This window comes from Crinia signifera, chromosome 9, assembly GCF_055691185.1.
Source record: "Crinia signifera chromosome 9, ASM5569118v1, whole genome shotgun sequence".
Taxonomy (NCBI): domain Eukaryota; kingdom Metazoa; phylum Chordata; class Amphibia; order Anura; family Myobatrachidae; genus Crinia; species Crinia signifera.
In genome coordinates this window covers 40,287,496-40,359,584 of record NC_139225.1, presented here as the reverse complement: position 1 = coordinate 40,359,584, position 72,089 = coordinate 40,287,496, and the positions used below count along the sequence as shown (strand labels likewise).

Below are 72,089 nucleotides of genomic sequence, written 5' to 3'. Positions count from 1 at the left end.
GTCCCAGATATCATCATTTTGAATAAGAAGCTGGTGTCCTGCAAGGGTTAAACAGCGTTGGTCAAAAAATATTACACTGGAAACCCGCACAGGGGGGTCACTCACATATTACCCACTTGCCATTTATTTTGACCAACAAGGATTTGGGCAGAAATAGGGCAGTAAAGTGGGCATGGGTCCCAGAATCATCATTTTGAATAAGTAGCTGGTGTCCTGCAAGGGTTAAACAGTGTTGGTCAAAACATATTACACTTGAAACCCACACAGGGGGGTTGCCTACATATGACCCACTTGCAATTTCTTTTGACCAACAATGATTTGGGCAGAAAATGGGCACAAAAATGGGCATGGGTCCCAGAAATCATTTTGAATAAGTAGCTGGTGTCCTGCAAGGGTTAAACAGCGTTGGTCAAAAAATATTACACTGGAAACCCGCACAGGGGGGTTACTTACGTATGACCCACTTGCCATTTCTTTTGACCAACAAGGATTTGGGCAGAAATAGGGCAGTAAAGTGGGCATGGGTCCCAGAATCATCATTTTGAATAAGTAGCTGGTGTCCTGCAAGGGTTAAACAGCGTTGGTCAAAAAATATTACACTGGAAACCCGCACAGGGGGGTCACTTACATATGACCCACTTGCCATTTCTTTTGACCAACAAGGATTTGGGCAGAAATAGGGCAGTAAAGTGGGCATGGGTCCCAGAATCATCATTTTGAATAAGTAGCTGGTGTCCTGCAAGGGTTAAACAGCGTTGGTCAAAACATATTACACTTGAAACCCAAACAGGGGGGTTGCCTACATATGACCCACTTGCAATTTCTTTTGACCAACAATGATTTGGGCAGAAAATGGGCACAAAAATGGGCATGGGTCCCAGATGTCATCATTTTGAATAAGTAGCTGGTGTCCTGCAAGGGTTAAACAGCGTTGGTCAAAAAATGTTACACTTGGAATCCACACAGGGGGGTCAGATACATATAACCCACTTGCCATTTCTTTTGTCCAACAAGGATTTGGGCAGAAATAGGGCAGTAAAGTGGGCATAGATCCCAGATTTCATCATTTTGAATAAGTAGCTGATGTCCTGCAAGGGTTAAACAGCGTTGGTCAAAAAATGTTACACTTGGAATCCACACAGGGGGGTCACTTACATATGACCCACTTGCCATTTCTTTTGACCAACAAGGATTTGGGCAGTAATAGGGCAGTAAAGTGGGCATGGGTCACAGATGTCATCATTTTGAATAAGTAGCTGGTGTTCTGCAAGGGTTAAATAGCGTTGGACAAAAAAATTTACACTTAGAATCCACACAGGGGCATCACTTACATATGACCCACTTGCTATTTCTTTTGACCAACAAGGATTTGGGCAGAAATAGGGCACTAAAGTGGGCATAGGTACCAGATTTCATAATTTTGAATAAGTAGCTGGTGTCCTGCAAGTGACAAAAAATATTACACTTCAAACCGACACTGGGGGTCACTTACATATGACCCACCTGCAAACGACTAACCAACAAGGATTTGGGCATCAAAATAGGTAGTAAAGTTGGCATGGGCAATAGATTTGGTTGAATGGACAAAGTAGCTGTAGTTTGTAAGGGTTAAACAGGTCTGGTCAAATAATGTATACCATACATTCACGTATAATGAAACTTTTTATACTTTAATATAAAAAAAGGTAATGAATATATAATTTAACTTGGTATTTATGTAAGTGACCCCCCTGTGCGGGTTTACAGTGTAATATTTTTTGACCAACGCTGTTTAACCCTTGCAGGACACCAGCTACTTATTCAAAATGATGATTCTGGGACCCATGCCCACTTTACTGCCCTATTTCTGCCCAAATCCTTGTTGGTCAAAAGAAATGGCAAGTGGGTCATATGTAAGTGACCCCCCTGTGCGGGTTTCCAGTGTAATATTTTTTGACCAACGCTGTTTAACCCTTGCAGGACACCAGCTTCTTATTCAAAATGATGATTCTGGGACCTATGCCCACTTTACTGCCCTATTTCTGCCAAAATCCTTGTTGGTCAAAAGAAATGGCAAGTGGGTCATATGTAATTGACCCCCCTGTGCGGGTTTCCAGTGTATTATTTTTTGACCAACGCTGTTTAACCCTTGCAGGACACCAGCTTCTTATTCAAAATGATGATTCTGGGACCTATGCCCACTTTACTGCCCTATTTCTGCCAAAATCCTTGTTGGTCAAAAGAAATGGCAAGTGGGTCATATGTAATTGACCCCCCTGTGCGGGTTTCCAGTGTAATATTTTTTGACCAACGCTGTTTAACCCTTGCAGGACACCAGCTACTTATTCAAAATAATGACATCTGTGACCCATGCCCACTTTACTGCCCTATTTCTGCCCAAATCCTTGTTGGTCAAAAGAAATGGCAAGTGGGTCATATGTAACTGACCCCCCTGTGTGGATTCCAAGTGTAACATTTTTTGACCAACGCTGTTTAACCCTTGCAGGACACCAGCTACTTATTCAAAATGATGACATCTGGGACCCATGCCCATTTTTGTGCCCATTTTCTGCCCAAATCATTGTTGGTCAAAAGAAATTGCAAGTGGGTCATATGTAGGCAACCCCCCGTGTGGGTTTCAAGTGTAATATGTTTTGACCAACACTGTTTAACCCTTGCAGGACACCAGCTACTTATTCAAAATGATGATTCTGGGACCCATGCCCACTTTACTGCCCTATTTCTGCCCAAATCCTTGTTGGTCAAAAGAAATGGCAAGTGGGTCATATGTAATTGACCCCCCTGTGCAGGTTTCCAGTGTAATATTTTTTGACCAACGCTGTTTAACCCTTGCAGGACACCAGCTACTTTTTCAAAATGATATCTGGGACCCATGCCCATTTTTGTGCCCAAATCATTGTTGGTCAAAAGAAATTGCAAGTGGGTCATATGTAAGTGAGCCCCCTGTGTGGATTCCAAGTGTAATATTTTTTGACCAACGCTGTTTAACCCTTGCAGGACACCAGCTACTTATTCAAAATGATGATTCTGGGACCCATGCCCACTTTACTGCCCTATTACTGCCCAAATCCTTGTTGGTCAAAAGAAATGGCAAGTGGGTCATATGTAAGTGACCCCCTGTGCGGGTTTCCAGTGTAATATTTTTTGACCAACGCTGTTTAACCCTTGCAGGACACCAGCTACTTATTCAAAATGATGACATCTGGGACCCATGCCCATTTTTGTGCCCATTTTCTGCCCAAATCATTGTTGGTCGAAAGAATTTGCAATTGGGTCATATGTAGGCAACCCCCCTGTGTGGGTTTCAAGTGTAATATGTTTTGACCAACACTGTTTAACCCTTGCAGGACACCAGCTACTTATTCAAAATGATGATTCTGGGACCCATGCCCACTTTACTGCCCTATTACTGCCCAAATCCTTGTTGGTCAAAAGAAATGGCAAGTGGGTCATATGTAAGTGACCCCCCTGTGCGGGTTTCCAGTGTAATATTTTTTGACCAACGCTGTTTAACCCTTGCAGGACACCAGCTACTTATTCAAAATGATATCTGGGACCCATGCCCATTTTTGTGCCCATTTTCTGCCCAAATCATTGTTGGTCGAAAGAATTTGCAATTGGGTCATATGTAGGCAACCCCCCTGTGTGGGTTTCAAGTGTAATATGTTTTGACCAACACTGTTTAACCCTTGCAGGACACCAGCTACTTATTCAAAATGATGATTCTGGGACCCATGCCCACTTTACTGCCCTATTTCTGCCCAAATCCTTGTTGGTCAAAAGAAATGGCAAGTGGGTCATATGTAAGTGACCCCCCTGTGTGGATTCCAAGTGTAACATTTTTTGACCAACCCTGTTTAACCCTTGCAGGACACCAGCTACTTATTCAAAATGATGAAATCTGGGACCTATGCCCACTTTACTGCCCTATTTCTGCCCAAATCCTTGTTGGTCAAAAGAAATGGCAAGTGGGTCATATGTAAGTGACCCCCCTGTGCGGGTTTCCAGTGTAATATTTTTTGACCAACGCTGTTTAACCCTTGCAGGACACCAGCTCCTTTTTCAAAATGATATCTGGGACCCATGCCCATTTTTGTGCCCATTTTCTGCCCAAATCATTGTTGGTCAAAAGAAATTGCAAGTGGGTCATATGTAAGTGAGCCCCCTGTGTGGATTCCAAGTGTAATATTTTTTGACCAACGCTGTTTAACCCTTGCAGGACACCAGCTACTTATTCAAAATGATGATTCTGGGACCCATGCCCACTTTACTGCCCTATTTCTGCCCAAATCCTTGTTGGTCAAAAGAAATGGCAAGTGGGTCATATGTAACTGACCCCCCTGTGCGGGTTTCCAGTGTAATATTTTTTGACCAACGCTGTTTAACCCTTGCAGGACACCAGCTACTTTTTCAAAATGATATCTGGGACCCATGCCCATTTTTGTGCCCATTTTCTGCCCAAATCATTGTTGGTCAAAAGAAATTGCAAGTGGGTCATATGTAAGTGAGCCCCCTGTGTGGATTCCAAGTGTAATATTTTTTGACCAACGCTGTTTAACCCTTGCAGGACACCAGCTACTTATTCAAAATGATGATTCTGGGACCCATGCCCACTTTACTGCCCTATTTCTGCCCAAATCCTTGTTGGTCAAAAGAAATGGCAAGTGGGTCATATGTAAGTGACCCCCCTGTGTGGATTCCAAGTGTAACATTTTTTGACCAACGCTGTTTAACCCCTTCATGACAGAGCCAGTTTGTGCCTTCATGACAGAGCCCTTTTTTTCAAATCTGACATGTCTCACTTAAGTGGGGATAACTTTTTTTTGCTTTTACTTATCCCAGTGATTTTGAGATTGTTTTCTCGTGACACATTGTACTTCAAGTTAGTGGTAAATTTTGGTCGATACAGTCTGTGTTTTTTTGTGAAAAATACCAAAATGTCGTGAAAAAATGGAAAATTTTGCAATTTGCAAAATGTCACATTTTCTGCTTGTGAGACAAATAAACATACCACTCAAAATAGTTAATAACTAACAAAGACCATGGGTGAGATTTAATAGGATGAGAGATTCAGAAAGTGAGAGATTTGGTGAGAAATCTCCAGTTTTTTTAAAGCGGCAATCATGTACACTGCAAAACCAGTTTGATGTTGCAGTGTAAATGATTGCCGCTTTAAAAAAACTGGAGATTTCTCACCAAATCTCTCACTTTCTGAATCTCTCATCCTATTAAATCTCACCCAATATGTCTACTTTATGTTGCAATCATTATTTCAACCTCCTTTTCATTTTTTTGGACACTAGGAGGCTTCAAATATGAATAGCAAATTCTCAAATTTTCAAGAAAATTTCAAACACTGATTTTTTTAGGGACCAGGTCAGTTATGATGTGACTTTGAGTGACTTGTATGTGAGACACCCCCATAAATGATGCCATTTCAAAAACTGCACCCCTCACAGTATTCAAAACAGCATTTTGGAAGTTTGTTAACCCTTTAGGTGTTTCACAGGAATTAAAACAAAGTGTAGGTGAAATTTCAAAATTTCATTTTTTTTGCAGATTTGCAATTTTAATACATTTTTCTAAGGAACACAGTAGATTTTACTAGAGAAATGTGACTAAAAATTGATTCCCCCAATTCTTTGGTTTTCATAAATATCCTATATGTGGCCCTAGTGTGCACGGTGACCAAACCACCGGCTTCATAATAGAAGGAGCACCTACTTGATTTTGGAGCCTCCTTTTTATGAGATTATTTTTTAGGCACCATGTAGGTTTCTAGGCACCATAAGATGCTAAAAGTTAGGAACCCCCCCACAAGTGACCCCATTTTGCAAACTACACCCTTCAGGGAATTCATCTAGGGGTATAGTGTACATTTCAAACCCCCAGGGGTTTCACCAATTGTGGTACAACTGGGCAGTGAAAATGAAAAAAATTAATTTTTCATTTTCACAGCTCAGTTGTATCAAAATTGGTGAAACCCCTGGGGGTTTGAAATGTACACTATACCCCTTGATGAATTCCCTAAAGGGTGTAGTTTGCAAAATGGGGTCACTTGTGGGGGGGTTCCACTGTATGGGTGCTTCGGGGGTCATTCAACCAGAATCTGTGCTGCAAAATCCAAATATCACTCCTTCCCTTCTGAGTCCTGCCATGCACCCAACTGGTATTTTTTGGTCACATGTGAGGCATTGCCGTACTCGGGAGAAATTGGGGCACAGATTTTGGGGTGCTTTGTCTCCTTCATTCCTTGTGAAAATGAAAAATTTTGAGCCAGAACTGCATTTTTCTGTAAAAAATTTAATTTTTTACAGAAAAATGCAGTTCTGGCTCAAAATTTTTCATTTTCACAAGGAATGAAGGAGACAAAGCACCCCAAAATCTGTGCCCCAATTTCTCCCGAGTACGGCAATGCCTCACATGTGACCAAAAAATACCAGTTGGGTGCATGGCAGGACTCAGAAGGGAAGGAGTGATATTTGGTGGTGGAATGAATGGTGGGTGCTATGTCGCATTAGCAAGACCCCCGAAGCACCAATACAGTGGAACCCCCCCACAAGTGACCCCATTTTAGTCACCAGCTTTGGGAGGGGGGCTGGCGCTGCGGCTGGCGGGGGGGTGGGAGGGGTGCTGGCGCTGCGGCAGCCGGGTGGGTGGGAGTGAGGGGGGCTGCCGGGTGGGAGGGGGGGGGGGCTGGCGATCGGTGGTAATCGGTGCGGTATATACACACACACACACACACACACACATATATATATATATATGTGTGTATATATATATATATATATATATATATATACATATACGTATCCTGACCTCTGTGCTGTGTGGATGTCATTGTTGCAGTGTCTTGAGAAAGGCCCTCTAGTGGCCGAAACGTAGACCTACAGATATGTAACTCTGGTTGGATAACCAATAAAGAAGCTGTCAAATACGTGAAACCCTGGTGAGTGCCCTTATTGGGATTCGTCCCATTCTGCATACACACACATATATATATATATATATATATATATATATGTGTGTGTGTGTATATATATATATATATATATATATATTTTTTTTTTTCAGTGCATATATTTAATTTTTAACTTTTTCTGCAGCTTGATGCTGCTGCTGCTGCTGCTGCGGGGGGGAGGGGGGAGGAGGGCAGCGCTGCGTGTGCTCCAGACGCTCCGGGGGAGCCGGGGGAGCTGCTGCTGCTGCCGGGTGAGTGCCCGGCGGGTTCGAGGGGGGGCTGCACATCGGTGGTGATCGGTGCTGTACTTGACAGCACCGATCACCACCGATCCCTGTGTTACCGAGCGGCTTAGCTGCCGGTAACACAGGAAACGCTGTGAATGGCTGTTCAGATTTGAACAGCCAATCACAGCGATCGCCGACCGGGGGAGGCATCCCTGCCCCCCCCGGGCGGCGAGGGGGGATGTCTGCTGTCGGGGACAGCAGACATCGTCCCTCTGTCACTGCGTCTCTAGACGCAGTGACAGTTTGAAGTCATGACGTATATATACGTCATGTGTCGGGAAGTACTTCCCGACCATGACGTATATATACGTCAAATGTCGTGAAGGGGTTAACCCTTGCAGGACACCAGCTACTTATTCAAAATGATGAAATCTGGGACCTATGCCCACTTTACTGCCCTATTTCTGCCCAAATCCTTGTTGGTCAAAAGAAATGGCAAGTGGGTCATATGTAACTGACCCCCCTTTGCGGGTTTCAAGTGTAATATTTTTTGACCAACGCTGTTTAACCCTTGCAGGACACCAGCTACTTATTCAAAATGATATCTGGGACCCATGCCCATTTTTGTGCCCATTTTCTGCCCAAATCATTGTTGGTCAAAAGAAATTGCAAGTGGGTCATATGTAGGCAACCCCCCTGTGTGGGTTTCAAGTGTAATATGTTTTGACCAACACTGTTTAACCCTTGCAGGACACCAGCTACTTATTCAAAATAATGACATCTGTGACCCATGCCCACTTTACTGCCCTATTACTGCCCAAATCCTTGTTGGTCAAAAGAAATGGCAAGTGGGTCATATGTAAGTGACCCCCCTGTGCGGGTTTCCAGTGTATTATTTTTTGACCAACGCTGTTTAACCCTTGCAGGACACCAGCTTCTTATTCAAAATGATGATTCTGGGACCTATGCCCACTTTACTGCCCTATTTCTGCCAAAATCCTTGTTGGTCAAAAGAAATGGCAAGTGGGTCATATGTAATTGACCCCCCTGTGCGGGTTTCCAGTGTAATATTTTTTGACCAACGCTGTTTAACCCTTGCAGGACACCAGCTACTTATTCAAAATAATGACATCTGTGACCCATGCCCACTTTACTGCCCTATTTCTGCCCAAATCCTTGTTGGTCAAAAGAAATGGCAAGTGGGTCATATGTAACTGACCCCCCTGTGTGGATTCCAAGTGTAACATTTTTTGACCAACGCTGTTTAACCCTTGCAGGACACCAGCTACTTATTCAAAATGATGACATCTGGGACCCATGCCCATTTTTGTGCCCATTTTCTGCCCAAATCATTGTTGGTCAAAAGAAATTGCAAGTGGGTCATATGTAGGCAACCCCCCGTGTGGGTTTCAAGTGTAATATGTTTTGACCAACACTGTTTAACCCTTGCAGGACACCAGCTACTTATTCAAAATGATGATTCTGGGACCCATGCCCACTTTACTGCCCTATTTCTGCCCAAATCCTTGTTGGTCAAAAGAAATGGCAAGTGGGTCATATGTAAGTGACCCCCCTGTGTGGATTCCAAGTGTAACATTTTTTGACCAACCCTGTTTAACCCTTGCAGGACACCAGCTACTTATTCAAAATGATGAAATCTGGGACCTATGCCCACTTTACTGCCCTATTTCTGCCCAAATCCTTGTTGGTCAAAAGAAATGGCAAGTGGGTCATATGTAAGTGACCCCCCTGTGCGGGTTTCCAGTGTAATATTTTTTGACCAACGCTGTTTAACCCTTGCAGGACACCAGCTCCTTTTTCAAAATGATATCTGGGACCCATGCCCATTTTTGTGCCCATTTTCTGCCCAAATCATTGTTGGTCAAAAGAAATTGCAAGTGGGTCATATGTAAGTGAGCCCCCTGTGTGGATTCCAAGTGTAATATTTTTTGACCAACGCTGTTTAACCCTTGCAGGACACCAGCTACTTATTCAAAATGATGATTCTGGGACCCATGCCCACTTTACTGCCCTATTTCTGCCCAAATCCTTGTTGGTCAAAAGAAATGGCAAGTGGGTCATATGTAACTGACCCCCCTGTGCGGGTTTCCAGTGTAATATTTTTTGACCAACGCTGTTTAACCCTTGCAGGACACCAGCTACTTTTTCAAAATGATATCTGGGACCCATGCCCATTTTTGTGCCCATTTTCTGCCCAAATCATTGTTGGTCAAAAGAAATTGCAAGTGGGTCATATGTAAGTGAGCCCCCTGTGTGGATTCCAAGTGTAATATTTTTTGACCAACGCTGTTTAACCCTTGCAGGACACCAGCTACTTATTCAAAATGATGATTCTGGGACCCATGCCCACTTTACTGCCCTATTTCTGCCCAAATCCTTGTTGGTCAAAAGAAATGGCAAGTGGGTCATATGTAAGTGACCCCCCTGTGTGGATTCCAAGTGTAACATTTTTTGACCAACGCTGTTTAACCCCTTCATGACAGAGCCAGTTTGTGCCTTCATGACAGAGCCCTTTTTTTCAAATCTGACATGTCTCACTTAAGTGGGGATAACTTTTTTTTGCTTTTACTTATCCCAGTGATTTTGAGATTGTTTTCTCGTGACACATTGTACTTCAAGTTAGTGGTAAATTTTGGTCGATACAGTCTGTGTTTTTTTGTGAAAAATACCAAAATGTCGTGAAAAAATGGAAAATTTTGCAATTTGCAAAATGTCACATTTTCTGCTTGTGAGACAAATAAACATACCACTCAAAATAGTTAATAACTAACAAAGACCATATGTCTACTTTATGTTGCAATCATTATTTCAACCTCCTTTTCATTTTTTTGGACACTAGGAGGCTTCAAATATGAATAGCAAATTCTCAAATTTTCAAGAAAATTTCAAACACTGATTTTTTTAGGGACCAGGTCAGTTATGATGTGACTTTGAGTGACTTGTATGTGAGACACCCCCATAAATGATGCCATTTCAAAAACTGCACCCCTCACAGTATTCAAAACAGCATTTTGGAAGTTTGTTAACCCTTTAGGTGTTTCACAGGAATTAAAACAAAGTGTAGGTGAAATTTCAAAATTTCATTTTTTTTGCAGATTTGCAATTTTAATACATTTTTCTAAGGAACACAGTAGATTTTACTAGAGAAATGTGACTAAAAATTGATTCCCCCAATTCTTTGGTTTTCATAAATATCCTATATGTGGCCCTAGTGTGCACGGTGACCAAACCACCGGCTTCATAATAGAAGGAGCACCTACTTGATTTTGGAGCCTCCTTTTTATGAGATTATTTTGTAGGCACCATGTAGGTTTCTAGGCACCATAAGATGCTAAAAGTTAGGAACCCCCCCACAAGTGACCCCATTTTGCAAACTACACCCTTCAGGGAATTCATCTAGGGGTATAGTGTACATTTCAAACCCCCAGGGGTTTCACCAATTGTGGTACAACTGGGCAGTGAAAATGAAAAAAATTAATTTTTCATTTTCACAGCTCAGTTGTATCAAAATTGGTGAAACCCCTGGGGGTTTGAAATGTACACTATACCCCTTGATGAATTCCCTAAAGGGTGTAGTTTGCAAAATGGGGTCACTTGTGGGGGGGTTCCACTGTATGGGTGCTTCGGGGGTCATTCAACCAGAATCTGTGCTGCAAAATCCAAATATCACTCCTTCCCTTCTGAGTCCTGCCATGCACCCAACTGGTATTTTTTGGTCACATGTGAGGCATTGCCGTACTCGGGAGAAATTGGGGCACAGATTTTGGGGTGCTTTGTCTCCTTCATTCCTTGTGAAAATGAAAAATTTTGAGCCAGAACTGCATTTTTCTGTAAAAAATTTAATTTTTTACAGAAAAATGCAGTTCTGGCTCAAAATTTTTCATTTTCACAAGGAATGAAGGAGACAAAGCACCCCAAAATCTGTGCCCCAATTTCTCCCGAGTACGGCAATGCCTCACATGTGACCAAAAAATACCAGTTGGGTGCATGGCAGGACTCAGAAGGGAAGGAGTGATATTTGGTGGTGGAATGAATGGTGGGTGCTATGTCGCATTAGCAAGACCCCCGAAGCACCAATACAGTGGAACCCCCCCACAAGTGACCCCATTTTAGTCACCAGCTTTGGGAGGGGGGCTGGCGCTGCGGCTGGCGGGGGGGTGGGAGGGGTGCTGGCGCTGCGGCAGCCGGGTGGGTGGGAGTGAGGGGGGCTGCCGGGTGGGAGGGGGGGGGGGGCTGGCGATCGGTGGTAATCGGTGCGGTATATACACACACACACACACACATATATATATATATATGTGTGTATATATATATATATATATATATATATATATACATATATATACGTATCCTGACCTCTGTGCTGTGTGGATGTCATTGTTGCAGTGTCTTGAGAAAGGCCCTCTAGTGGCCGAAACGTAGACCTACAGATATGTAACTCTGGTTGGATAACCAATAAAGAAGCTGTCAAATACGTGAAACCCTGGTGAGTGCCCTTATTGGGATTCGTCCCATTCTGCATACACACACATATATATATATATATGTGTGTGTGTATATATATATATATATATATATATTTTTTTTTTTTTTTTTTTCAGTGCATATATTTAATTTTTAACTTTTTCTGCAGCTTGATGCTGCTGCTGCGGGGGGGAGGGGGGAGGAGGGCAGCGCTGCGTGCGCTCCAGACGCTCCGGGGGAGCCGGGGGAGCTGCTGCTGCTGCCGGGTGAGTGCCCGGCGGGTTCGAGGGGGGGCTGCACATCGGTGGTGATCGGTGCTGTACTTGACAGCACCGATCACCACCGATCCCTGTGTTACCGAGCGGCTTAGCTGCCGGTAACACAGGAAACGCTGTGAATGGCTGTTCAGATTTGAACAGCCAATCACAGCGATCGCCGACCGGGGGAGGCATCCCTGCCCCCCCCGGGCGGCGAGGGGGGATGTCTGCTGTCGGGGACAGCAGACATCGTCCCTCTGTCACTGCGTCTCTAGACGCAGTGACAGTTTGAAGTCATGACGTATATATACGTCATGTGTCGGGAAGTACTTCCCGACCATGACGTATATATACGTCAAATGTCGTGAAGGGGTTAACCCTTGCAGGACACCAGCTACTTATTCAAAATGATGAAATCTGGGACCTATGCCCACTTTACTGCCCTATTTCTGCCCAAATCCTTGTTGGTCAAAAGAAATGGCAAGTGGGTCATATGTAACTGACCCCCCTTTGCGGGTTTCAAGTGTAATATTTTTTGACCAACGCTGTTTAACCCTTGCAGGACACCAGCTACTTATTCAAAATGATATCTGGGACCCATGCCCATTTTTGTGCCCATTTTCTGCCCAAATCATTGTTGGTCAAAAGAAATTGCAAGTGGGTCATATGTAGGCAACCCCCCTGTGTGGGTTTCAAGTGTAATATGTTTTGACCAACACTGTTTAACCCTTGCAGGACACCAGCTACTTATTCAAAATAATGACATCTGTGACCCATGCCCACTTTACTGCCCTATTACTGCCCAAATCCTTGTTGGTCAAAAGAAATGGCAAGTGGGTCATATGTAAGTGACCCCCCTGTGCGGGTTTCCAGTGTAATATTTTTTGACCAACGCTGTTTAACCCTTGCAGGACACCAGCTACTTATTCAAAATGATGATTCTGGGACCCATGCCCACTTTTCTGCCCTATTTCTGCCCAAATCCTTGTTGGTCAAAAGAAATGGCAAGTGGGTCATATGTAAGTGACCCCCCTGTGCGGGTTTCCAGTGTAATATTTGTTGACCAACGCTATTTAACCCTTGCAGAACACCAGCTTTATTCAAAATGATGATTCTGGGACCCATGCCCACTTTAGTGCCCTATTTCTGCCCAAATCCTTGTTGGTCAAAAGAAATGGCAAGTGGGTAATATGTAAGTGGCCCCCCTGTGCTGGTTTCCAGTGTAATATTTCTTGACCAAGGCTGTTTAACCCTTGCAGGACACCAGCTACTTATTCAAAATGATGATTCTGGGACCCATGCCCACTTTAGTGCCCTATTTCTGCCCAAATCCTTGTTGGTCAAAAGAAATGGCAAGTGGGTCATATGTAACTGACCCCCCTTTGCGGGTTTCAAGTGTAATATTTTTTGACCAACGCTGTTTAACCCTTGCAGGACACCAGCTACTTATTCAAAATGATATCTGGGACCCATGCCCATTTTTGTGCCCATTTTCTGCCCAAATCCTTGTTGGTCAAAAGAAATTGCAATTGGGTCATATGTAGGCAACCCCCCTGTGTGGGTTTCAAGTGTAATATGTTTTGACCAACACTGTTTAACCCTTGCAGGACACCAGCTACTTATTCAAAATAATGACATCTGTGACCCATGCCCACTTTACTGCCCTATTACTGCCCAAATCCTTGTTGGTCAAAAGAAATGGCAAGTGGGTCATATGTAAGTGACCCCCCTGTGCGGGTTTCCAGTGTAATATTTTTTGACCAACGCTGTTTAACCCTTGCAGGACACCAGCTACTTATTCAAAATGATGATTCTGGGACCCATGCCCACTTTTCTGCCCTATTTCTGCCCAAATCCTTGTTGGTCAAAAGAAATGGCAAGTGGGTCATATGTAAGTGACCCCCCTGTGCGGGTTTCCAGTGTAATATTTGTTGACCAACGCTATTTAACCCTTGCAGAACACCAGCTTTATTCAAAATGATGATTCTGGGACCCATGCCCACTTTAGTGCCCTATTTCTGCCCAAATCCTTGTTGGTCAAAAGAAATGGCAAGTGGGTAATATGTAAGTGGCCCCCCTGTGCTGGTTTCCAGTGTAATATTTCTTGACCAAGGCTGTTTAACCCTTGCAGGACACCAGCTACTTATTCAAAATGATGATTCTGGGACCCATGCCCACTTTAGTGCCCTATTTCTGCCCAAATCCTTGTTGGTCAAAAGAAATGGCAAGTGGGTCATATGTAAGTGACCCCCCTGTGCTGGTTTCCAGTGTAATATTTCTTGACCAAGGCTGTTTAACCCTTGCAGGACACCAGCTACTTATTCAAAATGATATCTGGGACCCATGCCATTTTTGTGCCCATTTTCTGCCCAAATCCTTGTTGGTCAAAAGAAATTGCAATTGGGTCATATGTAGGCAACCCCCCTGTGTGGGTTTCAAGTGTAATATGTTTTGACCAACACTGTTTAACCCTTGCAGGACACCAGCTACTTATTCAAAATAATGACATCTGTGACCCATGCCCACTTTCCTGCCCTATTACTGCTCAAATCCTTGTTGGTCAAAATAAATGGCAAGTGGGTCATATGTAAGTGACCCCCCTGTGCGGGTTTCCAGTGTAACATTTTTTGACCAACGCTGTTTAACCCTTGCAGGACACCAGCTACTTATTCAAAATGATGAAATCTGGGACCTATGCCCACTTTACTGCCCTATTTCTGCCCAAATCCTTGTTGGTCAAAAGAAATGGCAAGTGGGTCATATGTAAGTGACCCCCCTGTGCGGGTTTCCAGTGTAACATTTTTTGACCAACGCTATTTAACCCTTGCAGAACACCAGCTACTTATTAAAAATGATGATTCTGGGACCCATGCCCACTTTAGTGCCCTATTTCTGCCCAAATCCTTGTTGGTCAAAAGAAATGGCAAGTGGGTCATATGTAAGTGACCCCCCTGTGCTGGTTTCCAGTGTAATATTTCTTGACCAAGGCTGTTTAACCCTTGCAGGACACCAGCTACTTATTCAAAATGATATCTGGGACCCATGCCCATTTTTGTGCCCATTTTCTGCCCAAATCATTGTTGGTCAAAAGAAATTGCAAGTGGGTCATATGTAGGCAACCCCCCTGTGTTGATTTCTGCAGTCACATTTGTGGTCCATGATTCATTAACCCTTGTAAAAGTGATTGTTCTGAATAAGAAGCTGGAACTCGAATAAGAAGCTGGAGCTCGAATAAGAAGCCAACTTCAGCCTCGTCTTTTACACCCACATACTCACCGATCCAGGATCCAGCGCTGGTCTCCCTTCTGCAGACTCAGAGCCGGCTACCCCCGCACTGACAGCGGGGACAAAGATGAGGAAGTACGCAGAATACAGTACTACTGAGAGCTACAAGATTTTGCTACTGATGTGATATATAATATCTATATATATAGTTGTTATATAGAATTTGTTATAAATCTCTTACTTCTGGTTTGTTATACAGTATATACTGTACAGTGGTAGTGGGGGATGACCTGAGAACAGACTCACAGAGAGATGTGCAGAGGGGTAGTAAGTACATTAGGAGGCAGTGAGCAGCCTCTGGTGGGCTTTCCTGTGATGATGTATGGAGGCGGGATCGGGGCTTCCTGATCCGGGGCGAGGGTCGCCGCCGCCTCCAGTGTCCAGTCCTCTAATCAGACCTCGGGTGTGACAGTAGCTACTGAGCTTCTGCCCGGGGTGCCCTCATCCGGGGGAGCCAATGCGGCGGGCAATAGGGAGTAGAGATGGGCAAAACGGATCTTTTCGCGGACCCGGGTCGACCTGGGTCGGTCAGTGAAAAGATCTAGATCCTTTGGGCGGCTCTGCGGCTCAGTTTGTGTAAAAAAGACAGTTATTTATGGTTTGAGTTAGTGTACCATACCTCCCAACATGACCCTTTCCAGGAGGGACACAATGCTCTGTTTCTGGACTTCCCTCTTAATGTTTGATTGTTATTACCTGTGTGGAAACACCTTTCTTATCCATTTACCTGTTTAGAACAGGTAATAGCAATCATTCGTTAAGAGGGAAGTCCAGAAACAGAGCAAAGTCGTAGGTCAGAGATGGGGAACCTTTGGCCCTCCAGCTGTTGTTGGACTACACATCCCAGCATGCCCTGCTACAATTTGCTATTTGGCCATGATAACACTGTTGCAGGGAATGCTGGGATGTGTAGTCCAACAACAGCTGGGGCCAAAGGTTCTCTAACCCTGACCTAGGTGGTGCACTTAACATAGATAGTCGTTTGGTCGACTGATCTAGGTCGACATTAGGTCAACAACACTAGATCGACATGCTGAAAGGTCGACGTGGAACAAGATCGACATGGTTATAGGTCAACATGAGGAAGGTCGACAGGTCATAAGGTCGACATGGGGATTTTCACTGTTTTTTGAGCCGACATGTGCCGACAGGCGGTATTTCATGCCCTACCTTCCACTAGGGCATGGAGTGAGATTATAATAGTGTGGCGAGCGAAGTGAGACACTGTGCCCAAAGCATTGCGAGCGATGCGAGGGTCCGATTCTCACTTCCAACTGTGTCCATGTCAACTGTGTTGACATTCGGGTCAAAAAACAGCGAAAACCCCATGTCGACCTTATGACCTTCCTCATGTCATCCTAACGTCCATGTCTACCTTTTCCCATGTCAACCTTTTCCCATGTCGACCTTTCTGCATGTCGACCTAGTGACTGTCTGACCAACGCTTGTCTGACGAACAATCCAGTTCCCAGGACCTGGGTAGAAGTCCCGTGTAAAGGGACACGGCGTGTCCCATTTACACTGCCGCTGACAGGGGTCTGACCCGCTGAAGACCCGGGGTTTTGCAGCGGTGTAAAAGGGGTATTAATTTGCTTGTTGCCAAGGGAGACTAAATTTGCTCATTGCCGAGCCCCCCCTCCCCCCCCCCCCCCAAATGAAAGTTAAAAGAAGGCCCCCTCCCCCTCCAAATTAAAGTAAAATGTACTACACAGCCCAGCAAACAGAGATCTAGTAAAAAAAAAAAAACACATGTGCACTGCCTAATTTATGTCTGTGTGTTCATACTTCTACTACACACCTTTCTGTGATACTACTGGTGAACTCAGGTGAAGCAATCTTGAAATGCCTGCCAGTGCCAATGCCTCTGCTCTGCTTATACCCCTTTCACATCGCACTTTTAAAACGGTATATTGCCGTTTTTTTCCCTTTTTAAAACGTTTAAGGCTGCACTGTGAATGCACCACAGCCGATTTACCGTTTCAATTTAACTGGCATTTCGAACCGTGTAAAAAGCAGAGTCCTACACGGTTCCTTGCCGTTTTTTGTGCAATGTGAATGTGTACAGTTTGTCTGAAACGGTATTTCAGGCAAACAACACAAGCACAAGCACAATTTGTGGCGCCCCCTCCCCTCCTATATGTCACACAGGACACACAATCCCACTGCTATACAATAGGTGCGCGCCAGTGGTGTCCAGGTGTGCACCACTGGCGCAGCACCTCTACGGGACACCCCCGTGACCAGCTTCTGTCCCCCCAGTCGTTGTCCCCCCCCCTGTACCTGTGCTCCGGCGATCGGTACGCCGGAGCTTCTCTGACCCGCCCGCCAGCCAGCCCAGCCCGTCCGACAGCCTGTCACTCATTTTTTACAGTACACAGACAGTAGAGTGGTAGTTAGGCAGACAGACGGCTAAAGGGGAGATGCCAGGCCAGTCTCCTGTCACATTATAAGGCAACATGTAAACATGGCAGCTCCATTAACCACTACAGTACAGCCTTTTGCAGACAGATGCTGCTTAGGGCGAGCACAGAGTGCTGCTGACGTCACCGAGTGCTGCTGACGTCACCCTGCTAATGATACCTGTCACTGGGTCACCTTACCATGGTGCTAGCCCCCGCTACATACGCCATATATACACCGTATATCACATGAATCTGATTCTGCACTCACCCGATGAATCTGCAGCCGGGATCTCTGTGCGCTGGGACTGCTGCTGAGTCAGCATGCTGCGGGGCTCAGTGTCCTGCTACTTGGCAGCAAAGGGGGACTCGGAGTCCTTCCGAGCAGCGAACATCCCCCAGCCTGCCGCCGACGTCACTGCTAAATATGACAGGCGCCGCGGCTTAGGCAGGGGGGACTCGGGGAGAGAGGCAGCAAGGAAGCTCCGGCGTACTAACGCCGGAGCGGAGGCGAGGGGGGCGGGCTGCTTCTGGCTTTCTGTGGTGGGTTTTGCTGGGGCAGGATAAACCTGCCCTGGTAGGTTTGTCCTGCCCCAGTAAAACCCACCACTCAAGGGGTTAAAGGACCCCTGTACCCCAAATTCTTAGCATATGACAGGCAAAAGGCACACATAGCACTTGAAACGTGTTCTGGATGAAACGTTTCAAGTGCTATGTGAATGACACTTAACCGGTATTTAAAACGGTAATCTGGGTCACTGTTAAGGCTCTGACCCGTTTTAATTACCGTTTTAAAATACCGGTTTTTAAACCGTGTCTGCGATGTGAAAGGGGTATCAGTCTGCTGTTGATGTGTAGTCACCAGACCTCCCTCAGGGCTTCCAGATTCAGAAGAATCTAGATCTGCACGTGACACAGCAGCAGCAGCAGCAGCAGCACAAGCAGCCAATTAGAAGAAAATATCTCAGCTGCCAAAGGGGGCAGTGCTGAGCTCAAGCAATGCAATGTGCATTGTATTGTATGTAATGCTAAGCGAAACCGATCCGGATCACCATTTTGGGATCGGCGGCTCGCTCGTTCTTTTGATGGATCCGTTCAAAAGAACCGGATCGTTCGCGAACGACACATCTCTAATAGGGAGGTAAGCGCCCCTGGAGGCAGCAGGGCCTGTGTGTAGATTACAGGGGGAGGACCGTGGAGCATCAGTATATATATAACCGCTGTACACAGCCAGCTCAGGGTATCCATCCCCTGTGCTGCATGTCCGCTGCCTACAGTGTATTGTGTTATGCTGTATGTAGGTCTGTGTTCCACTACAGTTGTAGAACTACAAGTACCATCATGCTTAGAATCGCCTATTGGGATGTGCAGTTACCATACTGGGCTCCTATGTGCAATACTTACTGCTTCACTTATTTCCCTGACCATCATCTTATTATCCCTAATATTTCACCACTACTTGCTTATTGCTTTGCAGAGAATACTTGTCACTCAAGTCAGGCTTTGCTGCATTGGTGCTTACATTCAGGGCTCCACCATACACTACTGTCACGGGTTCAGTATGATGACCGGATCATGCTGTGGGCACGGTGGCTCACTTCGCTCACCACAAGGTTCTATCCCCCTTCTATGGGGGTTGTGGACCCCCACTACGGAAAATAGACCCTGTGTGCCGGTATTCCATCTGGCAGTAATGTCTGCAGTTGTGGTCTTGGCATCAGCATCCAGAAACCTGGGTTCCCGACTGGTGGCATATTAACTACATCCATTCTGCTAGGTTTTGTGTGCGATACCCTGTCAACTCACCCAGCAGCTACCCATTGCATAGGACACATCATGTGTGTTTCTTTTACATAGGAAGTATGGAATGTGGTCCCAGTCCTTGTGGCAGCCGTGATGATCTCAGGATCCGATCCGATGTGCATGGGACTTGGTGTTCTCGGATTGGAATCGGCAGTAAAACACATACGATGTTAAGGTGCCCACACACGCACCGATCCCGGCGTGCGTTGTGGGCTTAACTAGCACACATAGCATCGCATCGTATGCCTTGTGCATGCGATGCGATACTATGCTAGAAAAAGCTAGTACAAAAAGTATGTGCAGCACATACTTTTTGTACTGTGCGATGGGGTGCCGCGGGAGCGCGCACCTCATCCTATAGCATCGCACCGCCGGGATCGGTGCGTGTGTGGGCACCTTTACACTTTTCACACAATTTATCGGCAAATTGGGTAAAAATCGAGTGAAAAAAAGGGCCATATCGTATAATTCTATGGGCACCTTAAATGTCCTTATACAGTACATACGGAGGTTTTCACATACTTCTATGGTCAAATCATGCCAAGTAGCACCACGCGAAGAACATACAAACTGCACAGATAAGACCTGGTCAGGAATTTAACTCCTAAAACCAGTTATTTGAACTAACGATGCAAATCATTGCACCATTTTGTGGTTCTTGTGCTCTGATAAGCAGTCCTAGAAAAATCTTAAGGTGCCCATCCACTAATGCGATATGGCCCTTTTGCAAACGATTTTAACAGTGGTATCGCATACAATACATAATTTGCAAAAGCTGCTTGGAGTTGGTGGGGTTGTGAGGTTTGCATGCTGTATCTTGCACTAGTGGATGGGGGGGGGGGGGGGGGGGCTTTGCCTTAAATCTCATGTTAAAAAGTTATCTAATATATAAGTGAAGACGGTTATTTTTCTAATGTTTTTGCGTTATAAATTTAAAAGTAACTGTATTGTATGATGATCCCACTATTGTTTTGTTGCTTTTAGCCTTTCTTGAAGCAATTCAGGCTCTTTCTTTACCGTATGCCAAGGTGCTGGGGGTGCCAGTGACTACATATAAGTTGATTTTTCCTATTTCTGTGTCTTTTATGTTTTCTATCACAGCCCAAGCCCAGGGCAGTCCCTGTAGCTGATGAAATATGAAGATCTTAGTAAGTGATCTGCAGTTGAAATCCTTTTTATTCTCTGTATAGAAATCATTTTGCTGGAAATATGGTAAAATTTGATGCTGGCTGTGGCGATGCAGGGGTAGATTTATCATCGTGCCCCTAACGTTTATGAAGCTACTCTCACTTCAACACTTTTCGTGGTGAAGCGGCCCCGCAGTCCGTCCAAATTTATTATTACTTATGTAATCGTTAACAGTTTTCCATGGTCAGCGCCGCTTGCTGGTGTCTGGCGTCTTCAAATTCAAACTGCATGCGCCGGTTAATTTTCGCCAGGGTACCCGGTGCATGCGCAGTTTGAATTTGAAGATGCCGAGACCAGCAAGCGGCGCTGACCATGAGGCAGGAGACCCGCCTGTTTAACACCTGCATCGCGGGTGTCATAGATCAGGGGAAGCGATATCCCCTGCCATAACGCATGGGGATAGCGCATATTCTCCTGATCGACATTTAATAAATCTACCCCACAGTTAGATGAAAATTGCTTTGCAAGTGACAGTTTAATTTAATTTACAAAAATTGTACCTAGACGGGGTAATGCTGGGATCTTTATCACTTAATAAGGCTTAATACATTCGGCATAGTGTTCATTCTGGCACCCTGCAACTTTCAAAACCTGTACCGTTCCTGCCTGTGGTGTCATTTTCTACTGTGGTCCTTCTAACACAATCTGATCTGTATTTCAGCAGAGATACAGACTAACCTGTGCTAGGAGTACCGCAGCAGAGAATGACACCCCAGACAGGACCTGCCCAGATTTTAAAAAGGCGCAGGGTGCTAGAATGACCACTAGGAGACCAGCTTGAGGAATGTTCGGTGCCCAGGAAAAGACTACAAATAAATAAATTGGAAAAATGTGGAGACCACTTGTCTCTCTATACTGCACGAATGAGAGAAATCCCCCTGAAGTTGCATATAAGATTTTGGGACTGATTCAGCGATAGACATGCAAATACTGTCATAGCTGTCTTTCAGTGCGCAGCAGATGTGCCGCCCCTGAATCGGTTGCGACACTCATGCGTTTCAGCTGCCACTCCCACGATACCTTCCACAAACAGCCAGTGCCTGTCACTCACTTTGCTATCGCCATCGCACGACCATGCGCAGTGCGACTTATGCACATACATGGCATCACTACGCTGTATACAGCATCGGCATTGTGTCCATCTATGATACAGGCTCTTTCAGCCAAATAAATTCCACTTTCACTGTGTCTTGTATATGTCTCTAACTCTGCTTTATGATAATGTGCAGGCTCGGGTTTGTGTGGCGAGTCTGATACTCTGTGCTGTCCTCTGGCTATGCTGGATGAGAGCGAACGTTAAAGAAAGAGTAGTAGAGTTTCCGCCATCTTTTCTACCTCACATACTGCAGCTCTGGGGATACAGCCGACTCCCGGATGGCGAGGTGAGGCAATGGGATGGTTTGTGTCACTTATACATAATGCAAAGCTACACCAGTAGGAGTGCAGATGTGTCATGGTACATCTTTGCTAGGGTCGCACCAAACAGCCCCTCTTTGCACGCCAGGTCATGTCAGAACCTTCTAGAGTCTTGATGGCTAACCTTGACACTCCTGCTGTTGTTGTACACATTCCAGCATGCTCTGCTTCAGTTTTGCTACTTGGCAATGCTAAATCTGATGCAGAGCATGCTGGGATGTGTAGTTCAACAACAGCTGGAGTGTCAAGGTTAGGCCTGTCGTTCTAGAGGAACGACGTTAGCAGAATTGCACAGGACCTTGCAGCTCACTCACACCAGGCATCTCTCGCTGCATGGTGTATGGAGGCTGCTTGTATGAGCACACCTATGTATGCCTGCTGTAATGATGCTGTCTCCTTGAAGCATAGGGGCCCATTTATCAAACTATATTTCTCTTTCAATGGTCCTGGTGACACAGCTCAACATTGGGATGTAGGAGGGTCCGTAGGAGCCAGGCACCTATCCTAAAGCTTTTGGAGGGTAGGCTCCTCCCTTCTGCATCCCAGACTCCTCAGTTCGTGTTAGGTGCCCACTGGAGTGGGTGCTATTCTAAAGGGCTGCCGGAGCAGCCGAAGGATTAGAGTGAGTTAGGAGTTTTTTATTTTATTAACTTTTACACTAGCTAGGTAGGCACAGTGTGAGGATTCTCACTGAATCCTCACACTGACAGCCCAGCAGGAGCTGACAGAAGCGCGTCCTGTCAGCTCACTGTGCACGGGGGAGACACTGTCTGGTCTCCCCGTGCAGCGCTTACAGCTTCTATTAAGAAGATGCCTGGGCTCCGAGGCGCTCTAAAACCGGCTTCACGCTAGGTGGGGATCATGGGGGACAGGCGCTCCGTGATGGCGGCGGCCATTTTCTGCGGAGCTTACACACTGAGCTCCTATATGAGAGGACAGCAGTGTGTTACAGGCATGTTCCAAGTGGTCCCCAGCAGAGGGGGAGACACTGGAACTTGGAGATCCTGCAGTGGGAGCGGCTGTCTGGGGGTGGTTGGCGCCAAAAGCCACGGACCCCGCAGCAGCAGGGACTTGGTCTCTTCCCTCACTCTGTTTTGGCGCCATTCGGAACGCTTGCAGCAGGGCTGAGCTGGCTGACAGATCCTGGCAGAGTGTTTGGATTTCCTGGGCATCGTTTTCCCCACTGTGAAAGCTTCAGACAGATAAGTGACTGAGTACATTGGCTCTGTATAAAACGCCTGTACATTTTCGCTGGGACTGTGTTATTTTTACATCATGTCTGAGCAACAGTCTGTGGCTTTGGGGGAGGGAGCCCTTAATGCATTGAGCGCTTGCAGTGTTTGTACACTGAATTTTGTCCCTGAGCAGATGGCCAAGGGGGGCTTGTGTATTACTTGCGTTGGTGTGAGACCCATGGGCAGTGAACCCCAGAGGGTAGAGCAATCGGAGCCTGTGTGGGCCAGTGCCCTGGGCAGGTCTGTTAATGCCTTAGTGCAATTGCTAGACAGGCAGAGTGATGTGTTGGTAGCTTCCCCGAGACCTATGTCATCATCTCAGCAGTCCTCTGGCTCCTTGCCTCTGACCCAGGCAGATCCATGCTTCTTACAGGTCATGCAGGATACTGCTAAGGGGATCAGCAGGTTTAATGATTTGTTAGACAAATTTGATGGTGATACTGTGGGGACCCCTAAAAGGTCTTATTCAGTGCCATTGCTTGTTGCTGAAGAGGAGGGAGAGTACACAGACATCCCCTGGGATCAGGGTGATGACTCTGAGGATTCCTCTGCCTCAGGGGTGGAGGATTTGATTACTGCTGTTAAACAGGCTTTGAATTTGTCTGTGGAGGATAAAACTCCTGCAAAAGGTGTTCTTAAAAGGCAGCGTAAGGAAACTGTTACCTTCCCTGCGGATGAGCGTTTACAGGATTTATTGGAAGGGGCTTGGAAAACGCCCGATAAAAGGCTGCAGATGCCTAAGAGATTTTTAAGTCTATACCCCATGCCTGAGGCTCATGCAGACCTCTGGGAAAAAGTTCCGGTGGTAGATGCTTCTGTGGCACGGCTTTCTAAAGCCACGGTGCTACCTGTCCAGGGGGGGGCAGCCTTTAAGGACCCCGTAGACAAGAAGCTGGAGGGTAACCTCAAGGCAATATTTGAGGGGGTAGGCTTCACTTTACGCCCTCTTATAGCATCAGCCTGGGTCTCTAAGGCCATGTGTGGGCCAATGACTAATGTACAATTTTACATGCTGATCCAGGTGTGTTACTGCTTGCTGAGAAGCTAAAGGCAGCCGCAGAGTATGTGCTTGAAGCTAAAGAGGAAGCTCTCAAAATGGCTTCCAGAGTATCCACGGTATCCGTCAATGCCAGGAGAGTGCTTTGGCTTAAAGCCTGGGAGGCGGATAACCTTAGAGGCATTAGCTTTTAAAGGAAAGCTGTTGTTTGGTTCAGAGCTGGAAGAGATTATTAAGCAGGCCACGGGAGGCAAAAGTACTTTCCTGCCGGCTCCTGCAGCTAAACAGGCCTCAAGGTTTTCTGCTTTTAGGCCGTCCTTTCGGCCCTCCCCTAGAGGGGGTGCGTCCTTTCGAGGACAGTCCTTTAGGGGAAAATTTCAGTCCTCCAGGGGTAAGGCCCCAAAGTCAAAGTTCGGTTCCTTTCATAAGAAACCAAGCACCAAAGGAGAGGACAAGCCCTCCGCATGACTACCTGGGGAATATCCCAGCGGTGGTCAAGGTGGGGGGGCGTCTAAGATGGTTCAGGGCTGCGTGGGCATTGTTGGGCCGGGATTCCTGGGTGCTAGACATTGTATCCCAGGGTTACAGAATTCCCTTCAAAGGTCTTCCTCAGAGAAGATTCATTCCTACACCACTGCCAAAGGAGTCTCGGCTCCGTGTTGCTCTTTTGGGGGCGGCTCAGTCTCTCTTAGAGAAAGGTGTGGTTATCCCGGTCCCTCGAGCAGAGTGGAAGAAAGGCTTTTATTCCACTCTGTTTTTGGTGCCCAAGCCAGACGGGTCTTTCAGACCAATCTTAAATCTAAAGTCCTTGAATCTCTATCTGTGGGTAGACCATATCAAGATGGAATCTCTACGGTCTGTGCTGCTAAGCCTGGACCAGGGAAAATTTTTGGCGTCCATGGATGTCCAGGACGCATACCTTCATGTGCCTATCCATCCGGAACATCAGGCTCTCTTGAGGTTTGTGATAGGAGACCTGCATTTGCAATTCCAGGCGTTGCCCCTTGGTCTGGCCACAGCGCCAAGGGTATTCAACAAAATAATGTCAGTAATGGCGGCGGTCCTCCGACTGAGGGGAATCACTGTGATTCCGTATTTGGACGACCTGCTGTTCAAAGCAGAGTCGGCGGAAAGGTTTCAGAGTCACTTGGCAGAAGCCATCAGGTTTTTGCAGGCTCACGGTTGGCTTTTAAATTTACAAAAGTCTCAGTTGGTGCCATCACAGAGACTCCAGTTCCTGGGAGTTGTCCTGGATACCCATCTACATCGGGTATTCCTACCAGAGACAAAGGCCAGGGACCTGGCCTCCTTGGTTCGGGAGATCCTGGGGTCTCAGAGCCCATCGGTTTGGAGGTGTCTCAAACTGTTGGGGAAAATGGTGGCGACTTTCGAGACGCTACAGTTCGCCAGGTTCCACTCTCGAGTGTTCCAGTGGAACATCCTGACATCTTGGTCAGGGAACACTCAGACCATGAAGTCAGAGTACATAGTGTTGTCTCCAGAAACACGGTCTTCCCTGCATTGGTGGATGGAGGTGGATTCCCTTCAGTGGGGTCGGTCTCTGCAGTCCTGGGACTGGCTGATAGTCACTACAGACGCCAGTCTCAGGAGCTGGGGGGCAGTGGTTTTGGACCTGCGCCTCCAGGGCTTATGGACCTCGGAGGAGTCTGCCTTGCCGATCAATATCCTGGAACTGCGGGCTGTGTGGAAAGTGATCTCTCTGGCAGGAGAAAGATTGCAGGGTCTTCCTTTAAGGATTCAGACCGACAACGCCACAGCTGTGGCGTACCTGAGTCATCAGGGAGGCACACGCAGCAAGCTGGCCATGTGGGAGGTTTCCTGGATCTTCTTGTGGGCAAAACAGAATGTTCCAGCGTTGTCAGCGATATTCATCCCGGGGGTGGAGAATATCGAGGCCGATTTCCTGAGCAGGGAGGAGCTGCTAGAAGGGGAATGGAGCCTGAACCCACAGGTGTTTCATCAGATTACACTGAAGTGGGGAACTCCGGAGGTGGACCTGATGGCATCAAGGTTCAATCATCAGGTGCCCAGGTTCTATGCCAGGACAAGAGATCCACGGGCCGAAGCAGTGGATGCAATGACTATTCCCTGGGAGGGGAATCTGCTGTATGTTTTTCCGCCGTTTCCAATGCTGGCGAGAGTATTGAAAAGAATCCAGTCCCAAGGAATTCCGGTGATTCTAGTAGCACCGGATTGGCCAAGGAGGTCCTGTACTCGAGGCTTCAGAGATTGTCGACATGGGGCCACAGCTGAGCAGGTTTGCAGGGCCGCCACTTGGTCATCTGTTCACACTTTTGACAAATTCTATAGGTTCCATGAGTTCGCGTCGGAGGACGCATCATTCGGGCGAGCAGTGATGAGAGCTGCAGACCTGAGCGTACCCACCCAAAGGACCGGTTCTGGAACGTCCCAATGTTGAGCTGTGTCACCAGGACCATTTAAAGAGAAAAAGGGATTTTTGTAAGAACTTACAGTTCGAATCCCTTTCTCTGATATGGTCCTGGTGACACAGCGATTCCTCCCTTACGCTCAGTAAGTATGCCAGTGTTCATGATGTTTCATGATATATATGGTTGAAAAGTTATTTTTGAAATTGTGCATATAATATGTGCAGGCGTTTGTATACTGAGTTAATGTATTCCAGTGGCATTGAAAGATTGAAGTCTGGGATGCAGAAGGGAGGAGTCTACCCTCCAAAAGCTTTAGGATAGGTGCCTGGCTCCTACGGACCCTCCTACATCCCAATGTTGAGCTGTGTCACCAGGACTATATCAGAGAAAGGGATTCGAACGGTAAGTACTTATCGCACGTTTTCGGGGTTTAGCAGCAAATATTAACTATCTCCTGAATGTCAGTATCAAAGGGAGACCGCAGCAGGGATCTCCGATCCCTGCTGCGATCCTCCCTGCAGCGCCCCCGGCCGCATCCCCCATAGGTTTCTATGGGGGATGCGAAGCTGCCCGATGTATTAACATCGGGCAGCCCGGCATCGCAGCCCTGGGCTATCGCCATTCTGATATGGCGATAGCCCATTGTAGCCAATGGCTACACTTCGGGCAGTGCGGTAAAAGGGGTCGGCGGGGGTCAGCGCATAACCACGCATGCGCTGACCTCCCGGCTTCCGGGTTAGGGCTTCGCAGGGATGGGCTCCTATCGGAGCCCTGTCCCTGCGCCGTTAAAAATGATACATTGCCCCGATGTGATCGCATTTTACAATGCGATCCTGGGCGGTAATATTCCGCCCCTTAGTCAGATAAGCCACTTCTAGAGTGCAGACTCCTCTCTCATTTCTGTACTCAAGACAGGCAGGTCTATTCATTGAAGCAGTGATGAGTGGAGTAGTGCCCATGGCAACCACTCTTTACACTTCCAGTATTACTGAGGCTTCACCAATGATCATGAGGCACTAGGCACAAGTGTAATGACAGGGGCTATAGGGGCACATTCAATTAAGACATCTGTGCCAGATGTTTCTGGTATTAAACACCACTCTATTCAGAAGCACATCAGGCTGATTTATGTCCCAACACTAGAGAGGCACGGGTGTTCGGTACTTTGCGCATCTGCAGGTGGGGGGCGGCCATGGTGTTGTTGGAGAGGGACGAGGCCAGGATCTCCATTGGAAGATGGAGGTTTCTTGGCCTCTTTGTTATATCTGTGGCAGCCATGGGTCACGCAGCCGGCCAGCGGTGTCACAGATGATCCGATGCATCGTCCTAGGATGAAGCTTGGCTCACTAATGCATGGAGGAGGCGTAGCGCCCCCTACTGCTGCATTACCATGTTAATTCTGTCGCTTCTATGTAAGTAAATCGGCAAGAGAAATAAGGGTTAGGGCAGATGATGGGTAAATGTTGGGTTTGTATTTGAACTGTTCTTGTTCTAATTCCAGAGAATAACTCGCATGTACTTTTTGTCAATCGCTTGGCATGAAAATCCTTATGGGTTGGCACGTGCTCTACACTGTATGGGGCTGATTCAGGATCACTTGCTGTGATCCAAATTCGGCCCCAGCCCGGATGTGCAAACCCCGGCACTGAACGGCTTTGTCAAGTTACATAGTCGCCAGGCCCATTGCTGCGGGAAGGGAGGTCTTGGAGCGGCTGCAGGGCATCTCCATAAAAACGCTGGGCGTTCCCCTGGAAACGCAGGCAGGATGATTTCAGAAGCAGCAAGCGGCATTACAGCATCTTAAGAGGCTTAAGGGTTTATTTACTAAGATGGGAGGTCTATTAAACATGGAATGTTGTTATTGGACACCAACCAAAATCTACTTTATTTAGCACCTACTAGAAGAAAGTAGTGTGGTTACTATGGCATTAAGGCACATTTGCATCCTCGCGTAATATTAGTAACTGACACCCCTTGACTTTTACTTGCATCTGACTTCCATCCTTTTTTCTTTCCCAAAGCCGCTGGTCAGAAGCTCTTGTAAAACCTGCAGTGTGGTGTCCAGCTCGGGACAGATGCTTGGTTCTGAATTGGGACGACAGATTGACCAGGCCGAATGCATCCTGCGCATGAACACGGCTCCAACTGTTGGGTATGAATCAGACGTGGGCAGCCGTAGCACATTGAGAGTTGTTTCTCATACCAGCGTGCCACATCTACTTCGCAACCAGACCTATTTCTTCCAGCACTCCCAGGACACCGTGTATGTGATATGGGGTCCCCCCAGGCAGATGGACATTGATCAGGGTATCACGTATCGCGCCCTGTTACAGGCTAAGGGCATGTTCCCCGGAGTGAAGATCTATGCGCTCACACAGAATATGATGACACAATGCGACCAGATCTTTCAGAACGAGACTGGGAAGAACAGGTAAGTGTGCTCCATAACACTCATGGCCTGTTATGGGGGTAACCTAAAGGGAAACGCCAAGCAAACTCTTATCACCCAGAATAAAGTTTTGGGGACAACCGCTGCACTGCTATAACTGGCAGCTGATGAGGTGGCTATTAAGACTAATACCCATTTTCCACTGTCGCAATAACCTTGGTTATTGGTGAGCCACGGCCAGGGTTTGATTTCCAGTTACCTGGAAATCTAACCCTGGTGGCTACCATGATTGAACCTGGTAAAGCCTATGAAGATCCTACTCACTGACACTTGGAAATGTTACCTCCAAGACCCGCTACTAACCCAACGCCAAGTTTCAAGCTGCTGTGACACAATCTGGAACCATATTTTATTACCTGGGTGGAAAAAGGGTATTAATATCAAGGGGGACACAGAGGACAAGTGGAGGTATTGCCAAAGCAAGAAATCTGATTCTAGTTATCTTTTATTTTATTAAAGGGAACCATACATCTGCCACTGATTGACATCATTCTCTGTTCTGCCAATGGCATCCTTGGGAGATTAGAGCAATACAACATGTTGGATTTCCATGATTTCCAGATTCTGACCAAGAAATGGTCAGGGACGGTGTGACTAGGAATTCTGAATGGTTGCATTTCCCTGGCGGGTTGTTGATCGTTAATGCTGACGATCAGCGTAGAGGATTATCGGATCGGCAGAACTGTATAAAGGGCAATTTTCCTCTTGTTGTTATTCCTCCTGCCGAATTTGCGGCAAAAAAGGCAATATGGTGCGATAATGTGCGATTTTGAGTCATGAAAATGTGCGATTTTGTGTAAAAAAAAAAATAATAATAATAAAAAAAAATGGCGTGGGGTCCCCCCTCTTGAGCATAACCATCCCCGGGCTCAAAGAGCCGGTCTTGTTTTCATAAAATCACAGGGCTGAACAAATAGGGGTCCCCAGGATTTTATAAAACCAGCACCAGGCTCAAGGGCTGGTTCTGGTTCCCAAAATACGGGGGACAAAATGAGTAGGGGTCCCTCGTATTTCAAGAACCAGCATCGGGCCCAACCAGCCAGCAGGGTAATGCCACAGCCGGGGGGAGACTTTTTATACAAGTCCCCCTGGCCAAAGCATTCCCCCGCTGACCGGTCAGCATGGGCAGGGGTCCTGGGGGGAGTGGGGACCCCCCCAAAGAAGGGGTCATCCCTCCAGAACTTACCTGCCCATGCTGAAGCCCGGGGCTGTCCTCGATGCCCCTGGGCGATGGGCATCGAGCTGATGATTGGTGTAAAAAGATAGAAAAACTATTGTATACTGCTGTGGAACTATGAGTCCCAGCAAGCCGGCACCACATGCAGGGACTTGAAGAACCAATAAAGGGCCTGCTGGGACTTGTAGTCCCACAGTAACACAAATAGTTAAATAAATAAACACACACACACATACACACTGACAGTAAAACTTTATTACATACGGAGCCCATTCATCCAATACTCACCTATTTTGACACAAAGCATCAGTCCCCTTGTCCAGTAGAATCCACTGGGGTACCTGTGGATAGAAAACATACTCACCAGCCATCTTCAGCGCTTCTCCGGGAGCCCTGCAGCACTCTCATCACGGTCCGGTGTTCTGTTAACATCTGGGGCTCCGCCCCCAGACCGGGACTTAGGCCTGCCCACCAGCCAATCGTGGACCGGGACAACCCCCAATGCCGGTCCATGATTGGCTGGTGGGCGACCCTAAGTCCGGTCTGGGGGCGGAGCCCCAGATGTAAACAGAACACCGGACTGTGGGAAGAGTGCTGCAGGGCTCGTGGAGAAGCGCTGAAGACGGCTTGTGAGTATGTTTTCTATCCACAGGTACCCTAGTGGATTCTACTGGAGAAGGGGACCGATGCTTTGTGGCAACATAAGTGAGTATTGGATGAATGGGCTCCGTATGTAATAAAATTTTACTGTCAGTGTGTGTGTATTTATTTAACTATTTGTGCTACTGTGGGACTACAAGTCCCAGCGGGCCCTTTATTGCCCCACATGCTGGGACTTGTGGTTCTCCAAGTCCCTGCATGTGGTGCAGGATTGCTGGGACTCATAGTTCCAAAGCAGTATACAATAGTTTTTCCTTCTTTTTACACCAATTATCAACTCGATGCCCAGGGGCATCGAGGACAGCCCCGGGCTTCGGCATGGGCAGATAAGTTCTGGAGGGGGGAGGAAACCCCTTCTTTGGGGGGGGGTCCCCACTCCCCCAAGACCCCTGCCCATGCTGACCGGTCAGGGGGTGAATGCTTTGGTCGGCTGTGGCATTACCCTGCTGGCTGGTTGGGCCCGGTGCTGGTTCTTGAAATACGGGGGACCCCTACTCATTTTGTCCCCCGTATTTTGGGAACCAGGTCCAGCCCTTGAGCCTGGTGCTGCCCCTATTTGCTCAGCCCTGTGATTTTATGAAACCAGGACCGGCTCTTTGAGCCCGGGACTGGTTATGCTCAAGAGGGGGGACCCCACACTGTTTTTTTTTTTTTTTTTGACAAATTCGCCAGTCAGAACCTGGTCTGTTTTTTTTTTTATACATTTGTTTTTTGTAGATTTCCAAATTCGCACCCCAATAAATTGGCGATTTCTATATTTTACAATGGGAAAACATCTGGATGCGAATTGAGAAATCAACACTTCTGAATGTGTGAATTCGCGGCAGAAAGGGTGATTTTTGCCGCAATTCGCATCCCATTAAGTTGGCGATTTATGAAAAAAGTGCGATTTCGAACGTTTTGGCAAAAAAAATCGCCAAAAAAACAAAATCGCTCCCTAATAAATGTCACCCATTGTGTGTATCTATAGCAGCCTACCCTGTATAGCACTGGCTTACTGACGCTTTGTGAGTAACTATAGCAGTCCACCCTGTATAGCACTTGCTTACTGACACATTGGGGGAAATTTACTAAAGGAAATTTGTATAAAACTAGGTGTATTTGTATCCAGAAATACACTTATTTTTGACATTTACTATCTCGAAAATACGGCAATTCGTATTGATAGCACATCACTACGACTACGAATTGCCGTATTTTCGGGATAGTAAATGTCAAAAATAAGTGTATTTCTGGATACAAATACACCTATTATTTTTACAAATTTCCTTTAGTAAATTTCCCCCAATGTGTGTAACTATAGTAGCCTACCCTGTATAGCACTGGCTTACTGACGCATTGTGTGTAACTATAGTAGCCTACCCTGTATAGCACTGGCTTACTGACGCATTGCGTGTAACTATAGTAGCCTACCCTGTATAGCACTGGCTTACTGACGCATTGCGCATAACTATAATAGCCTACTCTGTATAGCACTGGCTTACTGATGCATTGCGTGTAACTATAGTAGCCTACTCTGTATAGCACTGGCTTACTGACGCATTGCGTGTAACTATAATAGCCTACCCTGTATAGCACTGGCTTACTGACGCATTGCGTGTAATTACAATAGCCTACTCTGTATAGCACCGTCTTACTGACGCATTGCGTGTAACTATAGTAGCCTACCCTGTATAGCACTGGCTTACTGATGCATTGTGTGTAACTATAGTAGCCTACCCTGTATAGCACTGGCTTACTGACGCATTGCACATAACTATAATAGCCTACCCTGTATAGCACTGGCTTACTGATGCATTGCGTGCAACTGTAATAGCCTACTCTGTATAACACTGGCTTACTGATGCATTGTGTGTAACTATAGTAGCCTACTCTGTATAGCACTGGCTTACTGACGCATTGTGTGTAACTATAATAGCCTACTCTGTATAGCACTGGCTTACTGACGCATTGCACATAACTATAATAGCCTACCCTGTATAGCACTGGCTTACTGATGCATTGTGTGTAACTATAGTAGCCTACTCTGTATAGCACTGGCTTACTGACACATTGCGTGTAACTATAGTAGCCTACTCTGTATAGCACTGGCTTACTGACACATTGTGTGTAACTATAGTAGCCTACTCTGTATAGCACTGGCTTACTGATGCATTGCGTGTAACTATAGTAGCCTACTCTGTATAGCACTGGCTTACTGACGCATTGCACATAACTATAATAGCCTACTCTGTATAGCACTGGCTTACTGATGCATTGCATGTAACTGTAATAGCCTACTCTGTATAACACTGGCTTACTGACGCATTGTGTGTAACTATAGTAGCCTACTCTGTATAGCACTGGCTTACTAACACATTGCGTGTAACTGTAATAGCCTACTCTGTATAGCACTGGCTTACTGACACATTGTGTGTAACTATAGTAGCCTACTCTATAGTATGAAAGTAATATAAAGGTGTTAAAATCGCGCTTAGAAAGCAGCTCGGTGGATGAAGACACAAGGATAGTGTCCCCACACCATATAAACACGTGAAAGAAAAAGATCATATACAAGAGCATATGAAATCGTGTCTCGTTCACCAGCGCTATCTAGAAATAATACATCCCTATGAAGGGATATTAGTCTCCTCTTCTCTGCCTCAAACTGGTTTATACAGTAGAGATGACCACATTATTGTAAGGGATTCTTGTTATATATGGATACCCATCACCGAAGATGTCAGAGTGGGGGAGAAAATACCATACATCCCTATATGGGATTGGGCGTCTCCTCTGCTCCGTTTGTATGAAATAAAGTGTGGCCAAAATCGGTAATCATCTGACTATACCACTCTCCAGTGGTGTGTACATAAGGAGAGAGATAAGTGTGCCACGTGTGCTGTTCCTCAAGGCTTGTCAGCCTTTTTGTATGCTGTACACTGTATTGTCAGGACACACTTACCTATTTCCTTGTCTGCACCAAATAAGTGCTGGACTTGAAGTGTTCGGAAGAAGGCTGCTGTGTCTGTAAGGCGGATATTTATCAAAGATTGGTTCGTACTTTAGCTCTCTCCGATCAGCTCTTAGCTGACATTTTTGAAACACAGGCCGTAACATGGCAGTTAGAAGCTGATTGGCTGTTAATTTATCTCTTTCCAACCTTGTAACCTGTACTTTTATACAGTGGGTCATGGGCTACGCACACACTGGAAAAATAATTTGATGGTGAGAGGCTTGCACGGGGCGGGGTTTCACTCTGGCTGATTATTGTTCTGCTCATTTTTGGAGCCCTGCAATCATGTCTGAATTAGGCCCGGTGTATGTTTTTGCACTTACAAACTCTATATTGGGCGTTTGTATGATAAGCCAAATTGGCTTCTTTCAATAAATGATCCTGAGTCTATATGTTTATGCACTCAGTAGGGCCTATAGGGCCAGATTCATAGTATTTGCGGCTGTGATTCCATACACATCTAATGTGTGCAAATAATCAACTAATAAATAATCAAGCTGACGGGGTTTGTATGAAGATGCCCATCTGCAACAGCGTACAAATGCACATCACGGTCACAGAGCCTTTCATATTTGGTGTTCTGAGTAATTCTGTGGTCATGCAGATAGGTTGCTGTGTGCACAAAATGCTGGTGCTATCGTTAATGTGTACAGATGCAGTAAGAGACATTTTTGTAGGAAATGTACTTTTCTGAGGTCTCCTTCCATGACAGGTCATGGCTCCCAGTTCCCGACGGCACCCCAGAAATCTGGAACACAGGGGGTGGGGGTGGGTTGGATGATGGGTTAGATGATGGCTATGTCTCCTCATAGGCCAAGGAACCCATCTAAATTGTATGTAGACAGGAGAATGATGGGGTAATGGCTATGTCTCCTCATAGATCAAGGAACCCTTTGAGATGTCTGTAGGAGAACTAACCCACTGGAATCGAATAACCATTTTAGCTCATATTGAACGCCAACAATTTTGTGGGTCATTGGGAACTGGCAATAATATAAATAATAAATATCCCCTCAGGTTTGGGCAAAGTCCCACTGAAACACCCTCTAAATTGGGACATAACCGCCTTCTATGCTATGACACGACCCACTTTCAGGTGAGCTTCGCCCCTTAAGAAATCCATGAAGAACCCTAATTGCTCAAACAAAAAAGAATGAATAGAAATAAAGCAGCCCATACATGCTGCTCTGTGGGCGTGCTGTACTAGCACGGATCGCATTGCATTGCATGTGCATCCGTTGTGCATGCAATGTGATGAAACCTAAGCACATACTTTTTGTACTTAGGTTTCATCAAATTGCATCGCATTGCATGCACAACGGATGCACATGCAATGCAATGTGATCCGTGCTAGTACAGCATGGAAAGCACGCCCTCATAGCAGCGTGTATGGGCTGCTTAAGAGCGCACTTACCTTGCCACTATAGAACGGGACACAGCGCACGGCTGCTCCCGTTTGTCTCCTTCCTCCTCTCTCTCCTTGCTCCTCTCCAAACACAATATAAGAACTGAAAATGCTGAATAATCAGACACGTTCAAAAGCTCTGACTGCGCAAGTTGGGACTAGGCAACAGAATGACTCCTAGTGCGCTGTCGTGGCTTGGAATCGGCATGGGTGAAAAAAACGGCAAATTCGTCCAAACCAAGTGAGTTTGAGGCAATTTTGCCGATCCATGCGGTTTCGCTAATAGTGCGAAAAGTCAGCACTGGGATTGAATTAGGCAAATCAAATTCTTCCCAAAAAACCTAGTAAAAATAATCTCTCTGGCTTTCTCCCTTTATGTTTGTTTCTATCTTTCTCTTCTCCAGTTTTATGGATGGGGATTTATTTGCGATAACACCCGCCTCTCATCCTCTTTTTATCTTTTTTTTTTCCACCTGCAGAGCCTTGTCGGGTACGTTTCTGAGCACTGGATGGTTCACTATGATTCTTGCCATGGAGCTGTGTGAGGAGGTCACTGTATATGGGATGGTCAGTGAAAACTATTGCAGGTATGGAGGCTGTATCCAAAGACAGACACAGGCCATGAAATAGAACAATGGAATGGGAATACAGACAAGCTGGGCCTGATAAAGACTTGTATGCTACAAGTCCACTGGTTGGGACACTGCATGTGCAGAACGGGCCCTGCGCCGTTGCCTCATGTGCCACATAAGCCCCAGCCTGGTTGACCCCCTGAAGGCATTTGGGGGCAGGGATGGAAGCTTACAACCCTAGATGAGGCCCATTGTTAGTGGCAGTGGCTAGAAATCCACATTGTGTAGAATAAACTTTGCATTACCCCTCAGCGCTACCTACAGATGCAGCCTTAGTGAAAATCACCTACGGTGTTCCTTCAAACCGAGCTAATTGTGGGGGCAGTAAATAATGTCTCTGTGGAATCCAAGATGTTTTTTATTCACAAGGAAATGTCACACTGACACAAATATAATCACAATAAACATGTATAAATAAAAGAGAATAATTATATGGGGTAGCCTTACCTAGATTCGAATTTGGAGCCTGTAGGGATGGAATAAGGGCAAAGTGCTGTCCCGAAGTGCACCCTTCTAGGGTCCAAATGGCATGCAAAGAGTAAGGTCCCCCTGCCTCCTGATATATCACAAGCTGACTGACGCGTTTCGAGACAATAGTGGCTCTTCTTCACAGGCTTTGAAGAAGAGCCACTATTGGCTGGAAACGTGTCAGGCTTTATTCATGTTACTACATTTTTTATTTTTTTTTTACTTCCTTCTTCATTACCTTTTTATATGTACTTCAGCTAAGGATGACAGGACAGCAAATGCTGTAATGGTCGGCTACCACCCCCAAACTCCAACTCCTTGTCCGTCAAATTGCGATTAGATCTATACACTATTTGTGTCGCTGTTTGGCTTTGTACAGTCATTCGATAACCTAATGGATTATGAATATGCACAACAGCGATCAACCCTGAATCAGGCCCCATGTGTGATATTATAATGGGGGGTGTAAAGGTCAAGAATGGGTATTTATAATGCAAATGGGGATAGGACATTGGGAGAAGGTAGAAACATGGAGCTAAATTATATTATATAATTATACAGTTCTGTAAGGTCATAATCATCGGACAGCATATCAAAGGTATGAATCATACATGTTTCGTGGAGATTCAAGGTGTAACACATCACCCCTTCTTTTTCAGTGATCGCTCGCACCCTCCGGTTCCCTACCATTACTACGAGAAGGGACGACTGGATGAATGCACTACTTACATGATGCATGAAAAAGCGTCGCGGGGAGCCCACCGCTTCATCACGGAGAAAGCCGTCTTCTCTCGTTGGGCCCGCAGGAAACGGATCCATTTTAATCATCCTTCCTGGGGGGCTTGATGCACAAAGCAACCTCACTTTTATACGGCTCACATGCAGCCATTTTTAGCCATTTTAATGCAAGCACAGACTTAACCTCAATGGATTCCGCAGCACTCCCTGGATTTAGGGGGCCTTAGCCTCTGCTGTCCTGGAAATCGCAGCAAACAAGTATTAAAGACAATCTTCAATCTTGAAGTCAGACATACCGTGTACCATAATCATGTTACAACCTCCACCTACCCATCCAGGGCTCAGTTGCAGCTTCGGACTTGTGTGGTAGGCCAATGATTGGGTGAAGGGTACAGTGAGTGGGTACAAATATAATGGCAATCATTCCTGCCTATTAAGATTATGGTACACTACTGGTCCATTACCCGAAGGTGCTGAAAGATGTTACAATTTATACTAAGCAGCAGTATTATTTAAGTATGCAATTCTATTTTGTAAACCATGCTTGAGCACCGTAGCTCTCAGCTGTTGTGGAACTACAAGTTCCAGAATGCCCTAACGGCTATAGAGCCAGAGAATGCCTACCTCTGTCTTTAACATACTCCATTACCTGAGGTTATAATTAACATATCCAAGTTTGGATAGCTCGTTTTGATACTTTTATTCCGGTTAACAACCTGCAGCAGCTAATTAAGGCAGGTTGACAATGCAGATACCACGGTCATTCTTATATATTATTTATTTGCATATCTTATAATGCCATCTCTCTGGGCCAGATGCACTAAGCTTCAAAAAGTGATAAAATGGAGAGTGATAAACAGCCAATCAGCTCCTACCTGCCATGTCACAAAATGTGTTTGACAAAAGTCAGTAAGGAGATGATTGGTTGTTTATCGCTCTCCATGTTATCACTTTTGAAGCTTAGTGGCCCTCTGACATAAATGCAAGCTTTTACTGCACTCAGAGGTAAACGTATGAATCTTGTACCAGCCAATCAGCTTCAATATGTAAATGAACAATTAATAACTGATTGGCTGGAGGGTTATAACCTTGCACATAACATTCCTCTCCAGACTTCATACAATTACCCCTCAGCGACTCGGCTATAGGGGCCAACCCTCTGTTTTACAATATAGGACGGTCGTGCTCCGTTTTCTTGCTGCTAACAAAGGACAGTGTCCATGATTCTTAGCTGAAAACATGTGCAGTAACCCATAGCAATATTAGTTATAGTCCAGTGTTTCTCAACCTTGGTCCTCAGTGACCCCCAACAGTGCACATTTTCCAGGTCTCCACACAGACTCGCAGGTGAAATAATTAGCTCCACCTGTGATCTTTTAAAATGTGCCAGTGAATAATGAGTGCACCTGTGCACCTGCAGGGTGACCTGGAAAACGTGAACTGTTGGGGTCCTTGAGGACCGGGGTTGAGAACCGCTGTTATAGTCGATCCAGACAATGACCATTGCACCTTATTCGTAAAAGGTAATTTTTAGCTTCATAGAAGCTGGAGGCTAACGATGTACAGTATAAGGAGAAAGAAAGGCTTCTGTGCATCTTATGTGTGGGGTTTGTGTTCTTTAGGTTGACAGTCAACACATAAAAAAATAGGGTGACATGCCTTAGGTCGACATGGTTACAAGGTAAACACAAGCAAAAAAGATATGAAAAACATTTGTCCCATGTTGACGTTTTATATGTCGACCTTTTCCATGCGTCATCATTTTTGATGACATAATGCATGTCAACCTTTTTCATGTGTCGACCTTCTGCCTGTCAGCCATCAGTGGTCGACCGATTGAATGTCAACCTAATGATCCACACCCATGTGTAGTATACAGGCAGTATAGATAGGTCAGGTGTTTGTCACCTGTCAGTATATTATGCGAATGCAGCCAATGTGAAATGTAGAATAATCTAAAACTTCCAATGAGGTACTTGCCATGTGTCTATATTCTTATGCGGAATTGTACTGTTAAACAGTGACTGTTACATGAGGTGGAGCCCACAAAATGGCTGCCTTCAGTGTACAGATGTCATCTTTGCTCGGCGCCTGCCAGAGCCTCCCTTCTGGCGAGCACCGGCGGACAGGGACTACATTGAACTGGGATGTGTGTGCGTCTCATGTACACGCATGTCCCAATCCTTCGGCAGCGGTATCCTGCCCATCTCCGCTTCAGGGAGATGGGCTGGGGACCTGGGGGGAGCTCCGTTGCCACGGGGCGCGCAAGCGTTTCATGCGCGCGCGCCCCCTGGCGGGAGCTGGTGAGGGTTTCGCCAGCCCCTGCCTGGAGGAGCCAGGCTCCATCTGTAAATTGAACTTTAAGTGTAGCTATACAAATTTGCTGCTACAGTAACTAAACGTTTTGCAAATAGCGTCACTTCTTGTTACCTGAGCTTTGGTTTGTTGTTACTGCCATAACATGACAGAGTTGTATTGTCCCTGTGTACATGGTATGGAAATGTGAGGTGCAATATCATTCGCTAGGGAATTAAGGGAATATGGGGGAGGTGTGGAAAATCATGGAGAGAGATTAAGGACCTTATTCAGATCCACACACAGTGATGCGAAATTTGCAGGATTGCGTATGGACTAAATGACCCCCGCAGTAGATTGGCTGGCACATTACCGCTTTCCAATTTATCTCCACTTTATCTCTTCGCCAGGCTTCATACATCTGCCCCAGAGCCTGTAACATGACAGAATCTGGTTCGTACTTTATCTCTCAAAACTTTAAAAAATCTCCCAACTGTATAACGGACAATTAAAACCGGTCATTCATACTAATATAAGTGTTATATCCATTAAGCTCTGGACCACTCCCATTTCTTGAGGAACTACTATGCCTAGCACATGGTCACAATAAGGGAGTTTTAATCAGTATTCCAGGAGGTTGGTGCAAGCTGCGGTTCCCCAGGCAGTATGCAGCTGTCCCAGCACGGCCTGCCAACTCTATGCCCTGTATATTTTAATTAGAAGCACTGAATTGATAACATTGGTGGTTGCCTTTCATTGGTCAGATGCAGACAGTGAGCATCCCAACTCTTGCACACTCAGACGTACACTGTGCGCCAGAGGAAGGGCTGATAATAGTGTAAGGATAAAGGTGCGGATGTGACCACAGCAGAAGAGGGTAAAGTGTGACTGTAAATCAGCCCTATAATGGGTTCTTATTCTCTGAGCAATACCTTCAATATTATACAATAGTCATATTAGTAGAAAGTGTTATGTTTGCATAGAAAGAGAGAGATCACGCACAAAAGTTAATGTTATTTTGGTGTAATGGATATCAATCAGGCAGCAGAATATTGCTCTGACCTTTTTATATTTTTAACCATATTACTGAGAAACCAGATTTGCATCAGTGTGTGGGTCACTGTGTGCGGGTGGAACACTTTCAGCTCATTTTAATTTACGGTCTTGTACCATCCATGACTCCTCATCTATTTCTAGAATACATTGTTTCATCTTTGTGCCTTCCATCTGTGCTCTTCAGCCTGGTCTGTGTTATGTTAGCTAAAAAGTTCAAGGCACAGATGTAGCCCAGAAAGATAAAGCAATATATTTAGTATTCGTTGCAGGAGGACACACTTATGCCAATATATTAGCCTTTCAGTATGTATGTAAATGTATGACCTATTTTAGTATTTTGGTGTCATTTCCACTTGGCCATAGGAGTGAAGTCAGCCCCATTCGCTGGGCTGCGAATTAGGCACCTGAGTGATTATTTGAGGGCCGCACATGTGCATGGTCCGCGGTGTGCATGCGTGAACCCTCCGCGGGATCACAGCCAGAGTCAACCTGTGGCCACAGGCCGCACGCTGGCTTATAGACAGCCGGTGGCCATTTGTGGGTGGCGTTTTCTGGGATTCGGGCGAGGAGTCAGCTATCTGATCGCTGGGCTCCGCAGATTCGCAGCCCAGTGATCAGGTCTGAATCCGGCCCATAGAACGCAATAGCTGGGGCCCGTAGTAAAGTTTGATGGGATGGGGGCCTCTAGTGGATGGTGACCCCATAACTAGCACACTCCCAGCACCTGCTGTATTTCTGTTCCCGGTTCTTTTTAGAATGATGTTTTCTATTTTATTCTATTTATTGTTTTTATGATTCTAAAGGACTGATTGCAGTCTTAGTATTATTAATGTGCCTATGTTAGCATTTAATGTGCCTTTTTTTACCTGTGGATAATGCTAAAAATAATATTGTGTGGTTAATGTCACTTTGCAATAAAATGATTTGATGTTTTATTTGCAGAGTGAAGTTTTGTGGGTACAAGTGGTTGAAAAAAATGTGTGTACAGTAAAACATACAGCCATAAAGTGTTTTCCTGGGAATGGGTCATTGGGTCGACACGATGACGGTCGACGGGGCTTGCTTAAGTTGCCACATGAAATCGAATGACGTGGCTAAGGTCGGAAGGGTCGACAATGGGAAGGTCGACAGTCAAAAGGTGTTGGTACCATCCTTAAATACTTAGGGCCAGATTCTCTAAGCTTCAAAAGTGATAAAATAGAGAGCGATAAACAGCCAGCCAATCAGCTCCTGCCTGACATTTTTCTAACACAGTCTGTGACATGGCAGGTAGGAGCTGATTGGCTGGCTGTTTATCACTCTCCATTTTATCACTTTTGAAGCTTAGAGAATCTGGCCCTTAGACGTTTATACATCTGATATAACCTGCAAATATAATCTAAAAACAGGCGATCTGATAAAGCATTTTAGAGGAAATAGCAGAGGTACCTGTACTATCTGCCGGGTATAGGGGCGCATTTATCATAATACTGCGATGCCGGCGTTTTGGTATCGCCGGACATCACATTGCGGTATTTTATAATACCGCCTGAATGTATTATGATAAGGGCGCAGGGACAGGGCTCCGAAAGGAGCCCGTCCCTGCGAAGCCCTAACCCGGAAGCCGGGGGGTCTGCGCATGCGCGGTTATGCGCTGACCCCCGCCGACCTCTGTGACCGCACTGCCCTGTTCGGCAGTGCGATCCGTAGCCATAGGCTACAATGGGCTATCGCCATATCAGAATGGCGATAGCCCAGGGGTGCGAAGCCAGGCTGCCCGATGTTGATACATCGGGCAGCTTCGCATCCCCCATAGAAACCTATGGGGGATGCGGCCGGCGGCGGTTCCGGGGGGGATCGCAGCAGGGATGGAGATTCCTGCTGCGATCCTTCTTTACTACATCTGGGTGATACTTAATATTTGCGGCTAAACACCGAAAACGTGTGTTTTCGGGGATTTAGCCGCAAATATGGTTTGATAAATGGGCCCCATAGACTGTAAAACAGCATCTTCATATATATACTTAGATGGAAGCACAACTAACATACTATTTGTATATACCTTAAAGGTATATTCACTGGATATATTCTGTAAAGAGAGTAGAGGGAAAAATAGACGTGATAACTCTATAACAGCCACGTCATACAAAACATTACCTCCTTCTCTTATGCACTATAAAGCCTAACCTTATAGGTCCTTGCATTACAGTATATTAATAAGATTTGAGCAACACACAAGTATAATTAATAATCTATCCTCATATTGACTGAATAAGGAGATATTAAGGCGAACTGAAATCATGTGAGGTATAAGGGGGCACATTCTCAGACATTATAACCCAAAATTTTAGTTGGAGTATTTTGAAAACATAAAAACATAAGAAAAATAACACTGACAGTGAGAAGGCTAATTATATACAAGAAGCAGCAAAACTGTAGACATACTGTGTAACACAGAACCCATTAACTAATTAATTTATTTATTAACAGTTTCTTATATAGCGCATACATATTTTGCAGCGCTTTACAGAGGATATTTGAACATTCACATCAGTCCCTGCCCCAGTGGAGCTTACAATCTATATTCCCTACCACATGTACATGTACATGCACACACATTCATTCTAGTGTTAATTTTGTTAGGAGCCAAATAACCTACCAGTATATTTTTCGATTGTGGTAGGAAACCGGAGTACCCGGAGGAAATCCACGCAAACACAAAGAGAATATACAAACTACACACAGTTCGGGCCATGGTGGGGATCGAACCCATGACCCAGTAATGCTAACCATTGCACCATCCGTACTGCCCATACTTCTTGGGGGAACAGCAAGCTGGCTGGAAGTGACCCGATGTTTCATGTGGGAAACCCCCCCCCCCCCCCCACTACAGAATCAGTACTTGGGTGTAAGGTACAGTTCTGTCCTTTTTAATATCCTTTTATTTTGTGGAGTTGTATTATTGTGTGTACTTAAAAATTAAAAATTTTGTAATCTTTGTATTAATTTTTAGCACTAAGGGGGGTATGCAATCTCGTTCGAGCTCCCGCAGCCATCTCCCGACGGGGGAGATGGCTGCGGGGCCCTATTCAATGCTGTCTTCCCCGACAGCATTGAACAGGGTTTCCTGGCAGAATGAGCCCGACATCTCTAGCTGTCGGGCTCGTTCTGCCGAGAACAGCCGGGAAGTGACGAGCTGCCGGCTGCAGCTCGTCACTTCCCGACCGCAACTTGCGGCCACGCCCCCTTCTCGCCGCTCGGCGGCCGGGACATTGAATCCTGACTGCCGAGCTCCAGGCGAGCTAACCGAGAACGGGACAGGGCTAGCGCGACAGCCGTGCCCCTGACATTGAATACCCCCCTAAAGCTCTGAAGTATTTCTCGGAATAAATCATTCAAAATTCCAGTTCTGAATTTTGTGTTCTGAGGACTTAAGCCAAAAGAGAGCGGTTACCGTTACAACCTTTTTTTATATATTGTATTGTGTATCCGGATGTATGCAACATGAACTTGCTGTAACGGTTCTGGGTGTGAACCCACCATTGGAGTAACGTGACGGGTACGTGCGTATGATGGTGGTGGGCTGAGCCCTCAGCCGGGACCGCTGTTTAGGATGGCCACGGCGCACCATACTCTAACTCTATTGGCCTTCTCGGTCAGGTGACCGCAGACTGCAGAATGCTAGGCTTCTCCTGTAGTCGCCGCGTTCGAAAGAGCGAGTTAAGCACGCTCCGATCCCGATGTAACCAGGTTTTAAGATGTTACAATTCTACGGGGACTGCCAGAGATAGGACCAAAAGGAGGATCTAACTAACAGGCGCTAACTGGACAGGACAAAAAGACAACAAGTTAGATAGGTGCGCTACTATCTGCTGCTTGTACTGGGGTTGTCAGGCCCCAAAGATGTGGGAACAGAAGCAATATAGATGTACCAGCGCAGGCTGTGAAAAAAAACTAAGTAGAACGGTATCTTTTATAATATATTTATTAATAATAAAGATAAAAATAGCTGTATTTTAAATTCATGGAATTCCATATAAATAAAGACACAAGTTAAAAATGAATGGACATTCATTAACTCAATTTGTGGACATCACTTACATACTGTAGATATATATTATATAGGCATATTACCAATTGGACATCAATGCAATGGTCTCCCAATATAGCAGCAGATTCTCAGGTGGCCAATAAGTCCCAACACAGTCCATAGATTGAATTAGGATTCCTCTGACAGGGTGATGGTAAACCTGGATGACTGGGATAAGTCTTTAGCTGCCTCGGATGATTTTTTCCGGATGTAGTATTGTTTGGAGATTATAATGGACAAATCGATTGTTGTTGTCCATGGTCCATAGGTAGCCTTGTAGTGATGGTTAGAGTGAATGTCCAAGTAGATGAACGCGTTTCCCTGGGATTATTCTCCCAGCTTCCTCAGGAGCAGTATATTTTTATCCTTATTATTAATAAATATATTGTAAAAGATACCGTTCTACCTAGTTTTTTTTACAGCCTGCGCTGGTACATCTATATTGCAACTAGACAGGACACCCTGGCTAACGGCACCAGGCTAAGAACGGGGAGTGTGACCAAGTCACAGGCACCAGACAAACCAATAACGGGGTGCCACCAAACAAATACACTGACGGTACCCCAAAACAGACGTGAACCCACAGCCGTGGGCCTCTCCGAATCACGGAGAGCAGGACTATGACAAAAACTTGAACCAAGAATACAGAGCAGCTTGCTCACTAAATTAAGAAGGTTACAAACCAGGCTCCACTGGAGCACTTACGTGACCAGACTGCGCACTCCGGCAGCACCAGATGGAATAGCGCATGGCAGGAGCAACTTGGCAAGACTGGACGACAATCACGCTGACCAGGACAGAACAGGAACAAGACTGGACCAGGACCGGATCAAGATGGGACCAGGACAGGACCGGATTAAGGCACGACCAGGACTGGACCGGATCAGGACGGGACCAGGACAGGATAGTGACTGGACCAAGACAGGACTGTGACTGGACCAGGACAGCAACTGGACGAAGACTGGACCCAGACTGCAGCAGGACAAGACTCTGACAGGACCAGGACAGACCAAGACAGGGCAGGACTGGACAGGAGAGAGCATTAAAACACTCTGCTCCAAGCAATATCACCAGCGGGCTGGGGTGAGCTGGGCCAGATCCCTTAAGAGGGATAGCCCAGCCAATCAGCCCCCGCCGTGCGCCTGGCCCACTGTGAATAGAATCACAGTCAGCTGGCCGAGCGCATGCGGCCAGGCGTTGCCTGGTTGCTAGGCAACCGCTGGGTGACACATCCTGCGTGTCCCCTTATTCGGCACCCCCCCGGCAGAACACTGCAACCCGGCCAGGCGAAAGTAACGTCAGGGGAGCCAGCGCCGCCAGGCGGAAGTGCCCGGGACGCCCTTCTAAGGGCGCCGGGACTCTACTGTAGCGGTGCCATATATATATATATGGCAGCAAACTGCAGATATATTGTGTAACACCATCCTGAGATTAAAGCAACCAGTGATATAAATCACAGATATTTACGCACAAATTAGCAATTAACTGTAACGTCCTATGGGTACTGTATATGATTAAGAAATAAAACTCATTATTTCCTGCTATCAAGAGATGTAAAATGACCGTCTTATAAATTCCCTGAAAAAGCAAACGTGCTGCTAAGAAATTATTTGAAAAATACTCCAAAAAGACTAAACCAATAAGACACAAGGACACCGTTGACTCTTTTTAAAGATAATTGTTTGTTTATTTATGTACAAAATAAATATAGTTCATATACTTGACAGTTTTTAATTGATATCCAATAAAATATTGAAATTTTATGACATACATACATATATAATTTTTCAACTTACCTCTGTGCACCAACAAAAAAGATCTTCTCTATCCTTCTTTGCTCGTATTGTTTATTGTCTTTGGCTGCACCCCCACTGAGATTCAGATCTGTATTGTCTCAATTGGGGCCAAAACCTGTGCTGTACCACTAGCCTGTGCAGATATTTTTTCCCTTTCCCCCTTTCCCACAAATTGATAGGCCTGAGTAATGTCACTGTTGTTAGATGGCACATTTGAAGTAACCCACAGTAACCAGGGAATTGACTTCACCAGGAAACAAACAATCACAGGTGAAAGGGAACAGTAAAAGGTTCCTGTAATGAAATAGTAGAAACTGAATTCCAGCTTCTCCATCTCCAATAAAACCCAGTATCAACTCCAGACTCTGGATTACGCCGGTCAATCAGAATTCCGACTGTTGGAATCCTGATTTACAAGGATAATTGTCCCTCTTGGGGTCCATGATACCCATTAGAGGGAGAATAGACGCTCGCAACCTATTCTATTCTCCCTCTAGGGGTGTCATGGAACCCCAAGCCCTCTGCGTGGTGAGCACAGCGAGTCCACAAGGGTCTTCAATGCGCTCGGCCCCCTGTCAGGATTCCAATGTCTGAGAAATAGCCGTTAAAATCCCAAATGTCGGGGACTTATACCATATTCGCTTAAAAAGAGGTTGTAAGAAAATAGCACTGAAAACTGCCATATACATGTAAACCCCAGCAAGACAGCTGATCAGGAAACCGCACACCCAAGTGGAGAAGCAGAAATGCTGCGTCTTGCAGCCCATGAGGTCCCTACAGAATGTATAGCCTGAGCATAAGGAAAATACATCCATAAGGCCAACAGTAGCTAAATGGACCCATTGGCACAGGGTATGCTAGAACAATCCAACTCCAGCTGGAGGCTTGACAGTACAGTGGGTGCAGACAGATGTGGGGCGCATAGTGTGAGTCAGTGCAACTATACCTGCAGGTCTCCATCAGTTGCGAGCTCCTGTCGCTCATGACTCATCTGCTGCCTATCAACACTGCTGGACCATCCTCTCTGTGGGGTGCTCTGTGAGGTTCCCGATGCTGGGGATCGCTGGACTGCTCTCTGGAGACACAGCATTATGTCAGTGCACTGTCTCTTCCAGCGTCTCTCCCCCCTCTTTCACCGGCTGTCACTCACCGCTGGGCTCTCCCTCTCTCGGCGGCTCACGCTTGCTGCTCCTGTCCCCGCTGTCGATCACCGCCGGGAGTTGCCGGTGCGCTCTACCCTCTGCTAGAGGCTGCTCTCTCTCCTCCCGGCTGCCGGTCACTGTGCTGGAGTGCCGGACGGGGTCCCGACAGTCGGAATCCCGACAGGCATTCACCCGACATTGGGATCCCGACTGTCAAAACACCGACAGCCGGGTTCCCGACGGCCACCCGCTATTTTCCCTCGTGGGGGTCCACAACCCCCATAGAGGGAGAATAAAATAGGTGGCGAGCGCATCGAGCCACCGTGCCCACAGCGAGCCCACAAGGGGCTTAGTTGCGCTCACCATGCTGTCTGGGTCCGGCCAGTCGGGATAATGACTGTCGGGATCCCTATACCACACCCCTGTGCTGTACCCGCCTCTACTTCTGGGGTCTGTTTCTCAGCTCCGCTCCTCTCTACTTAGCCTGCGTTGCCCCTCCTCACACACCACACTCTTTCCCACTTGCTGCTTACTCCTTACTCAGCACAGGGCTCTCTTCAACCTTGTGCCAGCAATGTATATATTAATGGCTAATCTATATACATTGGTGCCCAGTGGTACCAGTAATATATACATTGCTGGCTTGTGCCAGCAATGTGCATATTAATGGCTAATCTATATACATTGGTGCCCAATGGTACCAGTAATATATACATTGCTGGCATGTGCCAGCAATGTATATATTACTGGCTAATATTAATATGAATAGACATTGGTGGGCAGTTTGTGTTTGCTGCGGGGGAGCTGGAGCTGCTGCAGGCGGTGAATGCCTTTAACTGAACCTTTAAAATATAAAGCAGGGGGAGGGAGAAGGGGAGCGGAGGCTGCCGTGCAAACCCCGACCCTGGAGCTGCTGTGATCGGCGGACGGCAGGCGGCTTCTGCTCTATCCTACGGAGCAGGGGGTGAGCAGGAGGTGCGGTGGATAGGGGGCGTCTTTTCCTCCCTGCTTCTTGTGGTGGATGGGGGGGCGGATGGACGGTGGCTGCTTTTTCCTCCTTGCTCCGTGCGGCGTGAGTATATGGAGCAGGGGGAGGTAGCAACACTGCAGGGGGAGGGAGAAGGGGAGGCAGTGGGCTGGTCTGCCGGGCTGAAAGTGGCTAATCTTTCAGCCCGGCGGCCCGTGCACACACAGAGATAATGGCTGAATAAACCAGCCATCATCTCTGGCATGCTGGTAAAACCAGCAGATGGGAGACTTTGACAGCGATGATGCGGGAGCGCGCATCATCGCTAGTCTGTCATCGGTGGCCCATACACACTGGGCGATTTTAAGCTGAAAATCGCTCAAAATGGCCAAAATGAACGATTTTCAGCTGAATAGTGTGTATGCGCCTTAACTCTCTCTAAAAAGGCTGCTGAACGCAGCCCCACAGCATAAGCACCCACTCCGGTAGGCACCTAAAATGAAACGGAAGTTTCTGGGATGCAGTGAGGTGCTTGGCTCCGTTCGGACCCTACTACATCCCATGGTTGAGCTGTGTCTCCAGGATGGATGATAGAGAAATATATTTTATAGAGCACATAGCTGTAGAAACTAAAGATGCCCATACACAGGTCTGACTTTGAGGGACAAGTTGGACCTAATTTCTCTTCAACTTCCCAGGAAGGCTACATGCGATTTGGCACTTGATGTGCCATTTACACATACGATTTATCGCATGAAAAAAGGACTCCAGGGAGCTGCCGGGGGAGTTAAAGAGAATGTGCCAAGACCCCCTACTAATCTTTCCCCCTCCTCTGGCAGCAGATTCTAAATCATTGATGGTTTTTGGCGAAGTAGAATAGTTTTGCCTTTGATGGGGGAGAACCAGATGGTTTCCCACCATCGATGTCAAGCTTAAACAAATAGGGTGACATTTAATAAGATGCAAGTTTTAGTTACTTTTCAAAATCGCACCTTATCGCACTTTTCAAATTCGCTTTTTTTCCCCCCAGAATACACATATTTAATGGAATGTGAAATCTGGGCAAAAAGGTGCAATAAAGTGCCTGTGGGCCAGGCAAAAATAATGGATAACCATCAATAGCTAAAACTATTGATGGTTGTCAATCACATTGTTTTTAACTATTAAGGCCCATACACACTTGACGATTTTCAGCTGAAAATCGCCTAGTGTGTATGGGCCAGAGATCCCCGACTAGCGATGATGCGCGCTCCCGCATCATTGCTAGCGAGGTGGGAAGTCTGCTGGTTTTACCAGCACATCTAGCGATGATGGCTGTTTTTTTAGCCATCATCGCTAAATGTGTACGGCAGCCGGGCTGAAAGATCACAGACTTTCAGCCCAGCTGACCGCCCGCTCCCTCCCCCTGCTTATACTCACCCCTCCTCGCTCCCACGCTGTCTGGTCACAGGCTGCAGATATGCACGCAGCGCAGCCTCCTCTCCCCCTCCTCCCGGCTACAGTACACAGCAGCACGTCGGAGCGCCCCGCCCCCCCAGCCGAACGCCCCGCCCACAGCCCACTGGCCGCATCCTCCCTGCTCCTCCGCTGACCACCAATGTTAAAGGCAGTGATGCCAGCAATGTATATATTTCTGCCACCACTGGCCACCAATGATATTTATAATGCAGTAATATATACATTGCTGACACAGGTCAGCAATGTATATATTACTGGCACCAATGTTATTAATAAGCCAGTAATATATACATTGCTGGCACAGGTCAGCAATGTATATATTACTGGCACCACTGGGCACCAATGTTATTAATAAGCCAGTAATATATACATTGCTGGCACAGGTCAGCAATGTATATATTACTGGCACCACTGGGCACCAATGTTATTAATAATCCATTAATATATACATTGATGGCACATGCCAGCAATGTGTATATTGATGGCACCACTGGCCACCAATAATGTTTATAATGCAGTAATATATACATTGCTGGCACAGGTCAGCAATGTATATATTACTGGCACCACTGGGCACCAATGTTATTAATAATCCATTAATATATACATTGATGGCACATGCCAGCAATGTATATATTACTGGCACCACTGGGCACCAATGTTATTAATAAGCCAGTAATATATACATTGCTGGCACAGACCAGCAATGTATATATTATTGGTGACACAGGGCACCAATGATTACGTATTAGCAAGTAATATATACATTGCTGGCACAGGCCAGCAATGTATATATTCAGGGACATCTTAATGCAAGGGCTTGATGGGCAGTTGCCCTAGGGCCCCATAATCCTAGGGGCCCAAGTTCCAGTAGCGGACTGTGTCGGGTGGCAGGATGGCATGTGCCCCCCCAGCCAGTACACTATCCGTCACCATCACCGGCCACCCTTACGCTGCCGTCACCCACAATCCGTCACCATCACCCACTGCCCATCACCCTCACGCTGCTGTCACCCACTGCCCGTCACCCTCATCAACCACCCTCATGCTGCTGTCACCCACTATCCATTACTATCACTCACTGCTCGTCACCCTCACACCGATGTCGCCCTTATGCTGCCGTCACCCACTATCCATCGCTATCACCCACTATCCATCGCTATCACCCACTGCCCATCACCCTCATGCTGCTGTCACCCACTATCTGTCACTATCACCCACTGCTCGTCACCCTCATCCACCACCCTTACACTGCTGTCACCCGCTATCCATCACTATCACCCACTGCCGATCACCCAATGGTGTGTGGCATATTGTGTAATGGGCGTTCTAGTATGTGGTATAATGTGTAATGGACATGATGGTGTGAATAATTTTCTCCCTACGTGCACGGCTACAAATAAAATGTTTGCTGTGCACACGGGCGGGATTTTGCCAGCAATCAGTTCTGAATCAGGCACCAAGAACAGGAATGCACTGATTAAAATGGACCCTGCTCCCACCCTTGGAATTCAAACCCAGCCCATTATGTAAATAGCCTTGTATATGAAAGATTTTCAGCAAAGTCTTTCACCTCCTGAAAATCTCTCGCTCTTTGAGGAAAATAGTCTAGTGTGTACGCACTACTTTGGTGAAAGATATATCTATCAAAGATTTTGGCAAAGTCTTTTGAAATGAAAGTCTACTAGTGTGTATGGGCCTTTAATGTATGGATGCAGAATCGCAGTTGATGTGGTTCCTGGTAACCGCCAGTCTGGTCCCCCACCAGGATCTGCGTGCGTCGCAGCCTCTATGGCTGTGGTCCCACTGTGCTCAACATTGCCTAGCAACACTTCTGGGTAGGTGTTGTCCCGAGACTTCACCTCCTGGAGCGTGCTGGTGATGGAGCTCAGCACTCGATTCTCGCTATCAGGATTGGGCATGGTTGCCTACCTGACCCTCTCCTTCAGGGATAAAATGCTCTGTTCCTGGACTTCCCTGGTAATGTAGGATTGCCAACACCTGTGGGGAGCTAGGTAATTTATAGGAAAGGTTTTTCATCTCAGGTGATGGCAATACTACATTACCAGGGATGTCCAGGAACAGAGCATTTTCTCCCTGAAGGAGAGGGTCAGGTAGGTAACCATGGGATTCGGGTGATGCAGTTCGTGTCCCCCCACTTTTTGACCGTGCACGCATTGGCAGCTTCATCGCAGGGATCTAGTGCATGTATAGTATGCAACGCAGATGATCTTGCTGCAGCTGCAGTAGAAAAGAGTTCTCTCCCGGGAGTCTGTGAGATGTCCCAGGATTTCGGGAGGCACAGGGGTGCAGGCAGATTTTGAGCAAGGCATAGTCTCAGACCTCACGTGAGCCATAACTCCCTGAGCTCGGATTCAGTACTGAATCCCGGCGTTCAGAATCCCGCCGCTGGAATCCCCACCGCCGAAATCCCAACAAGGGGGGGACGGGGATCGCCCCCCCCCCCCCTTGCGGGCTCGCTGCGCTCGCCACGCATCGGGCCCGGTGCCTCGCTACACTCGGCACACTCATTTATTCTCCCTCCATGGGTGTCATGGACACCCACGGAGGGAGAATGTGTCGGGATTTCGGCGGTCGGGATTCTGAATGCCGGGATCCCGACCGCCGGGATCTTAACTGCATCCCCTGATCTCAGCTGCAGTAGGGATGGCCATCGACTGTCTATGGTTCATGGCCGATGTTGAATACTTTTGCCATCGATGGGGAGAACCAGATGGTTTCCCTCCATCGATGGAACAGCAAAACGATGGGGTTTTTTTTCAGTGTGTTGGGACACGGAGCGCAGCTCCGCCACCCGCGAAGCCCTGCCCCCGTGTTTTAATTGATTGCAGCTTACACAATGGATGTCCATCAATATGTAAAAATATCGATGGTCATCCATTGCATAGTTTAGCACTATCGATGGCCAGTTGCAGAATTGCCATCGATGGCAATGGCAACGGCAACGATGGCCATCCCTGCTGCAGTGCATAGATTAGCTACCCTGGACCTGGACAGTGGACAGACACTCACACCACATATTCATAAGCAAATTTGGGCGCCAAATAACAGCCAGCCAATCAGAAAGCCGTACTCCCTAGTCACCGGCCGTGTCACGCCGTGTTCCCCACGTGATGGCAGTGACGTAGTCCGACCAGAGGGGGAAGTAGCGCCGCGCTCATTGCCTATTGAGTGACGTCGGAGTCGTCCCGGACCGGTGAGTGACGTAGCAGGGCTGATGGGGAAGCGCCGGGAACACCTCCGGTAGGACAGCAGCTGCTATGCTATAGGCGGCACCTATAAACCGCCAGTGTGATGTACTCGCTCGTGTAGCCGGGAGCAGGCTGCTAGGTAATGTCGCCGGCGCCGCTCCCTGCAGTCTGGACCGGTGGGATAATGTATCCCACCTTTAATGGGCCAGTGAAGCCCAGCACATGTGTATAGTTACTTCAGCAACAAGTCTGCATATTCAATTTACAAATTCCTGTTTTTTTTATATATATATCTATATTCCCGCACACTTAACTAATATTATAAACACAAAAAGTATAACTTGTTTGTTGCATTGTTCCCCTATACTGGTGGGTGTTCCCAAACCCTCTGATTACGCATCCTGTGGTGTGTGCATTCCCTCTCCTGTATCCATGTTGGTTCTGCTTCTGAGGTGATTCGGTGTGCATCCAGATCTTACCAACAAGTACTAGGCCCCCATACACTTGTCCAACTTCTCGGAGGCTTGGAGTTGTATGTGATTTCACTTGAACGCCCCAGCAGCTTCCCGAGCGGCAGGATCACATATGGTACACAATATGCTGTCCTTTTGCGTATAATGATGTATCATCGTATTACGATCCCGGCCAAGGCTGACAGATCTGATAATTCTTTATGGCAGCCCTTGCGATCTCCGTTCCACTGCGCAGTCGCACGGACTTGGAACTAGGAGTCGGAGGTTAAACACATGCTATTTTGACACTTTTCACCCGATTTCTCAGCCTGATGAGTCCGAACCGGATGAAAAGGGCCAAAATCGCACTAGTGTAATTGTGTGTACACACGGGTACAATCAGCATAATATTTTGACTATATAGTCAAAATTGCAAGCAGATCGCATACAGCTTGCATGCAGATCGCACAGGTTTTTTACCTTGCGATCCCGTTGAGTGCTCCTATAGCGGCACAAATCGAAACCCAGATAGACAGGGCTGCACTATATCATCCAAATCGCATGCATGTTGGGTGGCTTGCCATGCGATTCGATCCTGATGCGATCTGATTGCATCAGGATTGAATAGGAAGGCTTATCGAACGTGTGTACACAGCATTAGATTTGCATTGAGCAATTCAAAATCTGCACCTCCGTTACATCAAGGCCTTCCTGAGGGATCATGAGAGAAAGCGGTAATGCTCATGGTTTATGTATTTGTTGCATGCTCTCCCCACTGTGACTGATCTCTTACATGTGTCTCTGTGCTTTCTGTTGCTATAATTGTTTACTTTTGGAAAATGGTGTGCGTGTTGTGCTAGCCCTCGGGACATTTTAATACCATAGATGTCGATCTATTTACTATACCTTACATTGGTGGTGCAACAAAAAATTCTGAGGTTCGGTGAAGTCAGTATTGGAATGTGGGGTGGTGGGAGCACTAAGCTGAAGTTGGGTTTGGTGATCGGGAGCATTACGGTCAGTATACCGACATCGGGATCCTGGCTGCCAGTGTTCCTATCGGGGGGAAGCCAGAAAAGCCCCTTGAGGGCTTGCTGCGCTTGCCACGCTGTGGGTTTGATGGTCATGGACCCCACAAGGGAGAATAGCCACTGTTGGTCAGGATTGCGACTTTCGCACAGTGAAAAAGTTGGGATTCTGTATACTGACAGTCGCGATCCTGTGTTTTATAACTTAAAGCAGGGGTGTCAAAACTTTTTGCGAGGAGGGCCAGATTTGGTGAAGTGTAAATGTGTGGGGGCCGACCATTCAGCCTGACATTCTTTGAATCATTAATCACATCAGAATGGTCCCCCACTCTGCCCCCATTCACTCTATATGTCCCCCATATGTTTCTGAAAATATTGTGAAACCCTGACTTTTAGAATGGTAAAAATTACTAAAGTAAAATAGGTTTTATAAAACATATTTCTTTAATACATGGTGTTCTGTGCTATTTTTTCCTTCTATGTATATGCCTGTGTGTTGCTCAAAGCGTTAATGGTCAGGATATATCAGGCCCAGTAGCAATGTCACAGCAGAAGAGAAGAGGCCGAACCAGTGCTCATCGGGACGCTCGTCCGCTTCAGGTACCATAAAGTGTTTTCTAAATGTTTTGGGTTTAAATGTTCTGTGGTCAGAACTTTAATATTGTATATTAGTGTGCAAATATCATGCAACTGTTTTGTATAGTTGGTGTGCTCAGAGCAGCCTTTGGCAAGACCCTTCCTTGGCTGTTTATACCACACCGCAAATAAATCCACTGCTGATCTGTTAATTCTCCATGAGCCTAGAGGATTGTTCTTCGTGGTACATGTGGCAGTACATCTCTATTGTCATAATCCAAATAGTGGAATTACCAGGATGTGTTGTGCTGCACATTGTTTGGGGGATTTGTTTGTTTGTTTATTTTTTCTGGTGTGTTAAAAATATTTGTACAGATGTGCACTATTGCTGGATGGTGGTGATAATTGCCAATCTCAGATACCCAGTTTGGACCCACATATAGCTCATTTATTCTTTTGGACACGTCAAGGGCCACAGGCTTATCGCTGGGTAGTGGAGTGGGGGAGAGAGGATTCCAGCACCCAAAAGGTTAAACTTCTCCTGTCTCCCAGGCAGACCAGGCTTCTCCCCTCCTTTACCCCACCTCCAGGCCAGGTAATTCAGTTATTTTGGGTGCTGGCATGAGCCAACATGCACCTTACAGAGGGGCTGCGATAAGCACAGGATCCCTGCCATTTTAACGGCGCTGCATATGGTCACTTCCCTGGTGGCCATTTGTTAGCAGGGGGAGTGGGCTCTCCTCACACCTACTCCCCCAGGGACAGTAGGCGGTACACCACACACTGATTCCCGCCACTGATCCTTCCTGCCCTCAGCACATGTAGCAGGGACATGGAGGGCTCTAAGCCACCCGGAAGTCCACTCCTTCACTGCCAGAAAGCCGGGGCCAGTCCTCCCTGTACCTCTCCTCAATGGATACAGGTTACAGAGTTGTACTCCAGTCAGCCATAGCTGCTTAAGGAGCTTAGTGCTACTTTGCATTGTATGTTTGCTGTGTATTGTGTACTGCATTAATGCTATAACTGCCTGTCAGCACTTTACTGTGCTATCTGTACTGTACCTAGAAGCTTCCTGTCTATTTCACTGTTTTCATTGTATACAGAGCCTGGGTATTCCAGGGGTAAATCCAGTAAGACAGGGGCCCCAGCTTTGCTGTCTTGCACAGCCTGTGATGCTGGCCAATCCCCCCAGGACTATGACCAGGACCGCTTATGCGCAAGCTACTACAATGCGCAAACGCCACCCACAGCTTCAGTCTCCTCTCATGAGCCTGCTTGGGCCACATTGCTTAGATCAGTGGTTTCCAACATTGGTCCTCAAGTACCCCCAACAGTGCATGTTTTGCAGGTCTCCACACAGAATCACAAGTGCTATAATTAGCTCCACCTGTGGATCTTTTCAAATGTGCCTGAATAATGAGTGCACCTGCCGGGTGACCTGGAAAACATGCACTGTTGGGGGTACTTGAGGACCAGGGTTGGGAACCACTGGCTTAGATGATGCTGCAGCTGCACCGTCCCAGCAGCCTTCGATGCTATCCTGGCTGGATTGGCCCGCCCTGGCATTAGAGCCACCGTGGGAGAGCTCATTATCTGCCTCTGTTCATGCCCTACAAAAAACTTTACAGGGTAGCAAGGATAAGCGCAGGGCAACGGTCAGGGAAAGTTCTTCATCTCAGCCCTATGTCAGCATGCCTCTGACTAGGATTAGGAACAAGGGGAACCTGTAGATGATGATGATGATGAGGAGGAGGAGGACGCCTCAGGCAAAGAGGATGCCCCATAACACATTGATGTGGCGCCTTAGTCACAGCGGTAAAAGAGGCCCTTAATTTAGAGGACCTTGCTGAACTGCCTAAATCCTCAGGCCCGATCAAAAATCACCCTAAGCGGACTGTAGCATTAAGTCCGACAACGTGGGGAAAAATCCTCTCGGTGGCTTTGGAGGTACGTACCAAACAGGAAGTTTAAGTTTACCCTGCCTAGATGTTTTGCATCCTTTTACCCCTCCCTCAGGAAGATAGGGTCCACTGGGAAACTCCTAAGGTAGACACACTTGTGGCTAAGCTAGTGAGATCCTCTACGCTGCCCATGTCAACTGCGTCCCTCACTGACCCAGCAGATCGGAAGTTGGAAAACTTTCATTCACCGGGGCCCTTGCTGCCTGAATGACAGACAGGGGGCACTCCAGGGTGGGCACCTAGCGTTTCATCAACGTGCCCACAAAAACGGTGGCCACACCCAGAGAAACGCTGGTCGGACCCCAGAGAATGCAGGTGTTCCCTTACCTGCTTGGGGCGGGCGGATGATGTCACATGACATCAGCGTCCACCTCCAATTTGGAAAACATGCAGCAGAAAGTAAGGGTAGCGGCTAGTTCCCCTTCACCTAAAGGACTCTGACATCGTTGTACCATGTGACAACGAGCGTCACATTGCTTTGTAACGCTAATCAGTGTAAGAGATTACCTTTTAAAATACTGTCTGGAGGGCTTGCTCCTTCACTATCCACGCCACCACTGGTTGCCTTTATTAACCAGGTTTTGAGCAAAGCAGAGCGAGCCACTGTTCCCCAAGCGTGGCGAGCGGCCATTTGGGTCCCTTGTTCTGACTTTGCTACTCCTCTCCTCCCCAGGTCCTTACGGCGAAGGGGAGTTAGTCACAACCAAAATGTAAGCCCTGGCTTTCTTTTCTGCTGTGAACAGTGTAGCAAGGGCTCACCATGCAGCGAGGGATTGGGGGGGGGGGGGTTTCAGTTTCACCAGGGCGGTGTTAACCTGCTTGCTAGGTTCTGATTATATGCACACTTGCGAGCCGGTCTGAATTAGACCCTTAATTCATTTGTACACCACATATAGCATGAAATTACTTCTAATGCCAACCACCAAACTCTTTTTTTTTTTTTTCTCTATTTCTTTCTTTTGTTAATCAAACCTAATAGTCCTATATACAGTATATAAATATTTATATTTTTTTAAATAGTCTTTATAGGTGTAGTCATGATGAACTTCATTTAATTTCTTTGGTTTGTGTGTGTAGGGGCAAGATGTGGATATGGAGGATGACTTTAATCTCACTCAAACCCAGACTCCATCACAGGTGCAGAAACATTTGGCCAAACATTCCCCAGAACAAATCAGCCATAAGGTACAGCTGCTGTTTAATGTACTGAGAGTATGTAGTGTGTTACATTATGTCAGCTCCGCCTTTTTTCAGCCCCATCTAGATTTGCATCTGTTCTCACTGATGATTGGATGACTCCTGAATGGATTTGCATAGCCGATTACTGTAGTGTTTGTAGGATGTGATTTTCTGTACATAGGTAACTTGCTGATTGTGCATCTCATGTCCGCTTGCAGTGGCCGGTTAGCAGGTTGGGTTACGGCACCTGTGTAGTTTTATTCTTCTTCTTTTTTTTTTTTTAACATACATTTACACAAAGCACAAACTTACCCTAACGTAACAAAATGGCGAGGTGTACAGACACAACCATATTGTGCACAGGTAACAGGTAATAACTAATAATTCTTCGGTCAATTAAAGCAGTGAGCTTCATAATGTGGCACCTAAACACCTACATTACCATTCTGCAGTATGTATCAATATAGGTATGTTAAGTTAAGGTGCGTCACGTCCAGCCCCAATACCTTACTTACCATAGCTTGCTGCTCACACCTCATGAGGGGGCGAGTGTAAATAGTCCCCAGCATCTTTAGATGGGAGCTAATTCTCTCAAACTATTGAATCCCCCCTTATCTGACTGTACCTCTTTATGTAAAAGTTTTTCCCATCCAATACACATCGTTTTTAATTTCCAGTATGTTAGGGAGCCCCTGTATAAAGTACTGGTCTTCCCCCCCAGTTTCGTAGATCCTCTTGGCCGCGGTAAGCATGTCAGATCTGACGGCCAACATGACCAGAGTACCAGATGTGCAGCAGGAGAGGTTATCCTTGGCCTACACAGCCCAGGAGGCAGTATTCCAGAGGGAGAGGCCATTTTATTGTTTTCTCCAATGCAGCTGATAATTGGATGTATATTTTGGGTAGATAATGGTGTTCTGGTGATCTCACAGAGAGTAAGAGGTGCCCAGTGTTGAAATAAAGTATGCATTTTACTTGTGGAAGTGATGGGGAGCACAACTGTAGGAAACAATTATTGGTCACTATATCAAAAGTCTATATATTAAAATGAAATCTAATATAGCAGTTTGTTGCAAATCATTGGGGTGGGAAAGAGCTGGGGTGCCCATAGGGGGGGGTTAGGCTGCGGGTTGGGTTAGATGCTAAAAAGTGCACATTAGAGTTAGGCACTAACAGGGAGGGTTGGGGGGTATTTATGGTTAGGCTACAGGTTGGGGGGGGGGGAGAGGGTATGTATACTTAAGGGGTGCACACATGGTGTGATTCATTTTCTATTTGATCCAGATTGAATAGCACAGCGCTATGTACACATACTATATAGTGCAGATCGAATGCGACTGGAAACTTTTCGATTTCGGTTCGATATTCATTTGATTTTTGCTTTTCTAAACAAATTGAATAGAAAGGTAGTCATTTGAACCTTGTATGCACACCCTATAACACCGCCACTGATGGGATTCTGTGCAGAGGGATGCCATTGATGGGGTTCTGTGCAGCGGGATGCCACTGGATTCTGACGCAAACTGAATCCATCCTAATCACTGCAAGTCATTGACTTGTGGTCGTTTAGTGGAAATGCTTTGTTCAGATTGAGGAATGCATACATGACATGGGACACTGGGGGCCAAATATAATAGGGTGGTTTTTTATTTATTTTTATTTCTATTTTTTCGTAATAAAGCAGAAACCGTGTACACTGCAAACCCAGGTTGATTTTGCCATGTAAATGATGGCTGCTTTTAAATAAATGGGGAAACTTTCCCCAAATCTCTCCCTTTCTGATTCTCACACCCTATGCGCTGGAGAGTCTGATTTGGGACTGTAGACATAAATGTTCCACTCAGCTGGACAAGTAGTGTGGCTATCCAGTTACGGCCTTACATAGGTTAATGCCTGCCCTGCTTGCCCACTATTTCAATAGAAACGGCTCTTATTCTACACTTTGGCCAGTAACTTTTAATATTAATGAATGGCCGCAGTCTCTGGGTCCTTACCAGGTTACACTGAAGGCCCTGGGAAACCTGCAGTCGCATCGCTGGGAGGGACCCGGCTTTTGGGCCTGTCTTGCCCTTGCTGCCCAGGAGAGTTGTAGTTTTGCAAATGATCACATAACTACATCTCAGGCTGAATGAGAACCTTTGTCCTAAATCTCTTTTTTGCTTGTTAAATTACTTTGCCAACTTTAGGAAAATGTCCTTTTGTCTTGTAGGTGGGTGAGGTGGTCCAATACCTGCTGATCAGGGACCAAAAGAAGTTGCCAATTAAACGGGCAGGTGTGTTTCTATGTAACCCTTGGTTCAGGGTTATAGTTATCTTAGGGGGTCAGTTTATAACAATTTTTTATATTTTGCAGATATTGGGAGGAATGTGGTTAAGGAGTACAAGGATGTGTATTCCGAAATATTTCTCCGTGCCCAGAAAGAACTCACTGAGGTAAGGTGGTGCCGAAGGACACCATGCACTCACCAGGCCTGTACGACTGATGCTACACTAAGCGCACAGACACACTAGCAGTCAGAAGTCTTTTTGTTTTTTTTACAATCTTAATCTATAGTAAGTGCTGTAATTGTGTTTTCTTGCTGAAATCCAAAATGTAAAAAACCGGTAGTAATATCGTCGGGCTGCAGTTCTTGTGTTTATGCAAGAAAAGGATTACCAAGGTGGAACAGGACCCCCCCTACTTAGCAAAATGCACAGCAAGGCGCAACTCCCTATATAACAAAGTAACAGGAAAAAAAGTGTGACAGCTGGCAGAAGTGGTGGGCTGCCTGGCTATCTTCAGAGCGAGTCCACTCAATATTTTCTTTGAAATCTCGCGCCAGGCCGCTGGCCAATAGGAGCTTGTGGCCCGATGGGAGATTTCAAGCTCTAAAGACAACCGGGCAGCCCACAACTGTCTGCCCAGCTGTCAGACTGCTACCCCTTGGCAACGAGCATAAAACCTCCTTGGCATTGAGTAGGACACCCCTGGTGTGTGTGTGTGTGTGTGTGTGTGTGTGTGTATATATATAGTATCACGGTGTGTGGTATATCTGTAATGGTCATCTCTGTCTGTGTCATATCTGTAATCGACATGGTGTATAAGTTTTTTTGGGTAAAATAAATAAAAGTTCCCTGGACTACTGCTAATGCTGTGTCTTTCTTCCCCCGCTGGATCACTGGGCATGTGCAGGATTTAACTTTTAGCCCAGAGCCTCCACAGCCAGGAACAGAGCTGTCCCGACTGTGGTGTATGGGCATGCCACCTGCAGCGACAGGTTTTGGACCTGTTACTGCTACTAACAGTCCATACATTCCCCCACATACCGCATTCATACATGGGAGAGATGCGGTATCACATCACATGCAGGCACTGATAATGATGTATGAAATCCTTCTTGCATCTACCTCTAGGTCTGTACATTTCATGAACGCGCACACCACTTCCTCACTATAAAGGCTTTTACTCTATGCAGGAGAATTATAATCCTTTTGATTGTTGAATCGGACAACATACATTATTCTACTTAGTTCTTGGTCTGTCTGCGCCGGGCTCTTCCACATTGCACCAGTTGGGCGTTCTCTATGAAATCCAAGGTGGCAATCCCTGGGATTGACACCCTTATATCCTCATAATGTCCGGCATTCTGAATAAAAGAGGAATTAAATCATTTAGCGCTAGCTGTGGGCACAGTACCTGCTGCCATAATGGGAAGAGGTTTGGTCTGTGATTAGACTCTAGGACTGGGGTAGCCAACCCTAGTCCTCGAGAGCTACCAACAGTGCATGTTTTGCAGGTCTCCTCACAGAATCAGTCGCAAGTGAGCTAATTAGCTCCACCTGTGTATCTTTTAAAATGTGTCAGTGATTAATGATTGCAGCTGTGCAGCAGCTAGGTTGTCTGGAAAATGTGCACTGTTGGTAGCTCTCGAGGGCTAGGGTTGGCTACCACTACTCTAGGACAACAGCTGCAGCTAATGCTACACTCCAGAGCATAACCATTATTCCTACAGGGGTGTTTCTAAACCACATTGTTTTTCTTGTAGGTGTTTGGTTTTCAGCTGGAGGAAATTGATGCCAAGAACCATGTTTATGTTCTTATAAATAGACTGGACCGTGTGCAGGGAGACGGCATTAGAGTGTAAGACCCTGTCTGAGATTGTGGGTTTGGTGGATTGGGGTCTCTGTCATTTGGGATACCTGCTTTAATACTAAATGGTATATAGTAGGGGCTACAATAGTTACTTACATAGTGGGCAAAATTTACTAAGATGGGCGTTCCATTGAAGATGGGATGTTGCCCATAGCAACCAATCAGATACTATCTTTTATCTTCTAGAAGGTGCTAAATAAATAAGACTTTTAAGTTACAGGCTGGGTTTAAAAAGGGACAGTTAGGAGCTGATTACCCGGTGATAAAGTACCAGGCACTTTACCACTTCTGCTCGCTTCATACATCTACCCCTCAGAAACTATCAGGCAATGTAATAGTGCCTGTAATGACATTGCAGGAGGTGCGGGATGCCCGATGATCTTGGATATGGTTTTGCCTTGTAAAATATTGTCATTTTAAAAAAAACAACAAAAAAAAAACCCTTATTGATTGCCCGATGTTTCCTAATCCCGGGCCCTATTACATTTCCCCGTATATAGTGACCCCTACTCCCTGTCTATTCCAGGGATGACAACACCGCTAAGCAGGGATTGCTTACAGTCATTCTGAGCCTCATCTTCATGAAAGGCAACACGGCCAAAGAGGGTAAGTGGAGATACCTGCTAAAGTCATTTTATGGCCAAATTCCTCCCCTATCTCATTGTACATGAAGTCTACAGCGGCCGTCGGGGATGCGATCATCAGGCTTTGTGATATGGTTTTATTGCATAATATGGTTAGAGGCATACTATGAGGGGTTTATAGAAAAGGCTTCATTTTACATGCTAATGAGAAGACCAGGTACTGGAGAGATGTAAGAGCGTCCTCTACTGGGCATTAATGAGTTTGTTTTTAAGAAAAGCTTACATAATGGCAATTTGCTACCATTTTTATCAAGGGGTGAAACAAAGTGAATTATTTTGACTACTGTATGCTGGTATGTTCATAGCAGTCTGGGGGAGAGTGCCCTTACTACCTACACCACACTACAGAGCAGCCTGGGGGAGAGTGTCCTTGCTGCCTACACCACAGAGAAACATAGAAATTGACGGCAGATAAGAACCACTTGGCCCATCTAGTCTGCCCCTTTTTTTAAACATGTTACCTGAAACCATATTTGATCCTTATTTTTTTTTTGTAAGGATATCAATATGCTTATCCCAAGCATGTTTAAATGGGATGCAGTTACAATCCCGGCGGTCGGGATCCCGGCGTTCAGAATCCCAAAGCCGGAATCCTGACTGCCGAAATGCCGACACATTCTCCCTCCGTGGGTGTCCACGACACCCCTGGAGGGAGAATAAATGAGTGTGCCGAGCGTAGCGAGCCCGAAAGGGGGGGCGATCCACGCCCCCCCCCCCCCCCCCCTTGTCGGCATTTCGGCTGTCGGGATTCCGGTGTCGGGTTTCTGAACGCCGGGATCCCGACCGCCGGGATTCAATACTGAATCCGTTTAAATTGTACTACTGTATTTGCCTCTACCACCTCTGATGGGAGGCTATTCCAATTATCTACTACTCTTTCTGTGAAAAAAATCTTCCTCGCATTTCCCCTGAATCTTCCTCCCTCTAGTTTCAGTGCATGTCCTCGTGTTCTGTTGCTCCTCTTCCTGTGAAGAATGTCTCCCACCTGTACCTTGTTAAAACCCTTGATATATTTGAAAGTTTCTATCATGTCCTCCCTTTCCCTTCTTTGCTCTAAAGTATACATATTAAGATCTTTTAGTCTTTCCTGGTACGTTTTGTGATGTAGGCCATGCACCATTTTAGTTGTTTTTCTTTGTACAGTCTCTAATGTATTTATATCCTTCTGGAGATATGGCCTCCAGAACTGAACACAATACTCTAGGTGAGGTCGTACCAATGACCTATACAGTGGCATTATTACTTCTTTCTTTCTACTGCTGATACCTCTCCCTATGCAACCAAGCATCTGACTTGCCTTCTTCATTGCTTTGTTACATTGCCTACCTGCTTTTAAGTCCCCTAAAATAGTGACACCTAGATCCCTCTCTTCCTCAGTAGTTTCCATTATAGTGCCATTTATACTATATTGAGTCTTTGGATTTCTGAGACCCAAGTGCATGATTTTGCATTTTTTGGCATTAAACTGTAGTTGTCATTCTCTTGACCATTTCTCTAATCTACCTAGATCATCAATCATTTGTTTTACCCCTCCTGGTGTGTCTACCCTGTTGCATACCTTTGTGTCATCTGTAAAAGGCACATTTTACCCTCAATTCCATTTGCAATATCACCAATAAAGATATTAAAAAGCACCGGTCCAAGTACAGATCCCTGGGGTACTCCACTTGTAACCTTTCCCTCCTTTGACTGTACTCCGTTTACTACAACTCTCTGTTTTCTCTCCTGCAACCACGCTCTTATCCCCCAGAGCAGCCTGGGGGGAGAGTGTCCTTGCTGCCTGCACTACAGAGCAACCTGGGGGAGAGTGCCCTTACCGCCAGCACCACACCACAGAGCATCTTTTCCTATAATTGTGGATATTGCTACTCTTCCTAGAACTACTTCATTTGTACTCTTTTTGTAGATAAGATTTTGAAACTTTTTTTTTTTTTTTCCTTTCCTTTGGCAGCTGCTATTTGGGAGTCATTGCGGCGTCTGCGTATTGATCCAGGGTATGTTCTGAAGGACTGTCTGACACTGGTAATTAAATTTACATGCTTGAGAATTTTACCTTCTTTTTTCTCATTTTGCTTTTTGGTTGTTTTTTGTTTTCTTATAATAAGAGAGAGGCACGATGACTTCGGAGACGTGCGGAAACTTGTGACCGATGAGTTTGTAAAGCAAAAGTAAGTTTTGTAAAATGTTATTGGGAAGGTCTGCATTGGCTGCTGGGGTGGTAAGAGTAGGCTTTGGGGAGTACTGTCTCTACAAACACCATGCCACCAAGCATCTTGCAGTTCTTGAACCAGACCCTGGCGCTGAGAGGGAACATGGTTACCTGGTGGATGCTAATTTAGTATTATGATAAATGTTGGCCACACTGGAAAGCTGTATTATTGCTGGAGACATGCAGTATTCAAAAAGTCTGTGTACAACGGCTTAACTGTAATAGGGGGGGGGGTAAAGAGTAATTGCATTTGCCTGTTTTAACTGTAGTAACATCCTTGATGAGGAGGAAAGAACATCCTTCATTACACTTCACCATGTCCTATATTGCTTAAGGTATTATAAGTAACATAGTGTTCATTCTAGCACCCGCTAGCTTTGAAAACCCATGCAGTTCCTCTTCCCCACCTGGGGTGTCGCTGTCTGCTGTGGTGTTTCTAGCACAGGTCTGGTTTGAATATCAGTGCTGAAATACAGACAAGCATGGAAGAGGAACTGCGTGGGTTTTCAAAGATAGCGGGTGCTAGAATGAACACTAGAACATAAATGCCACATTGATAAAGGATTTAGATCTTTATCTGTATTCTAATTTATATATAGCTTGCTTTGTTATTCACTTTACTGAACACAGGGGGTCAGTGCACAAAGCAGGATCTCTTAATATACTGCCAATGGGAGATATGCATTAAACACTTTTTAGTATTAATCACTTAAAATTTCATGTTCCTATAAAGCATTGTTAGTTGCTGTATATAATGCACGTTGTAGTATGTTGAAGGTGCTCCTCCTCTGTACAACTTTCCCAGAGATGGGACTGAGCGATCTCCTAACTAGACCAGGGGTATTCCACTCCCATCGTCAAGTATCACCAACAGCTCATGTTTTAGTCATTCGCTGGTTCTGTAATTCACACCTGCTTCCGCAGACAGACATCATCCAAAGATGACCTGTTGGCAACTATTGCTGTGTACCAGCCCTTGTTTCCCATCAGTTCCCCCTTCTGCACACACTGTAGGTGGTGATTCTGAGATGCCAAGCCATGTGGGAGAGATCTGGGAGAGGTTATACTGTAGGTGGTAGTTGCGGCATGCTAAGCCATGCGGGAGAGATCTGGGAGAGGTTATACTGTAGGTGGTAGTTGCGGCATGCTAAGCCATGCGGGAGAGATCTGGGAGAGGTTATACTGTAGGTGGTAGTTGCGGCATGCTAAGCCATGCGGGAAAGATCTGGGAGAGGTTATACTGTAGGTGGTAGTTGCGGCATGCTAAGCCATGCGGGAGAGATCTGGGAGAGGTTATACTGTAGGTGGTAGTTGCGGCATGCTAAACCATGCGGGAGAGGTTATAGTGTAAGTTCAGTTCTGGCATACTAAGCCATGTGGGAGAAGGTATGTGGGACGGTATACACACAGGGCAATTTTTTCTTATTTTCAAAGCTATCTATATAGAGAAGGGGTGTAGATAGGGGATAGGACACATGGATGGTATCCAATTACTGTGGTAAAGCATCATCAAGTGAAACAAAATCCCCAATAAGCTGCATCTTGTGCTGGCTTATCAGGACTAATTGTATAGTCCCCTAATGGTAAAGACTGTGGGTACTTGGATACCACACAAGGTGAGACGCAAAGACAGCACAACTCCGAAAGGCCATTCTTATTAGGTAGAAACCAGGCATGTATGTTAACAAGCAGCGTATATTTAGCACATCTCACAGCAACGTTGACACTCAGAGTTAAGCACTCTTAAACAATTGAATTGCCCTCTGAGTTCTAATAATTTGGTAATTTGCCTGTGCATCTGACAGATGCCCCAGTAAGGGTGCTGACCTGTGTGATTGTACATACATATAGACTAAAGCCAAATCACACTGCTCCAGTTCCTTCTATCAGACGCATCCTTTCTGCCCTGTACGTCCTGATTTACTTACTAACTATGGCAAAGTACATCATTTACAGGAGACCTTACACAAGATTGCTTTCTGTTATTTCAGGTACCTGGAATATAACAAGATCCCCCATACAGATCCCACCGAGTATGAATTCCGCTGGGGGCCAAGAGCATTTAAAGAAACCTCCAAAATGAAAATCCTGGAATTTGTCTCTAAGGTAAGGATGGCTACTTTTTGCTTGTACGGGGTATGGCCTAACCCCAATGGGGCATATAACTAGGTAGCATTATCATACACTTGGCACACCGCAGCTTCCTCCTGGTGCACAGTAGCACAGATCTCAGTCTGGCAAGGCCAAGCTTTATGGGTCTTAAGCTGCCCATACACATACAATTCGGGCACTTTTCACCTGATTCCTACAGATTGGGCTGAAATATTGGGTGAGAAGTGCCCAAATTGTATGTGCCTAACCTCTAATTCCGATCGGATACGCGGTCCTGTGTGCATCGGATTTGAAAATTTGTTGGATCCTGGGTCACATAGGATAGATCGTAAGCTAAAGTATCACATACAGTGTATTGTGTGCGGTTGCGCAGTGGCACCTTGGTGGGCAGTTGCCAAGGTATCACATGCTAGGCTGCATGCGATACCTCAGATTAGTGTATACGGGCCTTTAGTCTTGGGCCTAGTCACATCTACAGATGGAGCGGGTCTTATTGTTGCTGGCGATCCGCCAGCAACACGGCGCTCCATCTGACTGAGACGCGCGTGCGTCCCCCACGCACGCCCGTCTCAGTATCCGGGCGGCGAGGCGGACGCAATCCTGTCCGCCTTCCGCTTCAGGGGGGCTGCGGGGGGGGGGGTGTAATTGTCCATCTCCATTACTCTGAACCGATGAGCACGTTTCTGACAGTGCTTCTCTTACCGCTATAATGAGCAAATGCAACTTCTTACGCATTCAGTAACAAAGGCCCTTATTCTGATCGGTGCGGCCGGATCCGAATATGCGGCCAGGACCGTGCGTCCTAAACCCCGCCTTCCATACGGATCGCCAACTCCGTCCGAACGCGGTAAGAAGCTGTCCGAACGGACCGCACGTGTATTTCTCACGAATACACCTCCTCCATCTCAGGGAACCTCCCCCATCATTCGATGGTCGCAGACCATCGAATGCAGGACCGAGTGACCAGGCAGCTCCCGCAACCTCAGACCACACGGGCATTTCTCCGTGCAAAAGCAGGGACCTGGGCGGGCAGCTGACATCCGGCAATGTCATATGTCCGCCCCTACACGTGCATCACGGCCGCATTACCATACGTACGCCCAGCGTTTGCATGGGAACGCCCATGAAACGCGGGGTGTAAACATACGGTAATGAGCCCAAACAGCCCTTCACACCCCTCTCCACCCCCTGTTCGTAGTGTACACATTTCATGCGGAATGTGGCCGTGCGTCCCGCTCGCACATGCGCAGAGACGCCTCTGCACATGCGCAGACACAAAACATCGGCAGCACGAACGCACGCGGATATTACCGCACCAACCAGAATAAGGGCCAAAGTTATTTCATTGCTCCATAATATGATTAGGGAAAGAAAAGACTGTGTTCATAACAAACACTGTACATGGGGTAGCTATATAGCGTATGTGCAATATGCAACAGCTAACCATTGCTTAACCTATTAAGTGCCAAGTTAATTTGTCAAAATTGTTGTAAAAATTGCTACGCAAACATTTGTATTAATCATAATGACCTGTAATGCTCCCACTGGCATTTTCATAGATCATTAAATTAAAAAGTTGCTCTCAAATTGCTACTTTGGAGAACTATCCTATGTTTATTTGTAGATTCAACAAAAGGAGCCCAAGTCTTGGGTAACGCAATACAAAGATGCACAGGAACCAGCAAGCGCTCAGTCACAGGGACTTCCTCCTCCGTCACAGAGCACAAGACGCTGAGCACTTTGTCATCTTGGTGGATGGGGACAAAGAAATAAGACACAAGATCTTTTACCAATAGAGCATTTATTAAGACCGAAGGTACATCGGGGAAAGACGTTTCTCGCCTGTAGCAGTTGTTCCTGCTGTAATAAATTGTAATACAACTGGTTCCAACTTATCTTGTGTAAGGCCGCAGTCCCCTTCTGTACAAGGGACCAATTTCTGGATCCTTAGTTGCTGTACATTTTCTTAAGGTTTGTTGTGTATATAGTTCTTTAATAAACATTGCAGTCTAGAATATCTATTTGTTTGTTTTTCATCTCCATGTAATGTAATAGTATTGTAGACTATCATTTACGTGCCGTCATTGTACCCGCTGTAACTCTCCAGGCTTGCATCCCTGCTGTCACTCTTTCTGTCCATGTCCCTCCTGTCACTTTCCCTGTTGTCACTCTTCCCCCGCCTGCACCCCTGTTATCACTCTCCCTGTCCATGTCCCTGTTGTCAGTTTCCCCACCCGTGCTTTCACTCTCCCCATTTGCATCCCTGCTGTCACTCTACCCATCCACATCCCTGCTGTCTCTCCCCATCTGCGTCTCGGCTGTCACTTTACCCGTCAACATCCCTGCTGGGGGGGGGGGGGGGGCGCGACTATCATCTATGTCGCTTCCGGGCACCTGGTATGAACTTACGCCACTGGGGCAGGGACTGATGTGAATGCACAAATATTCTCTGTAAAGCGATGCGGAATATGTGTCTGCTATGTAAGAAACGGTTAATAAATAAATAGATCACCATTTCCAAATGATAAGCACCCTTGTGAGCTTGGGGTGGTGTATGTGCTGATCAGCAATGTTTATATGGCAGTATGATGATCTATATGTGTAGTGCTGGTATGGTATGGCACACTCAGTATGATCAGAGCATCCAATATAAAATAATCTTATTTATTATAACTTAATGTAACATAACATTAGATGACTACTACATAGCATAGGGAAGCGGTCATCTATTAGAATGAACTTAGGTCTACAGTCATTAGGTCGACCCCACTAGGTCGATTGGCAGGAAGGTCGACATGGGCCAAGGTCGACATGACTTAAGGTCGAATTTGCATAAAGGTCGACATGAGGAAGGTCGACATGGGGTTTTCACTGTTTTTTGAGCCGACATGTGCCGACAGGCGGTATTTCATGCCCTACCATCCACTAGGGCGTGGTGGGAGAATAAAATAGTGTGCCGAGCGCAGCGAGGGTCTGATTTCTCATTGCCAACGGATAAAAAAAACAGTGAAAACCCCATGTCGACCTTATGACCAGTCGACCTTCCTCATGTCGACCTTTATGCAAATTCGACCTTAAGTCATGTCGACCTTAAGTCAGGTCGACCTTCCTGACAGTCGACCTAGTGGGGTCGACCTAATGACTGTAGACCTAAGTTCATTCTGACAGATGTACCGATTCCATAGCATAGACCACATTATATAATGATTGGCCTTTATGATGAAATAAAACAATTAAGGTCAGTGATTAACTTAAGATGACATTTTAATCGGCTTTAATATACAAGCCGGCTCTGAGTGTGACTGCATGAATCTGGTAGGCCAATGTAGTCACATGGCTGAAACCAGAGTGGAGGCGCAAATGCTCCTCAGATAAAGTACTACCAGATGGAATTTGCCAGGCCCACGTGCAGATGTTACACCAGGCATGTCCTGGAGGGGCACAGCAGAATGCAGGAGTCTGGTAGGCTGATGTAGTCACATGGCTGAATCTATTATGGAGGCGCCAATGCTCCTAAATAAAGTACTACCAGATGGAATTTGCCCACGTGCAGATGTTACACCAGGAGGGCGATGACGTGGGCGGCCATTAGGGTGTTATGTGGCTTTTCAATTTCTGGACATCTTAGGTGTTGTCGGCATCGCCTCTACATCTGGTGCAGGTGTCCTCTGTCTTTTTGTACCTATAAAACACAAGTATCCATTAGAAACACAGCCAGTTTACTGTACGCGTGATCTTCCTATGCAGGAATGTGTGGGGCCTATGTGCATGATCTCTCTTCCTTCCCCCCCCCCCCGGCAATGTATCAGGACACTGCGACATGTAGTCCCACTGAGGTGATTGCAGAGAGCATAGTGGGCGGAGCCTCAAAAGAAGCGTTATTTTCCTTACCTCGGCGGGGGGGTTCCCTCACTTTGCGGATTACTCCGCCACAATACGCTTCATGGGCTTTCCACCATTTGGAGGTAATTGAGGGAGTGCGATTTATCATCCTCTTGTGATATTGGAGGCATCTGTCACAGTGGCTCCACAGGGCTTGTAATGGGGCAGAGAACGCAAATTCCATCTAATTAGATAGTAGAAATAACATAAATCACATTATACATACAGATGGTGACAGCATTTTAGTGATTGCATGAGAAATCTCCCTAAAGTCTCCTGTCCTGCACATAATTACATACATGATAGGGATATGCAGAATAATACAGTGTAACATAAGACAAACAAGCTCCTAATGGTGGGGTACAGACACCTGAGTAACATACTTGCCTAACATCCCAGAGTGGACAGGGGGAGTCTACTCTACAGAAGAAACCCGGGGTGGGGACGGTCAGCTGCACTTGGGGGGGAGATTATTCTTGATGTCATAAAGCCCCATTAAGTCAGTGCAGCAAATACCCGGACTTGTGGTTCTATGAAAAGGGGGTGGGGCTGATATGGCACAATCTCCTGCATTATAGCCCCTCCCCCTTGATGATTTTCACCAATTTAGCCCCAAAACTGTGGCCTATAACACCAAAATACAAGCTTTGACCATTCTTTGAGCACCGCTGCCTGTTTGTTTACAGTTGCGTTCTCCGGAGAACAGAAAAAAGCTATTTCACTTTTAGGAA

At 46.3% G+C, this 72,089-nt stretch overlaps 2 protein-coding genes across 5 annotated transcripts; both read left to right on the top strand.

Moving 5' to 3' along the window:
- The first annotated feature begins 15,540 nt into the window (after positions 1-15,540).
- On the top strand, positions 15,541-41,474 carry ST6GALNAC4 (ST6 N-acetylgalactosaminide alpha-2,6-sialyltransferase 4). Of its 2 annotated transcripts, none has more exons than XM_083158959.1 (6): positions 15,541-15,692; positions 20,519-20,565; positions 21,835-21,987; positions 28,686-29,095; positions 35,830-35,937; positions 37,110-41,474. In XM_083158959.1, exons 2-6 carry the CDS (start codon positions 20,554-20,556, stop codon positions 37,294-37,296), a joined length of 870 nt encoding a protein of 289 aa, XP_083015085.1. In that variant the 5' UTR covers positions 15,541-15,692; positions 20,519-20,553; the 3' UTR covers positions 37,297-41,474. The 2 variants fall into 2 exon arrangements, with proteins under 2 accessions (XP_083015085.1, XP_083015086.1); XM_083158960.1 differs by lacking the exon at positions 15,541-15,692 and adding an exon at positions 18,520-18,755.
- Positions 41,475-53,036: 11,562 nt separating this feature from the next.
- Positions 53,037-69,493, top strand: LOC146035476 (non-structural maintenance of chromosomes element 3 homolog). Of its 3 annotated transcripts, none has more exons than XM_083158957.1 (11): positions 53,037-53,188; positions 55,170-55,263; positions 58,278-58,385; positions 60,589-60,652; positions 60,733-60,812; positions 62,405-62,499; positions 63,038-63,117; positions 65,107-65,149; positions 65,261-65,323; positions 67,356-67,470; positions 69,101-69,493. In XM_083158957.1, exons 2-11 carry the CDS (start codon positions 55,204-55,206, stop codon positions 69,209-69,211), a joined length of 819 nt encoding a protein of 272 aa, XP_083015083.1. In that variant the 5' UTR covers positions 53,037-53,188; positions 55,170-55,203; the 3' UTR covers positions 69,212-69,493. The 3 variants fall into 3 exon arrangements, with proteins under 3 accessions (XP_083015083.1, XP_083015082.1, XP_083015084.1); XM_083158956.1 differs by having other exon boundaries at positions 53,122-53,235; XM_083158958.1 differs by having other exon boundaries at positions 53,183-53,322.
- Positions 69,494-72,089: the final 2,596 nt, after the last annotated feature.

Excerpts from the sequence above, each read along its gene's own strand:
- LOC146035476 (XM_083158956.1), top strand. The coding sequence starts at position 53,210 with ATGGGGAAGCGCCGGGAACACCTCCG. Across the intron at positions 58,386-60,588 it reads CAGAACAAATCAGCCATAAG|GTGGGTGAGGTGGTCCAATA; the intron begins GTACAGCTGCTG and ends TTTGTCTTGTAG. Across the intron at positions 65,324-67,355 it reads GATGAGTTTGTAAAGCAAAA|GTACCTGGAATATAACAAGA; the intron begins GTAAGTTTTGTA and ends CTGTTATTTCAG.
- ST6GALNAC4 (XM_083158959.1), top strand. Across the intron at positions 21,988-28,685 it reads GCCGACTCCCGGATGGCGAG|CCGCTGGTCAGAAGCTCTTG; the intron begins GTGAGGCAATGG and ends TCTTTCCCAAAG. Across the intron at positions 35,938-37,109 it reads GTCAGTGAAAACTATTGCAG|TGATCGCTCGCACCCTCCGG; the intron begins GTATGGAGGCTG and ends CTTCTTTTTCAG.